The 72,089-nt window shown below is 39.8% G+C and overlaps 3 protein-coding genes across 4 annotated transcripts; 2 read left to right on the top strand and 1 right to left on the bottom strand.

The window, feature by feature from the left end:
• The first annotated feature begins 27,740 nt into the window (after positions 1-27,740).
• On the top strand, positions 27,741-29,056 carry LOC145076221 (uncharacterized). Its single transcript, XM_079022175.1, has 2 exons — positions 27,741-28,350; positions 28,641-29,056. The coding sequence occupies exons 1-2, from the start codon at positions 27,741-27,743 to the stop codon at positions 29,054-29,056; spliced, it is 1,026 nt and encodes a 341-aa protein (XP_078878301.1).
• Positions 29,057-33,741: 4,685 nt separating this feature from the next.
• Positions 33,742-43,081, bottom strand: LOC145073458 (uncharacterized). Its single transcript, XM_079020009.1, has 4 exons — positions 43,040-43,081; positions 42,077-42,148; positions 39,206-40,410; positions 33,742-33,968 (listed from the first exon to the last, which is right to left on the bottom strand). The coding sequence occupies exons 3-4, from the start codon at positions 40,407-40,409 to the stop codon at positions 33,931-33,933; spliced, it is 1,242 nt and encodes a 413-aa protein (XP_078876135.1). The 5' UTR covers position 40,410; positions 42,077-42,148; positions 43,040-43,081; the 3' UTR covers positions 33,742-33,930.
• Positions 43,082-45,382: 2,301 nt separating this feature from the next.
• On the top strand, positions 45,383-50,786 carry LOC145073574 (disease resistance protein RPV1-like). Of its 2 annotated transcripts, XM_079020122.1 has the most exons (6): positions 45,383-45,958; positions 46,388-47,477; positions 47,570-47,902; positions 48,014-50,059; positions 50,259-50,308; positions 50,507-50,786. In XM_079020122.1, exons 1-4 carry the CDS (start codon positions 45,480-45,482, stop codon positions 49,859-49,861), a joined length of 3,750 nt encoding a protein of 1,249 aa, XP_078876248.1. In that variant the 5' UTR covers positions 45,383-45,479; the 3' UTR covers positions 49,862-50,059; positions 50,259-50,308; positions 50,507-50,786. The 2 variants fall into 2 exon arrangements, with proteins under 2 accessions (XP_078876248.1, XP_078876247.1); XM_079020121.1 differs by lacking the exon at positions 50,259-50,308.
• The last annotated feature ends 21,303 nt before the right edge of the window (positions 50,787-72,089 follow it).

The raw sequence follows: 72,089 nt of genomic DNA, 5'->3' as shown, positions 1-72,089 counted from the left end.
TTATCTGAAGAAAGGTGTATGAGTCTAAATTTTAGAAGTCCAGCTGATTTCTGGAAATATGTCAAAGCTAGTGAGAGCATAAGTGTTATGCTGATAATCATCATGTTAGTGGGAACAAGATTATTATAGTATTGCAAGTAAGGAATGTTAATTATAGAAAAACAAAATTTTCAATTCGTGAAGTTGCAGGGGTTGAAAAAGTTGTTTTTCTATAATTAAGGGAGAGAAAATCATACTTCATTTCAATTCTAGATGCTTAGATTGAGATTTTAATCATCTCTTGTCAAGGATATATATATATATATATATATATATATATATATATATATATATATATATATATATATATATATATATGAATTTTATGTCTGAATGGTTCAACTTAAGGAAATTCTATATATATTGCATTCTCAAAATTCGATTATGATTACGAAATCTCTCTTCATAGTCAAATTCTGAGAACGCAACAAATAAAAATATTGTAGCAAAAGACTGGTCTAGTATCATGTCTTTATGTCAAACCTCGTGAATTGTGTCTTATATGCTTCAGATATAAGATCGATTGCATGTGCTATAATATTCATCCTTTCTAAATTTTCCAAATGCTCTGGGCATTAAGAGGGGAAAAGTCTAGAATTGGATATGCCTAAAACGATTAAACAGTTGCCGAGGACAATCTAAGGTTTACCAAAGATTGGTTACTCAGGGACAGTTGGAAGTATAGTGTTAATTTTGGCAGGACCATATTGACATTTTCTGAAAAGAGGCAACTCTTGTTCAGGAGTGATAGTCAAAATGGAATCTGGAAATGTTTCCATAGGTGGAAGTTATTCGTTCAATCTCCGTGAGATTAGAAAACTTAATGCAAGAAGGATGTTCAAAGAAGTGTACTTTGAATATGAGACTTCGTTTCCATAGAGTTGATCTTCTTTGGAATACTCTGTAATGACTAGTGACAAAGGTTTTGGTGACTTTGTGCATAATCATTATGAGAGGATCAGTGCATATAAGTTTAAAGTCTAACAGATATTAGTAAATGGTAGGAATTAGGAATTCTTACATTTACAATAAGGATTTGAGATTGTGAAATGAGCATCATTGGAATCATGTTCAATTGATCTATTTCACAAAGTAAGGATCATAGACAAACATAGTGTGCATACTTGAAGTATGGCATAACTATTGTTTAGAAAAAAAAGTGAGCATGGAACAACTATTGTTTTATTCAAGTATTAAGTTGATTATTTGAAACATTATACAATGAATAATGTGTAATCAATATGGTGATAAATAAAAGGTGGTTCTATTTATATTCAAAAGGGTTCTGAGACCATATTAGATTCGATTATTATTGTGTTTCACTTTGAATGTTTTGACTTCCACAATAGCTAGGCTATTCTTTCCGAATGACTAATTTATTTAAACACTCCACAGTCGTTCATATGTTGGAAGTAGGTATGAATTAAGACTGTCATGAATCGAGGTTGTAGATGGCTAAATGTGTTTAGACATAGCAATGGTTGCTATAACATTCATGAGTGCTCATAAGTTATGAGTATTGGAATAAACCCACGCTCACTTGTATCACTTCATGGAATTTATCTCGAGTGATCGTGAGACGGTAATATCATATAAGTCTTCAAACCTAGAGATATGAGTTGTTTCCTATGAGTTGGTTGTGCATTGATTGCACGAAAACGCATCAGTAACTTGATGTTATAAAACGTGCCTTTGTGTACAATTCAACGAGTAGTATGACAAGCATATGAGTCGAAGTTTATCTGTTCCTTCTAGAAATAGAAGCGATATTTGGGCCCCTCGATGATTTTGTGTTGACCTATGTAACGGGCCCGGTCAGAATTAAATTGATGTGTTCAATTAAGTTCTTTGTCAAACAAATCGGAAATCATGAAAGAAACTGCTGGACAATAAGTACGACGTTGTTCCATGTATTTGTCCGGATGATATCATGAGAACTGAGGATTACATGATCACTTATCTAAAATGGCGCTTCATAGTTCAACAGAGTTTTCGAGAGCTACGGTTGTCGGTTGGTTCCTAAAGTAATATAGGCAAATACAGTTATTAGACTTATCCAAGTGGGAGCTGTTGGATAAGGTGTCTAAGTCCATAACTTATTTGGTATATACTTGACCCGACCCGGCATGGTCCATTTGGGTTGCACTTCACCCGAACAATTTATGTGGATAATCTTGTGAGAATAGTATGTTTATGATTTATTAATATATTATAAGTTATAATATATTAATATGAAGCCATGTTATTTAATTAGTTTTAGTCTTAAATTAATTATGAATTAATTTAGTGATTAAAAGGAAGACTAATTAAATCATGGGCTAGTATATTTATATGGTGTGGGCTAATACTCATTTGTTAATGGGCTAAGCTTATATGGAAGTCCATGGATGATCCATGGAGCTTTTAACCTATGGATCCTTGGAAAGGAAAAGACATGGGTTATTAAGGTTTCACCCTAATCATGCACACTATATAAAGAAGCTTATGATGCATGAAATGTGACACTAGTTGTGTGAGAACTAAGGGTGGCCGATTTCTCTATAAGCATATCATTCTCTCAAGGTTTTTCCAAGTTTGTGGTGATTTGTGATTCCACTTGAGGCATTCACATTATTGGTGCTAGGCTCTCAAACTCCAAGCAATCAATCACTATAAAAGGTATGTCTTTCTACTATTAATTTTATGTTTTATAATCCTTATGCTATGCTAGTTAGGAAGAAACCTTGGAAATTATTATTTGCATGTATTCTAGAGAAAACATAGATCCAAGGTTATAAGGGTTGCATGCACACCTTAGGAGTGTTAGAATGCTTAAAACCCAACAATCTAACCACCGACGTTGCCGCATGTTCAGATTTGGCTGATCCATGAGGTACCTCAAACTCTTGTGGTCCGTGTAAATAGATACAATGGAACCCATAGAGGTAATGCCGCAAAATCTTGAGGGCGAACACCACCGCCCCCAGCTCTAAATCATGTGTCGAATAGTTAGCCTCGTAAGGCTTCAACTGTCGCGAGGCATAAGGTATCACATGCCCCCGCTGCATAAACACTGCTCCTATACCTGTGATTAAAGAGTTACAGTAGACTACGAAGTTATCTACTCCCTCTGGCAAGGTGAGAATTGGCACCTCGCACAATCGCTGTATGAGCGTGTCGAAGGCGGTCTGCTGCTCAGGACCCCAACGAAACACCACCGACTTCTTGGTTAGTCGGGTAAATGGAACTGCTATCTTGGAGAAGTCCTGGATAAATCTCCTATAATACCCTGCCAAACCTAGGAAGCTCTGAATCTTGGATGGAGACCTTGGGACCTCTCCTTGCATCACGACCTCTATCTTAGCCGGATCTTTTGGATTAGATGTCTAAGTCCATAACTATTATTGGTATGTATTCGACCCGAGAGTAGCATGGTCCATTTGGGTTGCATGACATCAGAACAATTGGATAGACAAATGAGAGAAAGGATACTTATGATTTGTTAATGTATTATAAGTTCTAATATATTAATATGAAATCATATTATTTAATTAGTATTGATCAAGAATTAATTTGGAATTAATTTTGTGATCAAAAGAGACTAATTAAATATATGGGGATTGATTATGTAAATCATTCATTCTTATATATGTGGGCTTATGATCCATAGGTCTTCATGTTGGGCTAAACTCATGGAGTTATCCATGGATACTCCATGGAGGTTTTAACCCATGGAGCATGAAGAATATGGAAGGTCATGTACATCGTGTAACCCTAATAAGCCACACTATATAAAGGACCCCATAGTTCAAGAAATTGGCACTTGTGACACATACATGAGGGCTAGCCGATGTTGTGTGAACCATTTGAGGTGCAACACTTGGGGCACTAAGCTCTTAAATGTTCAAGACTTCAATCTCCATTAAAAGTTATGTCATCTAACTAGAACTTTGTAGTATAGTTGCTTCATAACATGCTAGTTAGGATGATGCTTTGGAATTTTATATGTATGCATGTATAATAGAGAAAACATAGATACAAAGCACATAGGGTTGCATGTACACCATAGGAGTGTTAGAATGCTCAAAACCCAACAGTGGTATCATAGCCTAGGGTTATTTTCAATTATACTTAATGCTACTTGCTTTTTAAGGCTGGAAATCGAAGTTTTTTGTTGTCTGGACAGCTGACTAGACGAGTCCAGGGAGTGACTCGATGAGTCCATGCCTAAAAAGTGCCTAAAATCATCCAACTCGTCGAGTTGGTTGATGCACTCGATGAGTAGGACCCCAGACAACATATTTTCGAGTTTTAAGGCTGGAATTGGTCTAAAATCATTACCCTAGCTGTTTTTGAACTTATAAACCTGTTTTTTATGTGGTAATGATCATTCTAATCCAATTCAAGAGATAATTATCAAAAGTTTCATGTTTTGTATTAGTTTAATACTTAGGCTAATTACATGAAAAATTGTTTGATTTGAATTGTCTTGTTCATATGAGTTTAATCTTGATCATGAATGTTGCTAGGCATGTTTGTTAGTTTATTTGATGATCTTAATGCTTTTAGTGGATTCCATAACTTGTCCTCAAGTTATGGAAAACCAAAAGTTTTTCTTTAAAAGAATTATTAAAGAGTCTTAGGTTATGAACTTGAAGAGTCTTTTCCCATAAATTGTTTTATGACCTCTATAACTTGTCCTAAAGTTATGGATTTTCAAGAGTCTTCTCATTTAAACCTACATTAAACTCATATGTTATGGATTCCAAAAGTTTTTTGAATTATTCAAAACTTGCCCTCAAGTTTTGGAATTTGTAAAGTTACACTTTTGAATACTTTAATTCAAAATTCTAGAGTTTTAAAAGTTAAAATTCAACCATTATAATATTAATAGTTAATAGTTATATATATGTATAAGAAAAAAGTCAGTCTTACCATTAGTAGGCCTCATTCACGAAGCCAGTCTATAAGGGGGTATAAGGTTACTACCTATAAAATGACAGTTTAATGGGCGTCCACTCTCACCCACCGCTTACTTGACTGGTGGAAGGTCGTTAGCCGAACGGGTTTGACAGGACTATAAATCTCCCTTTCATTAAAAGTATAATGATAAATACTAAGTAACTAAACACTTATAAATTCCCAATCTTAGTTACATAGGAAAATGTGAATTTGGTGTTAACCCATGAAATTACACTGTGTACCTTACCAAGTCGTTGGTGGAGCATGTGTGGGTACCCGACACACTAACGTGGACTAGTAAGAGTGGCAAATGGTGACTTAATGTTTATCATAGATCGGTGGAGCGCATGTGGGTAACCGACACATCGATTAGGTGATAAAAATTAAGGGCACCAAGTCAATTTGCATGGTTATTCACATCTTGTTTGTGATCTTCGGCATCCCAGTCACAAACTTGAGAGGGCACAATCGAGATTTAAACATGTCATTTAATAGTTCAATGAATCTCAAAAGATCTAGGAGTTTCAAACCAATTAAAACCTAATACCTATTTCGTTTTTCATGGTGGAAATTGGTGAATCGTCATTCGCCTACCTTCAAATATTTTATAGCTTGGATTACGACATCCCTCTTCCAAGTTATAAAATATTGTGTTGGGTCATAGCCTTAATATTTCATATTGGGTGTTATATTGAGGACTTAAATCAACTAACTTGAATATCTCCCATTGTAGATGTTTGGTTCAGACAACTATGATCTTCCCAAATCTCTTGGAACAAGCTTTACTAATGAAGATGATGTCCCGTGATTGCATCATGGAAATCATACTTCACTTCCTCCACCTCCACCAATTATTCTCCGTAACCCATAAGTTCTTGAAAAGTTCGAGGTCACTCAAGCCCTATTGGCAAGCAAAGTCTATGTGTGCTCACATCTTGGAGATGAAGTCACAATATTGACAAGCCGAGAGAATTGGGTGTCAGAGTCTTGAGGAAGTTGGTTGTTGACTAGGTTCTTCAATCACTTTCTAAGTCACATAGTGAGTTCCTTTAGGACAACTATATGACAGACCATGACTTGACCCTTAATGATCTTACCTATTTTCTTGGTGCTGCTGAATCAGCAATGATTTGGAGCACTAGTAAAGCAAATTTGATTGGAAGATCGACTTCCCAAACTTCCATGGACATTGAAAATGGTAACATTGGAAATCTAGAAAAGCTTTCTCTTCCCAATGGAAAGGGGTCGGCCATAGTCAACTCAGTTGACCAAATGGTAAAGAGAAAGGCTAAATCTGAGATAGTCTCATGTACCATTCCCAAAGAATCAATATTTTTCTATTTCCAAAGGAAGGGGCATTGGTTGCAAAGCTTCCATATTTACTTGAAAGGTCATAAGGATGCTAAAGTCAAAAAGTTTGACTCTACTTCGGGTAAAGTCCACTATCTAACTCTATTAAGTTCCTATTTGGAGATTCTTATTACGTGATATGACTAGGTCACATTTTGATGTTTTGAGAATCAAAGAAAATAGAGGAAGCTTAAAGGAAAAATATGATGATTCTAATCGCGAAGATGGATTTCGATCTCATGGTTCGGTGATCAGAATTTTGAGCTGTTGCTTAAGAGTTGTGATAGATTTCCTACGAATAAATAATGACGTTGTTTTCATATGCATTTGCATTTTAAGGATAAGCTTTTTTTTTCTGCAAGTTTTAAAATAAAAGGAAAGTTTTTTTATTTTATTTAGTTTAAATATCCTAACAATGACATTTGTGAAAAATTGTTGTTTATATGATTCCATTGATACCAATATTGAAAAATGGATTTGATTCTTTCGTTTGTGGTAGTGTCATAATTGACCAAATAAGGAAAAATTTTCATCACCCAAGTTTCAATTGGATAGAAACTTGGAATCATGCAACTTGTATTGTATGTTGATTGAGAATTTTTATCTTTGGGAAACTAAGACTAATTCCTTGATCACATGTATATGTGAGTCGAGTGAAGGACTAGGAGATTGTGTACTCTTGGTTGTACGCTGATCAGGTCCACCACAAAGATCGATAAGGCTATTCTTCATGATTTACTAAAAGTTAGTAAATATGGTTACACTTACAAATTTAAGTGTAATTCTGAAACATTGGAAAAGTTTCAATGTATGGTAGGACGGATGAGAAGAATCAAATTAGGCAGAAAGATAAAAGTTTTTCCAATCTGAAAAGATGGGAGAGTACTTGAGTATCTTGTTTTATGATTATCTTAGTGATTATGAAATCATATCACAATTGATTCTCTAAGGACATCTTAGTGCATTTGTTTGACTAAGAAGAGGAATCGTGAATTGTTGAAATGGTTAAATCAAAAGATAAATCATACTTCGTTCCAAAATTGAATCTTAGAGTAATACTCCAAGATTGTAACTTGAGTGACATAATATTAAGAAGGTTTAAAACACTTGTCAAATGTAAAATGAGATGTTTCTTACCCTTATACATTTGAAATTGGTAAGTTGTGATGTTTTGGATAAAACAAAGACCAACTATAACCAATTGAGTGAAGTGTTTATCTTGATAAGAACCCATACTAACTCTTGAATATTTGTTTTGTCAAGGAATGGTTCATGACAAGATAATCTTATATGTCAATGTGACAACCCGATATTTCAAGTCAATGTAATGACCTAAGTCAAGTATTGTAATCTACTTTTGATATAATAAAAATAGCATCAAAAATGAAATGTTCAAAAGTCCCCATTGGGATACATAAAATAATAGATATCGTGACAAGGTTTTCATAGATATAAAGAACACTCAAATCCAAGTTATAACAAAGAAGTTATGACCAATCAAAGATCCGCGTCAAAACTGGTAAAACACTGTTAAGTGTAAAAACTGAAATCTCAATAAAATACTTTTTAGCCTTAGGTATCTAAAAGAAAGTCTTAGATTATACTAACCCATGAACATACATAAAAAGAACGTCAAAATCTGACTTCGTATGAGGAAGTTATGATTTTTCTTAGTTTCAGAATAACAGTAGACAACTAAAAACTCGAAATAAAGATCGAGTGATTTTTAAAGATGCAACCTAAATGAGAAATGAATATCTCAACAATAGTAGTACAACAGTAAAAAGACAGACGAAAATGGACGTCGGATGAAGAAGTTATGAATTTTTAACGGTCTTTTTCAGTCCCAGCCTGTTAAAAATATAATATTAAAAATAGAATCAAAATTAACTGACGAAGTCTAAATGAGAGTTGTAGAGCATACTCTCACCTACGCGTGGATATAAAGAATGTCAAAAACGGAGCTAGTACGCGAACACTATGGATTTTTAAAGATCGGGGCACAAACTTCAAGGTTGGTCCGAAGGGAACACCCTGCGTTCCTAGGGAACGCCCCGCGTTTGCAACCCAGAGCCAGTCCCATCACCCATCGAGTTCGAAGTTCGTATGTAATGACGCATGAAGGCTCCAAACGCGCTGCGTATAAGAGAGCACCCCGCGTTCGAGGTTCATCCCAACCCTATATAAAGGATGCGAGGCTTTTGGGTGTAGTTGAGCCATTTGTGGGCCTAGTGTTTGAATTTAGCCATGGTTATTTACTGATTTTAGCTTTGGGTTTGGATCTGTGTTTGGAGCTGATTCGCAGCAGCTGCAGCATTCGAAGGATTTGGTTATCTTTGAGGTGATTTTCCTTACTATGTTTAGCGGGTCGAAGGCAACAATACCAACCCATGGTTTGTTATGCTTAGTATGCTTGTTGTCTGCATGACTATTGCATGTGTTATGTGTATACCGCGTGATGCTCGATGCTGGGCAGGGCCTGATGCCAGGCGGGGCCTAATGAGTATATTATATGCTAGTTATTTGTATGTGTTCTAAAGATTACCGGGTATAACCCGATGTCGGGTGGGGCCTAATGACCATTTTGTATGCTATGTATCTTCGTGATTATTGCATGTGTTTTGTATTAATATGCTTATTTGTCTATATGTTCATGTTTTTTACATGTATACTGGGTGGGGGCCGATCTATTACTGAGCGGGGCTCGATGTCGGACGAGGTCCGATGTCGGGCGGGGCCCGATGACAGGGTGGGACCCATTATGTGTTTATTTGTATATGTATGGTATGTGGTATGTTGGGGAACTCACTAAGCTTTGTGCTTACGGTTCTCAGTTTATGTTTCAGGTACTTCCAGTTCGAAAGGGAAGGGTCCGACTTGATCGCAACACATACATCCGTGTTTTCCGTGATGTGTGATTTTGGGAATGAACTCTGATAATTTTTTTATTTGGAATGCTTTTAAATATTTGGCTAAAACTACCTTAGTGTTTTGGTTATGATAAAAATGAAATTCTATTCTTCATCAACATCTTCCAGAAGGTATAAAACCTAAACCTTGTTGATCCTTTTGTTAGATCTAGCTTGTGGTGATTTTGGTATGAGTTTTGTCCCTTAACCTTGGATCTTGGGAGTTGCAGCAACTCCAGACCTCATGAGGAGTGTCTCTCAATATTTATGAGCTTTGTGAACCATAAAAATGGGAACTTGGACACTCCCATTTTTATGAGTGTGTTTTGGACCTAAGGCTTGATTTATGCTCTTTTAAGCCAAGAAAAAGCTTAAAGTCGATGACTTTATTAGTTAAGACATCCCTTAGATTAAGACATGTTATTTGGACGTTTAGTCTGTAGGTATTAAGGATATAAAAGTGGATTTTGGCAACAGTGGAGTTACGTAGGGCGTAACCTTGGGGTACGTACTGCGTAACATGGCCCTGCCTCGTTTTCTGTGGGAATGCTCTAGCACGAAATGGACCTTTGATCATGGTTTATTACCATTAATTGTAATTATGGGTTTGTTATGCATTTGATTAGTGTGAGGAGTTTTCGTATCAGCAGCTTGCGTGTGTGTATTTTATTGGACAACTAATCGAGGTGTGTCTTCTCACTCTACTATAGGATGTTAGATTGTCTGTGTGACTTCTACATGTATGAGGGTTAGGCACGTTTGTATGTAGGCTAGGCCCGTTGGGTGAGACTTGTTTGTATGATCTGTGAGGCCCATATAAATGTTAGGCTAGGCCCGTTGGGTGAGGCCCATATGAATGATAGGCGGGGCCCGTGGGTGAAACCCGTGTATGATGGGCGAGGCCCGATTGGATATATTTGGTATTTTGGGGAAAAAATCATTAAACTTTGTGCTTACAATTGTGTTTAAATGATTTTCAGGTACTTCCGGTTCGAAAGGGAAGAACCCAACATGATCGCGTTGCACACCCCATAGTTCTATTCCACACCATGTTTTGATTTGATTGGATGTTTTGAGATCACATGAGTATTATACTCCGATTTACTTTCATTTGGAACAATTGGTTGATTGTTTTGGATATTTAAAAATAAAACTTTTACCTTACTTTCTGGGACGTTACAAAAATTGTAAAACATAAGGACTTTTATGTTAATAACCCAAAAAATAAAGATTTTTTTGGAGTAACACCACATCCCCACATCGGGAGTTTGTGAAGTTTGGGATTGTAGGTTGAAGAGATGAGCAAGGCTTGTTGTATTTGAAAAGGAAACGAAACCATCATTATTTCATCGCACATCGGTAGTTTGTGAAATATGAGATTATTATTGGGTTATAAAAAATAGAGAAGCCTTCTAAAATCTCCAAAATATACAACCTTTATTAACTTCTTCAAAATTAAGGCATCAAATTAAAAATTAATTAAGAAAGTAAAAACTTTCTAACTATAATATTATTTTTTTGGGAATACATAATGCCCGCAATGTATCCCATGATCTGTCGTCGGAAATAACCCACTATCCTACTAATGAAATGACATTGTATTTTTTTCAATACAAACTAAATAAAGTATTTCTGAAAGTTCTTTTTAGAAAGGGTAAATTACACGAATGGTCTATGTGGTTCAGGGCAATCTACACGTTTGGTCCCTAACATTTTTTTAACTCGGACGGTCTATATGGTGTATTTTTGTTGCACGTTGGATCCCTGATAGACCTAAAATGACTATATTACCCTTATTTTATTTTTTTTCTTTTATTTTTCTAATTTATTATTATATAAAGTAAATATTAAAGAATTTTAAAAAAAAAATCCTAAACCATCGCAACATATTTTCTCATACTTCCTTATTCCCTCTTACACATTTTCTCCCACACCGGCATCTCCTGTTCCTTCAAGGTTTGTCCATCGACATTCCTGTTGGAATAGTGTCTAAGGCTGCAACTATATTAGGCAAGTATTTGACCCGGTTGTGCATGGTCCTTTTGGGTTGCCTTCACCATAGCAACTTGACAGGATGATTTATAATGAGAGAATAAATATTATTAATATATTATGAGAATAATATAAGGAATAATAATATTATTATTTGATTAATATAAGTCATAAATTAATCAGGAATTAATTTGGTGACTTAAAGAGATTAGTTGAATAAAGGGGCATAAACTGTCAATTGAATGATAGTTGTACTTTGGGCTATAATCCCTTAAGGATAAAGGGGGACGGTTTTGAGGGCTTTGGATAGACCTTAAAATCGTCCAAGGCTTATCATTAGGGTATTGGATTGCTTAGGGTTTAAGTTATCCAATTAGGGTTTAAGGATGAAACCCTAGGAGCCTCACTAGTATAAATAGACCCTAGGGGTGAAGGGAAATCGGAACTCTTGTCTCAAAAGAAACCCTGGCCGATTTCTTCCTCCTCTCTCCTCTCTCTATAATCATCCTCTTGCTAGTTGGTGTTTGTAAGCCGTTAGAGGAGTGACAATTGTGACTCTAAAGCTCCAAGGACAAGAAGCTCAAGCAAGTAATTGAAGGTAATCTCCTAATTCTGATTTCTAATTGTTTTATAATCTATTAGCCATTAGAAGTCTTGGATTCAATGTATGTTCAATTAGAGAAACCTAGATCCAAGCATTAGGGTTTGCATGTGCACATAGGAATGTTCATATGGCTAAAATCCATCAGTGGTATCAGAGCCTAGATTGGTTTCTATTGAATTGATACATTGGTTGCTTGTTTGATGCTTGCTAAATTCGAATTTTATGATTCTGTCTGATGGACTCGGTGAGTCCCATAGTGGACTCGGCGAGTAGGCTCGACTCGGCGAGTCCACTAGGGTACTCGGCGAGTCCAAGCATCAGAAAGAGCAAATGTCGGGATTTCTTGTTGTTTATCTTTGAGATACTTGCCTTTATCATATTAGATCAATATAAATCCGATTTTATGATATATATGAGTATATTCTTGATCTAATTGAAGATATTTATCAATTAATAAAATATTTATTTCCTTATATGATAATTGATTAATTATTTTGATTAAATTGGAAAATTGTTTTGCGAGAAATTATTAAATAAATCAAATATGGATAATTATGTGATTAAATGTTAATTTATATTATTTGTTATTTGATCCCCTATGTTTTGAAAAGGTTAAAACTTTCCCTCAAGTTTTGAAATTTATGCTTTGTGATTAAAAGTTTAATTTAGATAATTTAAATTTCAAACCCTAGAATTTTACAAGTTTAAAATTCAACCCTATACTAATATAATTTTACAAGACTAATATATATATATATATATATATATATATATATATATATATATATATATATATATATATATGTATGTATAACTAAAATGCTAGTCTTACCGTTAGTAGGTCTCATTCACGAAGCCGATCTATAAGGTGGGTATAAGGTTGCGGCCTATAAAATGACGCTTAATGGGTGTACACTCACACCCACCGCTTGCTTGATCGGTGGAGGGTCGTTAGCCGAACGGGTAGAATAGGGCAACCTCATCTTCTCATTAAAAGTATAATATGAAATACAAAGTAACTACATGTTTTTCAAAATTCTCAATCTTAGTTACTTTAGGAAAAGTGAATTGATGCAATCTCATGAAATTACACTTTGCATCCTTGCTAAGAAGTTAGTGGAGCGTGTGTCGTTTACCGGCACACTAATTGGTTCTAAGCAAAGGTGGAAAAGGGTGATTCATTGTTTATCATAGTTCGATGGAGCGTGTGTGGTTTACCGGCACATCGAATAAGTGATTGTTACAATGATGGCACCATGTGAATTTGCATGGTAATTCACACCCACTTTGTGATCCTCGGTATCCCAGTCACAAACGAGAGGGGCATATCGAGATTTAAACATGCCATTGAAAAGTTTTAATGAATCTCATCCAAAACTAGGAATTCTCAATACATTTAGAACTTAAAGTTATGTTTTCATGGTGGAGAATTAGTGAATCGTCATTCACTTACTTTCAAATTGTTTGCATGTTGGATTACGGCATCCCTTTTGTAATATGTAAATATTGTTGTTGGATCCTAGCCCTAATTTTTCTTATTGGGTGATAATTAGGAATTCAAATTCTAATCTATCTTTGTCCTTTCTATTTGTAGATGTCGAACGCAAACAACGCTGCTGCTAGTTCATTCACATTGATGAGCCTTTGCCAAAAGGTGACTTTCGATGGAACGAACTTTAGCGAATGGATAAGATACATTCGCACGATTGCTCGCTACGAGGACAAGGAGTATGTCCTCGATGAGAAGCTCGAGAAGATCAACCCAGAAATCGCTACTCCGGCTGAAATGACTGCTTTTGAGACTCATGAACGTGATGCGACGAAGGTTCATTGCATCATGATAGCCACTATGAACTCCGAATTCCATAAGTCCTATGAGGACATGTATCCGTACGAAATGCACCAAGACTTATTGGAGAGATACCATCATAACGCGAGGCAGGAACGTTACGAGATCTTCACTAACATGATCTCCGCTAAGATGGGTCATGGAGAATCTCTAACCATGCACCTGCAAAAGATGCAAAGGTATGTCGATCGTCTGAATGTCGACTTTGGGGAAGATTTGGCTATCGACATGGTGCTTCACTCCTTACCTCCATGTTACAATCAATTTAGGATGACCTACCACATAAACAAGGATGAGGTCACCTTAAGTAAGCTCCAAGGTCTCCTAAGGGTTGATGAGAGCAACCTCAAGGACAAGTCTGTTGCACCAACTCCCAATCCACCCGCTGCTCCTATTTTGGCTATTGGGCAAGGAAGAGGAAAGAAGAGGAAGGCTTCGTCTAAGAACCATCACAAGGTTAAGTCCCGAGATGGTGCCTCTTCTAGTGGGACCAAAGTTGATCCTGCTAAACCTTGCCCTAACCCAAAGGAGGCAGAGTGCCACCACTGCCACAAAATAGGACATTGGAAGAGAAGCTGCCCGGAATACTTGCAAGCTATCAAGGAAGGAAAGATCAAGCCATCTTTTGCGGGTATTTATACAATTAAATCTAATAATTCATCTCATGCTATTTCTTGGGTTCTTGATACCGGGTGTGGTTACCACATTTGTTCTGAATTGCAGGGACTAAGAAGAAATAGGGATGTGGAGCATGGAAGGATAAATCTAATCATGGGGAACAGAAGATCGTCGCCTGTGACCAAGATTGGAGTGTATTCTTTAGTGCTTAGTAATGGTTTATGTTTAGATTTGAACAATTGTTGCTATTCGCCAGAAATGGCAAGAAACATCATTTCATTTCATGGTTTGTTTAGACAAGGATTTAGATTTTCTTTTAATAATGAGAATGGTTCTATTTGTGCTTATCTAAATGGTGTCTTATATTTTGAAGCAATACCATGTAATGGAATTTATGAAACTGTTATAATTGTAGATAACTTAGGAAATGATGTTTTATGCATGGATTCTTCCAATGGTATGGATCGAGCATCCTTGTGGCATTGTCGTCTTGGACATGTCAACAAGAAGCGCATAGCCCAACTCCAAAAGGATGGAGTGTTGGAGTCATTCAACCTTAGGGAAGATGACACATGCGAGTCTTGTTTGCTTGGAAAGATGACTAAGTCACCCTTCACTAGCACATGTGAAAGGGGTGAGGGTTTATTGGACCTAATACATACCGATGTATGTGGACCGTTTAGATCAACCACTAAGGATGGGAACCGCTTCTATGTGACTTTTATCGATGACTATAGTAGATATGGGTATATTTACTTAATCAAGCAAAATTCAGAAACGTTTGAAAAGTTCAAAGAGTTCAAAAATGAAGTGGAGAATCAATTGGGCAGGAAAATCAAGATGCTTCGATCCGATCGAGGAGGAGAGTACCTAAGTCTTGAATTCCACGACTATCTCAAGGAGTGTGGAATAGTTTCACAATTGATGCCACCTAGGACACCACAGTTGAATGGTGTGGCAGAAAGGCGTAATCGAACCTTGTTAGACATGGTCTGCTCTATGATGAGTCGTGCTTCACTACCTATCTCATTATAGGGGTATGCCTTAGAGACTGCCGCCCATAACCTTAATCGAGTCCCTACTAAGAAGGTTGCCAAAACACCTCACGAGATGTGGACAGGGAAAGCTCCCTCGTTAGCACATATCAAGGTTTGGGGTTGCGAGGCTTTGTAAGACGAGATGCTCACGACAAGCTCGAACCTCGTAGTGAGCGATGTATTTTCATCAGCTACCCGCAGAAATCCTTTGGATATCTCTTCTATAGACCGAAGGACAATGTTGTCTTCGTTGCGAGGAGAGGAGTTTTCCGAGAGCGAGAACTCATAGGCTAAGGAGACAATGGGAGGCAAATCGAGCTTGAAGAGATTCAAGAATCAATAGATGAAGGAACCTCTACCGCTGGCACTCAACCCGAGGAGGAAACTCCGGTTGAAACGATTAACGTGTCATTACCTCTTAGACGTTCCGAAAGAGTTAGAGTTCAACCCCAGTTGTATGGTTTTCATATTACTACCGAAGGGGACAAGTATATTAGTGATAGTACACTAATAAATTTAGATGAACCTAATAGCTATAAGGAAGCCATGGCAGGCCCGGAGTCTTCAAAATGGAAAGAGGCAATGGACAGCGAGATCCAGTCCATGTATGACAACCAAGTTTGGAATTTGGTTGATAATGTGCCCGGACGTAAGACCGTTGGGTGAAAATGGATATTCAAGAAGAAGACCGACATGGATGGAAATGTACACACGTATAAGGCGCGATTGGTTGCGAAGGGCTTTACTCAAACTCCCGGAGTTGACTATGATGAGACCTTCTCACCAGTTGCGAAGATAAAATCTATTAGAGTGATGCTAGCGATTGTCGCATTTCATAATTATGAGATTTGGCAAATGGATGTCAAGACCGCTTTCCTTAATGGGAAGTTGGCTGAGGATGTTTACATGGATCAGCCAGAGGGTTTTGTTGATCCGAAGCATCCGAATAGAGGGTGTAAGCTTGAGAAGTCCATTTATGGACTTAAGCAAGCGTCTCGCAAATGGAATCTTTGCTTCGATGAGAAAGTCAAAGAGTTTGGATTTATACGAAGCGAAGATCAATCATGTGTATATGTCAAAGCCAGTGGGAGTATAGTAAGCTTCCTCATTTTGTATGTCGATGACATACTACTCATAGGAAACGACGTCCCGACTCTGCAGGAGGTTAAGTCCTGGCTCGGGAAGTGCTTCGCTATGAAGGACCTCGGAGAGGCTTCCTATATTCTGGGAATAAGGATAGTAAGAGAACGAAGTAAGAGACTAATAGGACTTAGTCAGAACACTTACTTAGATAAAGTACTGAAACGTTTTAGTATGGAAAACTCGAAGAAGGGAGAATTACCGATACAAAGTAATGCCAAGTTGAGTAAGACTCAAAGTCCGAGTACCGAAGCTGAAATAGCACAAATGAGCCGAGTACCATACGCTTCCGCAGTTGGCTCAATCATGTATGCTATGACTTGTACTCGCCCTGATGTAGCCTTTGCTTTGAGCATGGTTAGTAGATATCAAGGGAACCCTGGCAGAGCCCATTGGATTGCAGTCAAGAATATCCTTAAGTACCTTCGGAGGACGAAGGAATGGTTTTTAGTCCTCGGAGGGAGTGATGATGTAACGCCTGTGTTTCTGTGCTTGCCATTTTTATCAATGTAATAGTCTAGGTTAACCCTTGTAACCCAAATTTGAAATAATAAGAATGTATTATTTGTGAATTATGTGGTTTATGTGTTTATTTTCTTAATTATTATAATTTAATTGAATTAAGAATAAAATAAGCGCCAAAATTTAATTATGAGATATGCTCGATATCTTTTGATAATGTTGTAGTAGTTGAAACGAGGTTTCCGAATATATATAGAACGCCCGAATCCGACTTCGTATGAGGAAGTTATGATTTCCTGAAGTTTCGACTGGGCAGGATGCAGCCCGAATACTCGATTTGAGATCAAGCGGTTTTTAGCCGAAACAATCTAAACAAGAATCGAAGATCTCGTTGTTAGTAGCGAAAAGATGAAAAGTTAGGCGAGAACGTACGTCGGACGAAGGAGTTATGAATTTATAAGGAAGTTTTCTGTCCCGGCCTCCTAAAATTAAATAATAAAAATAAATTCAAAATTAGCCGACGGTGTCTAAACGAAAGTCGTAGAGCGTAGTCTCACCTACGCGTGGATATAAAGAATGTCGAAAACGGAGTTCGTATGAAGGAGATATGAATTTTCAAAGTTTATTAAATATTTAATATTTAAATTTTAATTGAAATTTTCGGTATTATCCGGAGGGGAGTCACCGGAATCACCCGAAGTACGCCCAGCGTACCACTCGAGTACTCGGAGTCGTAAGCGATGACGTATAAGGGCCGATGACACAAGGGATGACGGCAACCGGAGGATTACGCCCTGCGTAACCCTCGTACGCCCAGCGTACGCGTAAGGATCAACCTTATAAAAGGGCATACGAAGGCAGCTCTTTTCTTTTTTAAAATTTCTTCCTTCTCTCTCTAGTCTTTGCCTCGTTTTGTGTGCCGGTTATACCCTGAAGCCCCGATAATATTTCCGAGCCCCGAAGCAAGATCCGAAGCCCTGAGGATCCCGAAGAGCGTTATTCCCGAGCCGAAGCTCTGCCCGCGAGAAGCCCGGTTTTTGTGAAGATCTTCCAGATCTGCGGAGAAATATTACTTCTGCAAGCCGTAATGCTGCCCGATCATCTTCTGATCAAGTGAGTGTATAGTCCCTTTTCCATACGCGATATCATACAAGTAATCGTTGAATGTATTTACGAATACGAGATGTGAGTGTGTAGTCATTTTCATTCCAACGCAATATTATGAAGTATTCTATATAAAATACGTGCTACGTGTATATATTTTGTTGTTATATATGTGAATGTATATTCACTCTCTTCTATCTCATAGATCTGATTTATTCTCTATGAAATACGTGTTATGTGTGCCTCATCTGTTATGTGGAATATGTATTGATTAAAGCATGCTATACAGGTTTTTAAACTATGTATAAAAATGTATATTTTTATCTACTAATATGTTGGGTAGAACATGGGTAGATAGTTGGTGTGTAATAAACAGATGAGAGGCCTCGGTGTTATTGGTGTTATTCTAGTCATTCAGCAGAGTATGGATGATGACCACGGACTATTCTAGACTGTCCTGTGGAACACTAGCAGGCTCATAACCTGTAGGTGTTGTGAACGACGTGTTCACCGGTGTACTCTATCCCCCTCATGGTTGCCTTTAGGATATTTATTGCTAAGGAAGCCCCTTTGCAGTAATGTCCGTCCTGATGAAAATCCTAGATTAGGTCCCTTATAATAGGTGTTGTTTTAGGGACGTAAAGTGAGGATAACGGGAATGGGTAATCGGGTTTGTTGTTGATTGTTGAAATTAAATATAATTATTGTGGGTTGAAAACCCTATATGCTCACCAGGCCCCAAGCATGACCCACTCAGTTTATTTGTATTACAGGAAGTGGCGCAAGAGCTTAAGATGGGCGAATCATTAAGTTGTTTTGTTTACAAGTCTGTATATGTATATATTTGTTGAATGACTTGTAATGTTATCGTTTATGCTTTATGATCTGTATCGGAACATGACATCCCGACTTTTGATTATGAAATGAAATCATATTTCTTTATGAAATGTTTTGATAAATATCTATTTTATCATGTTTTGTTTTTGGGAACAAATTCCGCATCTCTTTTAAAATTAAAAGAATTTACTCTGAAAATGTTTAAAAAGCATAAATGAAATCGGTCTTTTCTGGCCGAGATTTTGGGGATGTCACAGATGACTTGAAGGTGTGAGGGTATAGTGACGCCAGTTTTCAGACCGACAGGGACAACTACCGTTCGCAGTCGGGCTGGGTCTTTACCCTGAATGGAGGAGCAGTTAATTGGAAAAGTTCCAAACAAGAAACCGTAGCTGATTCTATGTGCGAATCAGAGTACATTGCAGCGAGCGAAACGTCAAAGGAGACAATATGGTTGTAGAACTTCATCGGTGACCTTGGAGTTGTACCTGCCATAAAGGAGCCCATGGAAAATTTCTGTGATAATGAAGGAGCGGTTGCCTTGACCAAGGAACCGAGGGATTATGGTAGATCTAGACATATCGACAGAAAATATCACTTTATTAGACATCGTGTAGAAGAAGGACAACTCGTGGTTAAGAGGATATCATCATAAGATAACCCAGCGGATCCGCTTACGAAGGGACTGAGTAGGGTTAAGCACTTGCAGCATGCTAGGAGTATTGGGCTGAAGGATGATATTAGTATAGATTAGATAGTATTAGAAACGTGTAATAGATAAATGTAATTAACATTTGATGATTAAATAAAGGAGTATTATTTATGAGTAATGTTACTGTCTTATGTTAATTGTTTAGCTATTGTTTCACTTTGCATGTTTTGACTTCTAGAATAATTGAGTTTATTAAGAATAATCAAATTATTCAAAATGTCCACAATTGTTCATATGTTGGAAGTAGATATGAATGAAGATTGTCATGAATTGGTGTGTAGATTGTCTAAATGGTATTAGACATAGCAAAAGGTTACTGCAACGTTCATGAGTGCTTATGAACTAGTTTTGAGCATTGGAACAAACCCGCGCTTGCTGGAATCACCTTATGGAATATGATAAAAAGGGTGATCGCAAGACGATAATATCAAATGGTCTTAAAACCTAGATATATGGTTTGTTATTTGTTAATTGGTTGTACATTGATAATGCGAAACCGCATCAGTAACTTGATGTTATAAAACGCATTGTTGTGTATAGTTGATTAATGAATAAGTAAATGCATATAAGTCGAAGTTTATCTGTTACTTTTATCCTAAGAGGGTAAAAGAAATATCTCGGCCGCTTGATGATTTGATTTGACTTATGTGCCGGGCCCGGTCAGAACTGAATTTATGTGTTCGATTAAGTTCTATGTCGAATAAATTTGAGATCGAGAAACCAATTGCTGGACATATTGGCTCCATAGAATTGTCAACATGATATCTAAACAGAGGACTGTATGATCCCTTATCTAAAGGACAAGATTGATAAGATCAGAGTTTGACAAGCGTCTTTGAGAGCTACGATTGCTAATCGGATTATACTTGTATATATAGTTACTAGACTTATCCAAGTGGGAGACTGTTGGAATAGTGTCTAAGGCTGCAACTATATTAGGCAAGTATTTGACCTGGTTGTGCATGGTCCTTTTGGGTTGCCTTCACCATAGCAACTTGACAGGATGATTTATAATGAGAGAAGAAATATTATTAATATATTATGAGAATAATATGAGGAATAATAATATTGTTATTTGATTAATATAAGTCATAAATTAATCAGGAATTAATTTGGTGACTTAAAGAGATTAATTGAATAAAGGGGAATAAACTGTCAATTGAATGATAGTTGTACTTTGGGCTATAATCCCTTAAGGATAAAGGGGGGCGGTTTTGAGGGCTTTGGATAGACCTTAAAATCATCCAAGGCTTATCATTAGGGTATTGGATTGCTTAGGGCTTAAGTTATCCAATTAGGGTTTAAGGATGAAACCCTAGGAGCCTCACTAGTATAAATAGACCCTAGGGGTGAAGGGAAATCGGAACTCTTGTCTCAAAAGAAACCCTGGCCGATTTCTTCCTCCTCTCTCCTCTCTCTATAATCATCCTCTTGCTAGTTGGTGTTTGTAAGCCATTAGAGGAGTGACAATTGTGACTCTAAAGCTCCAAGGACAAGAAGATCAAGCAAGTGATTCAAGGTAATCTCCTAATTCTGATTTCTTATTGTTTTATAATCTATTAGCCATTAGAAGTCTTGGATTCAATGTATGTTCAGTTAGAGAAACCTAGATTCAAGCATTAGGGTTTGCATGTGCACAAAGGAATGTTCATATGGCTAAAACCCATCAGTTCCTTCATCGACCATCTCTACCGGTGTCCAATGATGGTGGTCTTTCTCTCTTGACGACGTTCATCAAAGAAGGCGGAGGTGAAGTATGCTCTCGAACGTCGCCCTTTTTCCCTTGTCAATGCCCTAAACCAACCGCATATCACCCATTACTTTGATTTCAAGTTTTTTATAGTTTGAGGTTTCATTTTGAGTTTCAGACTTGATTATGAGTTTGATTTCAGTTTGAGATCCAATTTTTAGGTTAATATTTGAATTCAGCTTCATCGATTTAGTTCTGGAAATCGATTTGCATAGGTGGTGGATTTAGTTCTGGAAATCGATTTTGTTTCAGATGGGTTTCATTACCATTGATTTTCTTCTCTTACATGGAACTGGATTTTTGGGTTTCAAACATCTATTTCTCATCATCGAACTTGTTTTCCCTTTTTTTTTGTCTTCTTGAATCAATAGGAGGTCTCCTTCCCCTTTCTTCTTTTCTGTTCTGAATCGAAACTCCAGCTCAGCAATAACCACGAGAACATGGGATCGAGATGAAAGGGTGGATAATGGTGATAGGGTGAAAGATGGTGGAAAGGAAGGTGTTATGGGGTCTTCGATGATGGCTATGGATTGGGTTGTGTTTTGGCTAGAATCTGGCTAGAATCAATAAACAGAAATGGTGTTAAGGTGGATGAAGGTTGTTTAGGGAGGTGGGAATGGAGAAGGAGAAGGGTTGTATTGGGTGGTTAGTGGTAGTAGAGAGTGACTGGCATAGGTGGTTATTGAGTGGAAGAAGGGTGAAGATGATGGTGTTTGGGGGTGATGAAGATGGTGGGTTCTCAGTGAGATTGGCGGAGGTATAAGGTGAAGAAGGGTGGTACAAGGTGGTTTAGGTGTGGGGTTGAGATGATGATCGGAGGTGAAGATAACGGGGAGAAGATTGATGTTTAAAGGGATAGGGTGGGCCGTATTTGTATTATCTTTTATATAAAATTGCAAAATTGGTCCCCATGGCATGCATTTTTTTGGGGTTTTAGTCAAAACCATGACTTTTTTGGTTTCATGGTTTTTGGGCTAGTTTCATTACGATTTTGGTCCCTCGATAATCTGAAATGACTGTAATACCCTTCTCATATTTTTTATGCTTTTTCTATTTAATTTAAATGAAAAAAAAAACAATCTCACTCTCTCACTCTCTCTCTCTGTCTCTCTGTCTCTCTCTCTCTCCCCCTACACCTGATTTGTGACCCCATCTGCAAAAACGAACCATGTGTCTTCTTCACCATTTTCTTTTTACCATTGTTGGATCATTCTAGCTTCAAATGGAATATGGTTCAAACGAAATAGATTAATAAGTTACGACCAAACAATCACCCACATCATCTTCTTCTTCGCTAGTACGACTCAAAAATAAAGAAAACCCGAATATATTTTCCCTCTTCCTCTCTCATACACTATCTCATCTCACTTCCATCCTTGGTCCTTTAATACTTCGATGCCGGCAAAAGCTTAGTCATTAATGATCAACAAGGGAGGAGTCGGTTACAGTTTTGTTTCTCAATCAGGCTTATCACCTCCTTAGGCTTTTGTACCTCGTGAAATCAACAATCAAAAACACCCATATTAAAAAAAAAACTTTCATTTTTATCAATACCTATATATAAAAAGATTCAATTGTTGTAAATAGGTTTCATTTTAGTAAAATTTGTTGAAATCTTTTAGTATATCAACAAAATGAGGCACCATAATAAATTTCTTTGGTTTGTAACGAACTCCTGTTGGAAGTATTTCCCATGTTTTTCTATTGATTCTTTGGTGAGATGTACTCAATTGGCTACCTTTAAATCTTTAGGATTTTCTCTTCCATGGCGAATACCTGGTTAGGACAAAATCTTCATGCACTCTGATGACGTGCCTAAGTCGGCACGGAAAAGTCGCGCCTGGTAAAGATGTCTGGCGCCCCGGCCGAGCTAGGAGAAACGGGCTCAGTGCCCGCCAGCGCCCCTAAGAGCAGGGTGCCCTGGAGAAAGGCTCGCGCCCTCCAGAGACGCTCCCAATGCCAAGACAAAGGATACGGTCAAGCGACAAGGCAGAGGGTCAGAGCATTACCGCCAGAGTTAATGGCAGTATCCTGACATAAAGAGGCGCACAACCCTCCAATCAACGCCTCTGACCTTGTCCCTAAAATCGATCCTGTCCCGTACGGACGAGCAGGATCTCTAAGTATAAAAGGGCGTATTCAGACCCCTAAAGGTAAGCCATCTTCTCTAAGAGCAATCTCTACAGCAAACACCTAGAAACCCTATCTAACTTGACCGTCGGAGCGTTATTCCGGGAGCCTCCTCCTGGGAAACGGCTGACGACTGTTCTTTCGTGTGACCTTGCAGATATCTTCCAGCATCGTATCATAGAAGGAGTCAAGCGGAAGGTGAAGGTCGCATCATTTGGCACCATCCGTTTTGTGTGACGAAGAACGAAACAAAAACCACTGTTTCATCAAAATCCATGGCGTTTAGCGGCGGCGACGGGGTCGAAGGAATCCAGAATAGCCCTATATGCCCCATGACATCGTTGGATGACATACCGCCACCCATAGCGGCCACTGGAGAACCAACGGGGGAAGGGAGCATTGTGCTAACTGCAACACCCCCGACAACCCGACAACTAGCTCAGCCACCTCTGCCGCTGTTGACAACAAACACGGAGGCCACCACCCAACCACCGTTCCAGCAACTGAGGCCGCCTATAGGGACGGTGCCACTAGCCATACCTTTCCCGACGCCGTAAACATTCCAGCCAACAACGACGCAACTCTCTGTCAATCAAACGTCACCCTTTTTTACCCCGATGACACAACGCCAACTCCCCTTTTTTCCAGCCCCGATGACTGCAAGCCAAACACCAAACACCCAACTACCAACCCACGTGCCACCACAAAGCCAGATATCGACGAGCACACCTATAACGCTCCCACCACTCGCCCAAACCATGGTCGTACCACCATTGTTTCCTAACCTTTCGACAGGCACATGGGGCTAGCCTATAGTGACCACCAACGCAAGTCAGCAGCAGCCCGCACTAACGCAACCCCTGATCCAACCTCAACTCATGCATTCGGGGTACTCGTTGCAGTTACCGTTTCAGCAGCAAGCTTTATATGGCACTAAACCAGGATACCAGACGCTCTACGGTCAGCTCGGGACACAGCCGTATAGTGCACCCCACCAGTACAATTTACAAGGCACGCTAACCATCCCCAACCAGGATTGCCTGTCACGGAGTGTTACATCTCCGTTTGCCAAGGAGCTACTAGATTACGAGATCCCAAACACAGCAAAGCTCCCCAACTTAAAAACTTATAATGACACCACCGACCCAGATAGTCACATCGATACATATGAGTGGATAATGACGTCATTAAAGCTGGACGAGCGCTTCTAGTGTACATATTTCCCGACAACGCTAGATGGAAATGCAGGCACGTGGTTCAAGACGTTGCACCCAGGTAGCATTTACAATTTTGGCCAGCTCAAGTACTGTTTCTCACAAACTTCAAGCAACTGCGAAAGTACAAAGGAGATTCCCATTCCATCATTGGGTGCAAACAAAAGGAAGGGGAAAGCATAAGGGAATACTTCACACGGTTTACAAATGCCACGTTGGATGTGCCGGGTTATGACGAGGGCCTCATAGCAGGAGCTTTCACATGGGGAATCCTGACCGGTCCTCTGTCACAAAAGCTAATGGGTAAAAAGCCTCAGATAAGAGCTGAATTGAAGGAGACGAGGGTGGAAAGATATCTAAGACAGGAAGAAGGCGAAGCAAGCATACTTAAACGCCATGAACCAATCGTTCCAACCAAACCCACATAGAAACATCAGGGGGAAGCAGACACTTTGGGCGAGGAAAGAGACTGCTGGGCCGCTTCAGGCCGTTCGTCAGAGACGACAGACGAAGTCGCCGACCAGACGTGTATGTGGTCGCAGATAAACAGCAAGAGAAAGCACCAAAAGGACGATACTGCGAGTATCACAAAAGCAAAACACATGACACTACCAAATGCTCGGTCCTTAAAAAAGAAATGGAGGAGAAAAAACTCAAGGGGGACCTCATGGAGATAACACGTAGCCTGCGTGCCAAGTTTGATGCAGAAAACTCCAAGGGAACTCCGAAAGAAGGTACCCAGATTAAGGAAATATTCATGATACGAGGAAATAGAAGCATACATGAGGGAACCGCACACCAGGAGGGCCCCGCGCCCATGGCACAAGCACTTACATTCTCGGCACAAGACCCCAGGCCCGAAGGTTGGACATGTGATAACCCTATTATAATACAAACCTCTATCAAAGACGTGGTCATACACAGGGTGTATATCGACACAGGTAGCTCCACAGACATCATTTACGAGCATTGTTCCTGCCTCCTCCCAGATAGGTGGAAGGATGGTCTAAGACCTACAGCGGGAAGACTGGTCAAATTCACAGGACACAGTCTATGGCCACTAGGCACGATCTCTCTCCCTCTGACACTGACCGGTCATGACAAGCAGTGAAGGAAAACGGTCCTGGTCGATTTCATTGTGATCCGGCATTCAGCAGAGCATAATATCATCTTGGGAAGGCCAACTTTGATCAAACTAGGCGCAATTCCATCTACGATGCACGGGATAGTGAAGTTCAACATTAGCAGAGGGCCGGCTACAATCTTAGCCACACCGTTGAGACGGCTACAATGCTTCAAGATTATGCAACCAACTAAGATAACAAGAGAAACCAAAAAAAGCAAGGGGCGAGTTGGCATACACGAAAGAAGTGGTCAGTGAAGAACAACCTGACCAGGTGATCAGCGTCGGCCACAATCTTCCAGGACGCACCAGGAAGGCACTCGTCGATCTGCTCAGACGATACAAACACATATTTGCGTGGGATCCTATAGACATGGTGGGAGTAAACCGGGAAATCATTGAACACAAGCTCATGATTAAACCGGGTACAAGAGAAGTTAAGCAGAAAAGAGAATCCATGGGGGAGATCGCAATAGAGTAATCAACGAAGAGGTAGCCAAACTGAAAAAGGCGAGGATCTTGAGAGAAGCAGTTTTCCCAACTTGGATAGCCAACCCTGTCATGGTACGAAAGCATGATGGATCATGGCGCATGTGCATCGACTTCTCTGATCTTAACAAGGCATGCCCCAAGGATTGCTACCCCATCCCGGAAATTGACCAGAAGGTAGAATCACTACAATTTCAAGTTAAAATGCTTCCTGGATGCGTACAAAGGGTATCATCAAATCTTGATGAATAAGGAAGATGAAGAGAAAACAACTTTCTACACGGACCATGGCACATTTTGCTACACCAAAATGTCATTCGGTCTAAAAAACGCGGGGGCAACATACCAACGGCTGGTCGACTCCATGTTCTCAAGCCAGACCGGAAGAAACATTGAAGTATATGTCGACGATATGGTCATTAAAAGCGAGGACGAAGAAAAGATGTTGTAGGATGTTGAGGAAACTTTCAAAACGTTGGAGAAGGCAATGATGAAGTTAAACCCATACAAATGCACGTTCGGGGTGGAAGAGGGCCAGTTCCTAGGATACTACGTTACCAGACAAGGCATCCATCCCAGCCCAACAAAAGTGGACGAGTTCATGGAAACACCACCCCCAAATACTCTAAGGGACGCATAAGGCCTGAATGGTAAAATCACGACACTCAGTAGGTTCATTTCGAAGTCAGCTGAAAAGGCTATGTCGCTATTCAACACGCTGAAAGGCTGTATCAAGAAAAGTAATTTTCAGTGGACAACGGCAGCAGAGGAGGCACTCTAAGGCATCAATGAAGCCTTACACAAGCTACCCACACTAGCCAATCCCATTCGTAGCGAAATATTGCAGGTATACCTCTCAACTTCAACCGAGGCCATATCCTCTATACTAGTGGTGGAAAGAGAAGGGGAACAGAAGCTGATATACTTCGTGAGCAGAGCATTACAAGTCCCTGAGCTTAATTATCCCGCCCTAGAAAAGCTGGTGCTAGCGCTGATTTATGCTACAAGACGGTTAACTCGGTATTTTCAAGCCCACCAAATAGAGATCCTGACGAATTATCCGGTCAAACAAATCATGCTCAATCCCGAAACGTCCGGAATACTTGCAAAGTGGGCAATCGAGCTAGGCGAACACGATATTAGCTATCGGCCAAGAGCAAGTATCAAAGGGCAGGCGCTGGTAGCTTTCTTACTCGAAGAACCAGGGGAAGGGGACGCATCCAAAGAAAGGATCATGGCGGTAAAAGAGGAGTCAGAAGGAAACAGAGGCTGGACGATGTACACCGACGGGGCATCCAGTAGGGAGGGCTCGGGGCGGGGTTAATTTTGACTAGCCCAGAAGGAGAAGAAGTTACGTATGCCCTCCGTTTCGATTTCCACACCTTAAATAATGAGGCGGGGTATGAAGCACTGCTAGCTGGCCTACGCTTGGCCAAGCAAATGGGGGCGGAGGCCGTAGCTGCACTGACAGATTCAAGGCTAGCTGCCAACCAGGTTAATGGAAGTTTCGAAACAAGAGACAAGAGAATGGAAAAGTACGTTAAGACGATACGACAGCTCACCATGTCTTTCAAAGAGTTTACTATCAAGCAAATCCCAAGGAGCGAGAACAGAAGGGCGAATGCCCTAAGCAAATTGGCGTCAACATGCTTTGACCACTTATTGAAGAAGGTCCTGGTCGAAGTGCTTAAGGAAATAAGCATAGAGGAGCGGCATGTAAACACACTATCGGTGGCGCGACCCATGTGGATGACCTCGCTGATAGACTACTTACAGCGAGGCATCCTACCTGATGATCATGACGAAGCCAGAAGAATACGCATAAAGGCACCTTCATATGCTCTGATTAATGGGGAATTATACCGGAAAGGGTTCACGACCCCATGGCTAAAATGTGTGGACGAGATCAAAGGGAGAGAGGCATTACGAGAAGCACATGCAGGCCAAGCAGGCGCACACGAAGGCGCACGAGCCTTAATGGGAAAGGTGCTCCGGAAGGGAATCTACTGGCCCACTACGCATCAAGACGTAGCTGGGTTGACAAAAGCATGTGAGGAGTGCCAAGTGTTCTCCCCGGCACAAGCGCATCCACCAGCGCTTTTATCTAATATATCCATCCCCTAGCCATTTTATCAGTGGAGAATAGACATTGTAGGACCATTCCCGGAAGCACCAGGAAGGTTAAAGTATATGGTTGTAGCAGTAGACTATTTTACAAAATGGATCGAGGCAGAACCGCTAGCATGCATAATGGGAAGGCACATGATCAAGTTTGTCTGGAAAAATATCATGACTAGATTTGGCACACCTAAAACATTGATGAGCGACAATGGGCTTCAGTTGCTGAAAACCCGTTCAAGGAATGGTGCGCTAGCAAAGGGATAAAGCAGTGGTTCACATCGGTGGCACACCTGCAAGCGAACAGACAGATAGAGATATCCAACAGAACCATTGTGAATGGAATCATGAAACGAATAGGGAAGGCCAAAGGAAACTGGGTGGAAGAGATACCAATGACGATGTGGTCATATAGGACTACTCCGCGAACAGGCACGCGGGAGACACCATTCAGCCTGACATACGGAACGGAGGCGATGCTTCCAATGGAAGTGATGATAGGCACACTGAGGACAAGCCATACTGATGAAGATGCCAATTCCCAGGACCTAAGGTTGAATCTAGATATCCTTGAGGAGAAGCGAGATAGGGCAAGCCTATGCCAGGCAGCATACAAACGTGGAACGGAAAGATACTAGAATCAAAGATTCGAGGAAAGAGCATTTAGAGTGGGACAGTATGTGTTAAGGAAGAACGAGGCAAGTCGGGCTCAACCTCAGGGTAAACTGGTACCCGTATGGGAGGGTCCATATAAGGTGATCGAAGCAAACCAGAATAGTGCGTACATGTTAGAAACAATGGAAGGAAAGCAGATTCCAAGAATGTGGAACACAAGGAATTTGAGGAAATTCTACTTCGAAGAGAAAGCTCCCACAAACGGAAAGGCTGGAGTAAGTTCCGATGCGCGATCCAAGCACCAAAACGTAAGAAGTCGGGATCAATGTTTAAGTGCATGAGCACTAAATAAAGTTCTAATATTTGATGTGTAAAACTTTGTACTTAGCGTGCAAACCTAGTCAGTTAAAATGACGAAATATGTACTTAGTGTACTGAACTCTTAACGATTAACGTGCGTAATGCTCAGTGCATTTAAGTCTTAAATTTCAAGCGCACAATGCTTAGCACATTCAATGACAATACTTAGTGTATTAAATATTCAGTATGTTAGAACGCAATACGTCCGGCCTTAATACTCAACGTATTAAACCTTGCATGGACGCTCAGTGCGTCAAATCAATTGAGGTGTCATCCTCATATCCAATATAAGGTTAAACGCTTAGTGTGTGGCCCTGCAACATTGACAAATCTAGCAACTAATGACATATAGAACAAAAACACATCACAATTACGTTGCATGTACCATCAAATGTCACGGCAGGGGAAATATCACCAGCACAGAAAAACCAAAAATAACCACACAGTAGTCTAGGACATAAACATTAAAACAACAAACAACACAAGGAAGGAAGAGTCTTAACACCCCAGAAGGGCAGCACATAAAACAACAAACCTACACCATACCATCGCCACCACCTCTACCACCCTCAGCATTTACGCCACTACCTCCACGAACGACAACATTTTCCACATCTTCAGCATCCTTGACAACAAGTTCATCAACACGACCTGGCTCACCAACAGTATCATTCTCGCTGAAACATACATGGGCATCCAAACGACCGCCACCACCACCTCCACCACTATTTTCATCAATGACAACTTCACCACCAGTCGTAACATTCTTGCCATGATCAACTCCACTGCTATCATTCACCACATCCTCAGGAGTACCATCAGAACCTGAAAAAGAGCAAAGATCACGAACACCCTGCACATCTAATTCACCCAATCCCAACAGCGAAGCATGATCCATACTAGTAAACGCTAAGAGAGCATCGTTCACACTTGTGACAGGGCCAGTAACAAGGGTATCCAAAAGGTCTTGATAACCAGCATTAACCAAAGCTGCACGCACAAACTCTGCTCCGGCAACAAAGGCGGCATGGCGAATGAGACTCACCGCCCCTGTAAACTCGGGATGCTTGATCAGTTTATCCACCACTCGTACAAGCCCCACTTGCAATAACCAATTTAGATCACACTGCACAGCATCCACACTTGATTGTAGATCAACAACTACTATATCACGATCAGCTGCATCACGTTCAAGGCTTTCGACCTAAATCATTAAACCATCATTAACCTGAGAAAGAGAGTCAACCTTGGCTTCCAAACCAGACTTGATTTCCTCCATCGCAGCCTTTTCAGAAGCCAGAAGTTGATACCTTTGCTATGCGTGCTGCAGCTCGCCAGTAAGCTCCAAAATACGCTGCTCTAACTCAGTAACACGGTTCCCACAGCCAGCATGCACGATTTCCATCTCATTAAGTGTCTGAATACGCTGGGACCCAGCAACAATATAGAACATGGCTTGCGCAGCAACGCAAGTCATGTTATGGGACATCGTCGGACTACCCATAGCTTCCATATCGGGAGCACTGGCAGGAGGAAAGGCATGCTGGGCAAACTCTAAATGTTGGAACAAACAGAAAGGTGAGATTCATTGTGAAGGTTCCAAGAGGGGACAAAAAGAGAGGGTCCTAAAGAACCCCTACCTAAGTCCTTATTGGGAGAAACAGGAGCGGGACCTGAATCATGGAGATCCCTGGGAGGAGAAGAACTGACAGAAGCAAAGGGAATAACCGGTACATGAACTACAGGCTGCTTATGCGCCCCACCAATCCCTTCAGACTGTTGAGCGTCATCATCAGGGATAACAACAAAGGATGCCGGTGACGAAGAGATCAAACTCAAAAGGCGCGAAAAGCTACGTCTGGTTTGAACTCGCTTAGCAACATTGAATGCACCACTCACTATTTCACCCATAGCTAGAATAGCTTTCAGCTTGGCTTGTAGCCGCCGGGCATCAGCAATAATACCATCTTTTCTATCTTCTTCAGCCCCGGTAGAAGCAATTTGAATACCACCTAAAGGCATGACTGAGGAAAGAGGGCGAAATGCAAGGGGATCCACTCCGGCAGTTGATGAATCCTCGTTGGAACAGGCATAGCAGCAGTAAGAGCAAGTTGGTCCAAACATCGGGGGGGGGGGGGGGGGGGGGAAGACGATCGAACAAATCCACTTCCCGATACTCAAACTTACCCCTGTAGCGTTTTCGAAGCACCTCATCCATGGACAAGGGAGACTCATTACCTGGAAATTTTAGGGCATCAAGGGAAATCAAAAAGTAAAAAAAACCTTTAACGAAGTCCGAACACTGATGAACAAAGTAAGAACACAGACACTTACCATCTACGACGAAGAAGAAAACTGCCATTTTCCCGTGACGCCTCCAAGAAGGGCTCATTCCTACGCCGGAGAGAAGGGCCTCAGAATAATCCTCAGGGGACACCTGGGGTTTCTTGAGAAAATCAGCCACGCCCTGATTATGGGAAAAAAAAGTTTGGGAGTAGTATCAACAAAAGTGTTGGCACGATAGCATCCGCTTCCAACCAAGCCTTGATTAACCCAAAACCACTTATCTTGGCAGTTTTTGGGCGTTCGGCCGTCAGGCACTAGGGTATGTCCTCCTCGACGAACGGAAAACGTGAACTTATCACCAGTACAACAAAAGCGAAAGAAATACTTAAACACAAAATAGGCAGGAAGATAACCGTTAGCCCAACACATCATCTCAAAAACAACAACCTTGTTTACAATGGTGGGTGTCAGCATTTGAACGCTGCAACTGTCTTTCTGGAACACCCCCTGTTGGAAATCAGTCAAGGGGAGATGAAGGCCGGCATCTAGGGTTTTCTGGTAGATTCCAACTTTTCTAGGAGGAGGGGAAAGGATAGAGGAACCTGGTGAAGGAAACTCCACACCATCAAGAGAAGTAATGCCATAAGTGGTTTCGAGATACGAATACTCAGAAGCAGTGGGCACGATGCCTGGGGGACTCGCCATGAAAAAAGAGGAAAGAAAATGGAATTGAGGAAGAAGGATAGACAAAAAGAGGAAACGTAGATAAGAAGGTATGATAAGTGTTCTTATAAGAAAATGGAAAGAGCGGGATGTTCAAAATGTCTGACACGCTGACGTAACCGCCAACCATCATGAGCGGTCACGTCGCCATTAAAACCGAAATGACGAACTAACAGGGAAGCAACAGGTGTAAAGTAATCAAGCCCAGAACATCGTATCTAGCAGTACAACGCTACGACTACTAGACTGGGGGACTTGATGACATGCCTAAGTCGGCACAGAAAAGTCGTGCCTGGTAAAGATGCCTGGTGCCCCGGCCGAGCCAGGAGAAATGGGCTCAGCGCCTACCAGCGCCCTTGAGAGCAGGGCGCCCCGGCGAAAGGCTCGCGCCCGCCAGAGACGCTCCCAATGCCAAGACAAAGGATACGGTCAAGCGACAAGGCAGAGGGTTAGAGCATTACTGTCGGAGCCAATAGCAGTATCCTGACATAAAGAGGCGCACAACCCTCCAATCAGCGCCTCTGACCTTGTCCCCTAAAAGCGATCCTGTCCCGTACGGACGAGCGGGATCGCTAAGTATAAAAGGGCGCATTCAGGAGCCCTAAAGGTAAGCCGTCTTCTCTAAGAGCAATCTCTATAGCAAACACCTAGAAACCCTATCTAACTTGACCGTGGGAGCGTTATTCCGGGAGCCTCCTCCCGGGAAACGCCTGACGGCTGTTCTTTCGTGTGACCTTGCAGATATCTTCCAGCATCGTATCAGAGAAGGAGTCAAGCGGAAGGTGAAGGTCGCATCACACTCCAGGTGCTCGACCTTATGTCTAGCTTAGTCTTCGGTCTAATTCCTCTGTTAATTGGTTCATTCTTGTCTAGGCTTCTAAATATTCCAGTGGATGGAAACAAGATAAGCAAGGAGAAGAGTCGATGTATTTTTTGCTTGTGAGTGTGTATTTGTGATGATGGGTGTTTCCCGGTTGTTCATCGTGCATAACAGATGTTGTGAAGATGGTTCAAGGTTCCCTCTATTCTTTGTTTCTTATTTTACCTGGCGTTGTGAATCAACGGGGTGGGTGCGAAGGCCACCAGTGCATAGTAGACATTGAATGATAGAGGAGTAGCAGGTGAGAATCATTCGGGGATAAACATACCCAAAATCATTTGTTTCTTGTTTTTCCCCTACCTCTGTTCTTTGAAATGAAAACACACATTTGTTGTATGTCTCTGTCTGTTTTTAATTTGAAATGTGCGGAGTGAGAGAGAGAGAGAGAGAGAGAGAGAGAGAGACTTTATTATTGTTTAATTGTTAAAATAAATAAATATGTAACAACCCAATTTTCATGACCAAAAATTTCGTTTTAAAAACATCACTTTTAGAGGATATAAAAGGACTAAAACATTGTCTGATCAAAATATCACACCAGTGAACCGTGTCTAAAAACCAAGTCATACATTTAATTAAAATATCAGAGTACAAATCCCAGTGAAGCTCGTAAATGCGGAAATCGGAGAGTGTGTGCGTGACGTGCCGCTACCGCGCCGGCTCCTTTCCCCTAGCTGAGGAGATACCTGAAACCAAAACTGAAAACTGTAAGCACAAAGCTTAGTGAGTTCCCCCATAATACCACATACCATGCAACAAATAACAACCATTATTCAGCTAGGAGTTACGGGCCTTGCCCACACTCGGGAAGATATGGGCCCTGCCCACACTTCGCTAGCCGGGAGATACGGGCCTCGCCCACACTCGTGAAGATACGGGCCCTGCCCACACTTCGCTATCTGGGAGATACGGGCCTAGCCCACACTCCGACCTTGGCGAGATATGGGCCCTGCCCACACTCAACCACTAACCCATACATACGAGTATCACGCAGACAACAAGTATAAGCAATTCTATCATATTAACACATATACCGTACTTAACTACAACAGAGATACGGGCTCGGCCCACACTCTAGTACTAGCGTCTCGTCTACACGGGTCGGCCTTGGTGCCCTAGACCTGTTCCTACTGGGAAGGAAACTCACCTTGAAATAGCTGCTGGTCTGTGTGGGAACTGATCACCTACCACTGCTGCTGCTGCTCCGGAAACCCTCCGGCTGCAATTCCCACAATATACTCAATCAAACACTGCTCACTGACCTTTGGGTAAAATGACCATTTTACCCCTGACCTTGCCATAAGTCAAAGTCAGAGTCAACTTTCAGTTGACCTCGACTCGCCGAGTTGGCTTTCCGACTCGCCGAGTCCCTACGCAAACGACTGCCCTGAATCCCGATCCTACCCGTCGAGTTAGGCGACGACTCGACGGGTTCGCCTTCAAGACCAATATTCAAGTCCTTCATCCTACTCGCCGAGTTGTATGAACAACTCGTCGAGTCCATCTTCATCCGAAGAACACCCATGCTAAGACTCGCCGAGTTGTATGAACAACTCGTCGAGTCTGTTCTTAATCTAAGGAGATTGCCTTGAACTCGCCGAGTCGGGGCATCGACTCGCCGAGTACCTCCATAGATGGGTTAAGCTTCCGACTCACTGAGTCACACCCTGTGACTCACTACTCACTCGACACTACAAAAAGGGGGACAAACTCGAAGACTCGCGAGCAGACTCGCCGAGTCACATGAACGACTCGCCGAGTCGTTGCCATGCACTCCTTAAATATACCTATTTGCTCGATTCCAGTCCATGCCATTCATAGATCTGGACTTCTAGGACACGAATCACACGTAAAGTTTCCAACTTTACGTGTGGATATTCACCAATATGGATTTTAGGGCTCAAAATGTCTCAAAAGGGTAGATCTAGGGCTAACAAGCCACATGGGGCCAAAAAGCTAACAGATCTGAGCTCCTGGAGCTCAATCTTGCCTAGATCCAAAGGCCAAACGCCTTATTACGACATATAATGCACATACAAACTTGGGGAATTGACCAAGAAGGACCCAAATGAAGTTTTAAGCATAGAATCAAGGGGAAAACGGGTTATACCTCAAAGGAACTGCTGGAAGGACACAAATAATGCTTGGATAGCTTCCCTTCTTCTGGATCTACTTCCTTCCTCTTTCAAAGCCTTCAAAAACACACCCACTAACCTCAAACTCCCAAAGAATAGCTTAGAACGAGAGATACAGGGCTTTAAGGGTCAATGGGGGCCGGCTTGGGGCTGATAAGTCCTTTAAATAGGGTGCAAACCCCTGAAACTTAGGGTTTCATCCAACAGCTGTGACTCGCCGAGTCCAGGATATGGACTCGCCGAGTCACCAACTTAAACGTGTCCCGGGTCCCGCATCCACTCGGCGAGTCGGACCTATGACTCGCCGAGTCCAAGGCAAGAAGAAAGGAAATACTCAAATAACATTTACGTACCAGGAACCGGGTGCTACAAATCTCCCCCACTTATTTTAGACTTCGTCCTCGAAGTCTGCTGCTCGATCCTGAAACATCTCGGGATAATGCTCCATCATCTCGTCTACCGGCTCCCAAGTCCACTCCGAACCCTTGCGGTGCTGCCATTGCACCTTCACTAGCTCCACCCTCTTGTTCCTCAAATCCTTCGACTTCCTGTCGAGGATTGCGACTGGGCGCTCAATGTAGTTCAGACTGTCATCAACCTGAATATCCTCCAAAGGTACTACTGTAGAATCGTCCACTAGGCACTTTCGCAACTGCGAAACATGGAAAGTGTTGTGGATCTGGCTAAGCTCGGCTGGCAGATCCAGCCTATATGCTACCTTGCCCACCCGGGCTACGACCCTGAACGGTCCGATGAATCGCGGGCCCAACTTGCCCCGCTTCCTGAATCGGATGACGCCTTTCCACGGCGACACCTTAAGGAGAACCATATCCCCGACCTGGAACTCTAAGTCGGATCGACGCTTGTCGGCATAACTTTTCTGCCGACTCTGAGCAGTCTGAAGCCTGCTTCGGACCTGCTGGATCCTCTCAGTCGTCTTGAGCACCACTTCGGTGCTCCCCATGACTCTCTGGCCAACCTCACCCCAGCATATCGGGGTCCTACACCTCCGTCTGTACAACATCTCGAAGGGAGGGCAGTCGATACTCGCGTGATAGCTGTTGTTGTAGGAGAACTCGTCCAGGGGAAGATAGGTATCCCAGCTACCACCGAAATCTAGCACGCACGCCCGCAGCATATCCTCCAGAGTCTGGAAGGTCCGCTCGCTCTGCCCATCCGTCTGCGGGTGAAAGGCAGTGCTAAAATGCAGACGAGTGCCCAACTCGTCATGGAATCTCTTCCAAAACCTGGAAGTGAAACGCACATCCCTGTCCGAGATCACCGATACTGGCACCCCATGCCGTGCCACAATCTCCTTGATATAGATGTCGGCCAATTTCTCGGCCGATATGCTCTCCTGAATCGGAATAAAGTGAGCACTCTTGGTCAATCTATCCACGATGACCCAAATCGAATCCACTCCACGTGCGGTCCTGGGAAGCTTCGTGATAAAATCCATCGTGATATCTTCCCATTTCCACAGTGGAACATCCAACGGCTGCATCTTGCCATGCGGTCTCTGATGTTCGGCCTTGACCTTCCTGCAGGTCAAACATCGCTCGACATACCATGCCACATCCCGCTTCATGCAGGGCCACCAATAGTCTAGACGAAGATCCCTATACATCTTCGTCGCCCCGGGATGAATAGAGAATCGGGATTTGTGCGCCTCCTCCATCAAAATCTGGCGCACGCCTCCGTGATACGGCACCCACACCCTATGGTGTAGTGTCAATAACCCTCGGCTATCATAATCGAAGGAGGAAACCTGACCTACTACACGCTCGCTCTTTCGATGCTCCTCCTTGATAGCTTCCTGTTGAGCCTCTCGAATCTGCTCCAGCAGGGGAGTCACCACGGTCATCCGCATGCAAACGTTCCTGATCGGCGCCGCCTTGCGGCTAAGCGCATCGGCCACCACATTGGCCTTCCCCGGGTGGTAAAGGATCTCGCAATCATAATCCTTCACCACATCCAACCACCGACGCTGCCTCATGTTCAGATTTGGCTGATCCATGAGGCACCTCAAACTCTTGTGGTCCGTGTAGATGGTACACTGAACCCCATAGAGGTAATGTCGCCAAATCTTGAGGGAAAATACCACCGCCCCCAACTCCAAATCGTGCGTCGGGTAGTTCGCCTCGTGAGGCTTGAGCTGCCTCGAAGCGTAAGCAATGACATGCCCCCTTTGCATCAGCACCGCGCCCAACCCAGAAATGGACGCATCACAATAAACCACAAAATCCTCTACGCCCTCTGGCAGGGCTAAGATCGGCGCCTCACACAATCTCTGTCTCAGCGTCTCAAATGCAGCCTGCTGCTCGGGTCCCCACCGAAAGACCGCGGCTTTCTTCGTCAGCCGCGTCAGGGGCACGGCTATCTTGGAGAAATCTTGGATAAATCTCCGATAGTAGCCTGCCAATCCCAGGAAACTCCGAATCTCAGATGGAGACTTCGGAACCTCCCATCTCATCACGGCCTCGACCTTGGCCGGATCGACCAGAATCCCGTTCTGGTTGACGAGGTGTCCCAGAAATTGCACCTCGCGCAACCAAAACTCACACTTGGAGAACTTGGCATACAAGCTCTCCCTCCTCAGGGTCTCTAACACCTCTCTCAGATGCTCCTCATGTTCCTCCCGGGTCTTGGAATAAACCAAGATATCATCGATAAAGACTATCACAGACCGGTCCAGCATCGGTCTGCATACACGGTTCATGAGGTCCATGAACGCGGCAGGAGCATTGGTGAGCCCAAACGGCATCACCACGAACTCATAATGGCCATAGCGCGTCCGAAACGCGGTCTTCTGCATATCCTCCTCCCTGACCCTCATCTGATGATAACCCGAACGCAAATCAATCTTGGAGAACCAAGATGCGCCCTGAAGCTGGTCAAAGAGGTCATCAATCCTCGGAAGCGGGTAACGGTTCTTCACCGTTACCTTGTTCAGCTCCCGATAATCTATACACATCCGATGCGACCCGTCCTTCTTCTTCACAAACAGAATCGGGGCTCCCCAGGGCGAACTGCTCGGACGAATGAACCCCTTGTCTAGCAGCTCCTGCAGCTGCGTAGACAACTCCTGCATCTCGGGAGGAGCCAACCGATACGGTGCCTTGGCTATAGGAGCCGCACCAGGAACAAGGTCGATCCTGAACTCCACCTGTCGCTCCGGAGGTATCCCAGGAAGCTCCTCTGGGAAGACGTCTACAAAGTCCCGAACCACCGGAACCTCGCTCATCGATGCATTACCCGCCTTTCGGGTATCCATCACATACGCGACATAACCTGCGCATCCCTGCTGGAGATAGCGCCTAGCCCTCGCTGCTGAACATACAGCGGGTCTACACTGCGGCCTTTCTCCATGAATTACCAACTCTCCCCCACTTGGGGTCCTGACCCGCACTAGCTGCTGCGCGCAATCTATCACCGCCCCATTAGGGCTCAACCAATCCATGCCAATAATCACCTTGTTCCCACGCAACGGTATGGGAACCAAGTCTACCAAGTAACGCTCCTCGAACAACCGCAGAACGCAATCTCGGAACACCATCGATGCTCGCACCGAACGATCATCAGCAATCTCTACCTCTAACGGACAATCTAACTCTCCTGAAGTCTCATGAAACCTCCTGCTAAGCGCAAGAGAAACAAACGATCGGGATGCACCCGAATCAAACAATACCTGAGCTGGGATGCCGTTCACATGGAACGATCCTAAAGCATACAGAGCACATATCAATATCATAACATCATAAAAATAAGATAGAGGGAAAGAATCATACCCGTCACCACATCGGGTGCGGCGCGTGCCTCCTCGGTAGTCAGCTGAAATGCCCGGCTCCTCACCACTGGAGCCTCTACCTTGCCCTGCCGACCATCCGTGATCCGCAGGGTCGCTGGAGCTGGCGCCTTCACTGGCGCTGAAACTGTCAACTGGGGGCAATTGGCCTTCTTGTGGCCCCTCTGATTGCAGTGAAAACACAGCAACTCCGATGTCTGAATAGCTGAAACTGGAGCAGTACAATCCCTGCTAAAGTGCCCTGCCTTGCCGCACTTGTAGCAGCCTACTGAACCCATCCTACATGCCCCCACATGCGACCTGCCGCATTTCCCGCAGCGGCTCGGTCCTGACTGACCTTTCGGCCTACCATCTGATCCCTTGGGCTTCTTCCCCGAAACCCCTCCTGCCTGACCCTCCTCTAGTTTCCGTTTCCGGATGTGCTCCAAATCTATCTCCCTCTCCCTTGCCCTGGCAATCATGGAGTCCAGGGTAGGGCAAGCCGAAAAGCTAACATGCTCCCGGATGTCAGCTCGTAGCATATCATGGTAACGAGTCCTCCTCATGTCCTCGTCACCGGCATACTGGGGCACCAACAAAGCCCTCTCCCTGAACTTGGTGGTGATCTCTGCCATAGTCTCTGTCGTCTGCCTCATGTCAAGAAACTCCCTGGCCAGCTGCTGAAGCTCGACCGCCGGCGCGAACTCTGCCCTGAACCTGGTCACAAAGTCCGACCAGGTCATAGACTCGATAGCTGAGGCTCCCAACGAGTCACCCACTGACTCCCACCAATCCCGGGCTCGGTCCCGTAGACATCCCGCTGCATACCTCACCTTCGACCCCTCGGGGCAGAAGCTAGTCAACTGGGCAGACTCGATGTCTGCAATCCATCGCCTGGCAACAATGGGGTCTTTCACCCCATGGAAATCCGGCGCACCGCTGCCCCTGAAGTCCTTGAAGGACAGCGTGCGAGATCCTGACTGGCTAGATGCCATATCACTCCTGAATGCCCGAAGGCGATCCTCCATCAACTCCATGATCCCTTCCTTGATCGACCCAAAGATAATGGGAGTCGACTCAAGGATACCCCTGGTGATCTCTAACGCGATGAACTCGCGTAGCCCCTCATCAATTGGCTCGGAACCTGATCCCGAACCTGACCCCTCTCCTGAGCTGCCATCTACCGGCCTCGATCGGAGTACCACCATTCTGCAATACATCACAACAATCATTAGTGATACTGATACTCCCTGAGGGATCACATCTACTTACAAGTTCCCTGGTCTTATCTTGGCCATCCTTGGTTCGGGTACAGATCCTCTGCTTTCAGTAGTACGGGCCCATACTACCTTCCACATCTATCCGTACCTTCTTCAAGGATTGCCTCGACTCCACCAGATCCCCTTCACTACTGCTGATCATTGCTATACTCATCCTAGGCTTGCCCTAGGGAAATCTCTAGTTCCACTCTAACCAGTCCTCAGCTGCTACAGGCCTCCTTGTAATGCCAGTTAGCCATTACCCGAATACCATCACATGTGACGAGGCCCAAATAATTCTTCGAGTATCCGACTCGTCCCTACAACGGTTGGACTCAAACAAGAGCTGCGCAGTAGGATCAAATCCGGCACTCTAAGATTATTCAACCCTAGTCACACGTGGCGTGACGCATTCGCCTAATGGCTAACTCCTATTATTCCGAGTCCCACGAAGCACGAAGCAAGCAGCATTCAGATAAGGGGTAACAATCTCAACTAACTCTATCACCTTCAGGAACTGAGCTAGCATAAAGTGCTAAGCTCATACTACCAGGCATAACCTAATCAGGCTATCCTACTTACTGTCTACCCGATAACTAGCATGCAATTTCCATACAACCAAAACACAATAGCAGGCACATAAGGCATCATTCCTAGATCCTTAGTCCTATTCTAGCATATTGTTCTACGAAAGTTGATAAACATAACATAAACTTGTATGGGTACTTTGGGGAATACTTACTCGAGCTCGGCCGGTCGCACACATCACACACTTCGTTCTTTCTCAAAATTCTTTTCTCAATTTTCGAAAACATTTTCTTTTAGAAACTCTTTTAATCCCTCGATTTGAGTTCAGACACCCCCGAAGGTGTGTCCGAATCCCTCAAACCAGGGCTCTGATACCAACTTGTAACAACCCAATTTTCATGACCAAAAATTTCGTTTTAAAAACATCACCTTTAGAGGATATAAAAGGACTAAAACATTGTCTGATCAAAATATCACACCAGTGAACCGTGTCTAAAAACCAAGTCATACATTTAATTAAAATATCAGAGTACAAATCCCAGTGAAGCTCGTAAATGCGGAAATCGGAGAGTGTGTGCGTGACGTGCCGCTACCGCGCCGGCTCCTTTCCCCTAGCTGAGGAGATACCTGAAACCAAAACTGAAAACTGTAAGCACAAAGCTTAGTGAGTTCCCCCATAATACCACATACCATGCAACAAATAACAACCATTATTCAGCTAGGAGTTACGGGCCTTGCCCACACTCGGGAAGATACGGGCCCTGCCCACACTTTGCTAGCCGGGAGATACGGGCCTCGCCCACACTCGTGAAGATACGGGCCCTGCCCACACTTCGCTATCTGGGAGATACGGGCCTAGCCCACACTCCGACCTTGGCGAGATACGGGCCCTGCCCACACTCAACCACTAACCCATACATACGAGTATCACGCAGACAACAAGTATAAGCAATTCTATCATATTAACACATATACCGTACTTAACTACAACAGAGATACGGGCTCGGCCCACACTCTAGTACTAGCGTCTCGTCTACACGGGTCGGCCTTGGTGCCCTAGACCCGTTCCTACTGGGAAGGAAACTCACCTCGAAATAGCTGCTGGTCTGTGTGGGAACTGATCACCTACCACTGCTGCTGCTGCTCCGGAAACCCTCCGGCTGCAATTCCCACAATATACTCAATCAAACACTGCTCACTGACCTTTGAGTAAAATGACCATTTTACCCCTGACCTTGCCATAAGTCAAAGTCAGAGTCAACTTTCAGTTGACCTCGACTCGCCGAGTTGGCTTTCCGACTCGCCGAGTCCCTACGCAAACGACTGCCCTGAATCCCGATCCTACCCGTCGAGTTAGGCGACGACTCGACGGGTTCGCCTTCAAGACCAATATTCAAGTCCTTCATCCTACTCGCCGAGTTGTATGAACAACTCGTCGAGTCCATCTTCATCCGAAGAACACCCATGCTAAGACTCGCCGAGTTGTATGAACAACTCGTCGAGTCTGTTCTTGATCTAAGGAGATTGCCTTGAACTCGCCGAGTCGGGGCATCGACTCGCCGAGTACCTCCATAGATGGGTTAAGCTTCCGACTCACTGAGTCACACCCTGTGACTCACTACTCACTCGACACTACAAAAAGGGGGACAAACTCGAAGACTCGCGAGCAGACTCGCCGAGTCACATGAACGACTCGCCGAGTCGTTGCCATGCACTCCTTAAATATACCTATTTGCTCGATTCCAGTCCATGCCATTCATAGATCTGGACTTCTAGGACACGAATCACACGTAAAGTTTCCAACTTTACGTGTGGATATTCACCAATATGGATTTTAGGGCTCAAAATGTCTCAAAAGGGTAGATCTAGGGCTAACAAGCCACATGGGGCCAAAAAGCTAACAGATCTGAGCTCCTGGAGCTCAATCTTGCCTAGATCCAAAGGCCAAACGCCTTATTACGACATATAATGCACATACAAACTTAGGGAATTGACCAAGAAGGACCCAAATGAAGTTTTAAGCATAGAATCAAGGGGAAAATGGGTTATACCTCAAAGGAACTGCTGGAAGGACACAAATAATGCTTGGATGGCTTCCCTTCTTCTGGATCTACTTCCTTCCTCTTTCAAAGCCTTCAAAAACACACCCACTAACCTCAAACTCCCAAAGAATAGCTTAGAACGAGAGATACAGGGCTTTAAGGGTCAATGGGGGCCGGCTTGGGGCTGATAAGTCCTTTAAATAGGGTGCAAACCCCTGAAACTTAGGGTTTCATCCAACAGCTGTGACTCGCCGAGTCCAGGATATGGACTCGCCGAGTCACCAACTTAAACGTGTCCCGGGTCCCGCATCCACTCGGCGAGTCGGACCTATGACTCGCCGAGTCCAAGGCAAGAAGAAAGGAAATACTCAAATAACATTTACGTACCAGGAACCGGGTGCTACAAAATAAATATTAAATTTAAAAAAATGAAAGAAAAATGAAAAATAAATACCCCAAGGGTATTATAGTCATTTCAATTTTTGGAGGGACTATTTTCACATACAAACTAGTCCAAAAGGACCACGAAGCCAAAAAAAATCGTTGTTTGGACTAAAACCCCAAAAAATGCATACCACAAGGACTATTTTTGCAATTTTATCTATCTTTTATCATAAAAACAAAAATAATAAAAAGTAAAGTCAAAATAATATCGTTTTGTTTTTCTACGTTGACCAGGACCAGCATGCAATAAAAGCGACAAAATTGCAAAAATGGTCCCTGTGGTTGTCAAAATTCTGTGTTTTTGATCCAAAACAAAATGTTGGTGCATCACTGATCCAATTTTGGATACCTTGTGTGGTTTTGGTCCCTATAATTAACATTTTGTGTGCTTTTGGTCAACACCCAACCTTAAATGACTAATATGCCCTTTAAATAATTATTTTCTAACTTTTTTATTATTTTCTTATCTTATAATTAAAAGAAAAACCAAAAAAAAAAAAAAAAAATCAAACCCACCCACTCCCATCTTACCCTACCTTCCTCCCCCTCTCTCTCGGCAGTTCTCCCTATCTTTGTCTTTCTTCCATCAACACACAAAACATTACTATCATTGCACCACCACCATGGATTCTCACCACCAGCAACCTAAACACAATCGATCGTCACCACCATCTACCGCCGCCTTACCATCTCCTCCATCGCCACCCCTTTCCCATTCCAACTAAAACCCTAAAATCGGTACAATTGAAACTAATAACGTTTGGAGAAAAAAAATTGACAGAAGAAAATTAAAGCAAACAATCAGAATACATCAAGGATTTATTGATAGGCGGTGGTGCTGCTCCACCTGGTTTCCGTCTCTTCATTATCGTCATACACCACCGAAGGCTCCATCTCTGGTAGGTGATTCGATTTGGGCTTAAAGTCTCTCGCCATCTCTTTTGACTCAATTCGTTTAGCACGTCACTCACTTGGCAACAATTTCTGGTGGGTGGATTTGGGTTTGAGCACCCTTTGGTTCAATCTGAGCATGTTTTTCTAATGAGGGAGATGTATGGGTGAAATTGGGGTTTTCTGACAGGCATATATATATATATATATATATATATATATATATATATATATATATATATATATATATATATATATATATATATATATATATATATATAAGATAGAGAGAGATAGAGAGAGAGATGTGGGGGAAATATGGGTTTTAGGATCTAAGAATCAGAGGTTTCATCGATTTAAAGAAGGAGATGCGGAGGTAAGGGTAGGGAAGTGGATGTGGTTACTGGCAGATGGTGATGGAAAATGGTGATGGCTAAAAAATGGTGGTGACAGGCGACCTGTATCGACTACTCAGTCACCACCATTGTCCCTTCCTTCCACCGAAGCTAGAGTGCAAAGCAAAGTCATCGCCACTTCTTCCCTGATGTACAATGATGTACATATCGGTGGCGTCTGGCGGTGTTGGCAGATGGTGGTGGTAGTCGGGGTGTTTTTAAATGTGTTTTTCAGATTGAGAAAAAAAGAGGTGGAGGAGATGAGTAGAACCACCGGTGAGAGAGAGAGAGAGAGAGAGAGAGATTCTTTAATTTTTAATTACTTAAAATCATTAAAATTCATATAAAAATAAGAAAAACAAATTTAAAGGGTATAATTGTCATTTTAAGTGGATAGGGGTCAAAATCACTAAAAGATCCAATTTTGGACCAGTGATGCATCAACATTTCGTTTTTGACCAATAACATATAATTTTGATAACCACAGGGACCATTTTTGCAATTTTGTCCATAAAAGCAAACCATAACAATGATCCGGATGAAAAAAAAAAACATAATTTACCCTAAACCACAGGGACAATTAATGTAATTTTACTCTTTTAAAAACACCGTAGAATTTCCTGAAACTTCCAACCATTATACATTCAGCGTTATATCCAAGTTTCTCATAAAGTTTAGCTGTAAAAAGATCTGAGTAGGATCCTTCAATTATACCTTCAATGGCCTCTTCTTCAACAGCATCTATTCACAAAAGCTTTAAATACGATGTATTTTTGAGTTTTAGAGGCGAAGACACCCGCACCAACTTCGTTGATCATCTTTATAATGCTCTACAGCAACAAAGCATTTATACTTACAAGGATGGCGAGGCAATTAAAAAAGGGAATTTAATTAGTGCTGAGTTGATCGGATCCATTGAAGGCTCACGATTCTATATCATTGTTTTCTCCAGAAACTACGCATCTTCATCTTGGTGCTTGGATGAGCTTGTGAAGATAATGGAGTGTCACAAGATGACTGATCATACCGCTTATCCCGTCTTCTATGATGTGGAACCGACGGAAGTCCGCAATCAAATCGGGACAGTTGGAGAAGCTTTTGTTAAACATGAAAACGATGAGGCTGCTGGGAAATGGAAAGAGGCACTAAAAGAAGCAGCAAATCTAGCTGGATGGGAGTTGAAGAACACTGCAAATGGGTAATTCCTTCTTTCATTTCTTCCTTCCTTCATCATATCTTTGTATAATTCTTTAATTTTGATCACTAGATGCCATTTTGGTCGATATAGCCTGGTCCGGGTGGTTCTCCTTGACCTAATTTTGGCCTGTCGGAACCCCTTTTTTTCTTATCGATTTTAGGCAAGTTCCATTTCTTAAAAATCCAACTCACAGTAGTTGTATCCTCCCAAAATCACGACTAATTAAAAAGAAAGCTTAATTATCTAGTAGTTTAATTTCCGATATGTACGGTTATCACTATTTTTTTTTATCACATCTCTGCAATGTTTCTTCATTTTATCATATCTGATGTTTTATGATTATGTTATTTATTATTTCATATACTTTGTATGTTATTATTGTTCTTGTTGGATTTTTAGCAAGCAAACTTAATCTTCTTTAACATATAGGCATGAAGCCAAATTCATCCAAAAAATTGTTGAAGAGATTTCACTACAGCTACGTTCCAGCGATTTCGACATTGATGAAAAGCTAGTAGGCATGGAGACCCGAGTAAAGGATGTTCTATCATTAATGGAAACTGGTGTTGATGATGTCCGCATGATTGGGATCAAGGGGATGGGAGGTGGTGGGAAGACAACTTTGGCCAGAGCTGTTTTTGATCAAATATCCTATCTGTTCGAAGGTAAAAGCTTCATTGAGAATGTTAGGGAAGTTTCAAGTACTTCTTTGTCTGGATTGAAATCATTGCAAAATCAAGTCCTTAAAGATGTCTCATTCGCGCAAGGTATCAACATAAGTAATGTTCATGATGGGAAAAGAATGATAAAGAGGATGATGCGTGGTATAAAGGTTCTTGTTGTTCTAGATGATGTGGATCATATAGACCAGCTTGCGGCGTTAGCCGGTATGCCTAATTGGTTTAGTCCAAGAAGTAGAATTATCATCACTACAAGAGACGAGCAGGTGCTTGTAGCACACAGGGTGAAGTTGATTGTTGATGTCAATTTGCTATCTTACAATGAAGCAATTTGCCTCTTCAGTAGGTATGCATTTGGGACAGAGATTCCAATTCAAGGGTATGGAGAGCTATCTGGAAAAGTTGTACGCTATGCTAATGGTCTTCCCTTAACAATAACAGTTTTGGGTTCGTTTCTTTGTGGTAAAAATGTAAGTGAGTGGATAGATGCTCTAAAAAGACTAGAAACGATTCCGTTAAATGAAACTCTTCAAAAATTGGAATTAAGCTACGTCACTCTAGAGGAAGATTACAAGGAAATATTCCTAAATGTTGCATGCATACTGAAAGGGTGGTCGAAAGAGTTGGCAATCGAAGCACTTGAAAGTTGTGGATTTCATGCTACAAATGGTTTAAAAATTCTTGAGCAAAAATCACTTATAACTATTAGTAAACCTTATGAGTTTGTGGGCATGCATGACCATATTGAAGAAATGGGCAGGAATATTGTTCGTCGTTTGCACCCAAATAGCCGACTGTGGATTAAAGAGGAAATTAAAGATATATTGGCTAATGACTTGGTAAGATCAAGTTGATTTGTTAGTTTTTTGAAACAAGCATATTTTTCATTTGTTATGACTCAAGTTTCATGGTGACTACTTTTGCATTACAGGGTACTAACGCAACAAGATATATACGATTCGACATAGGGAATGTCAATTTGGAAATTGTTATGAAAGGTCTTAGAAAGATGAAGGAACTTAGATTTCTGCATGTGGCTCCACCGCATATACAAGAAGATTTTGTTGAGAGACATAGGAATCATGATAATGTCAACCAACACTTACCAAATGCTTTACAATATCTACCAAATGCTTTACAATATCTGCATTGGTACAAGTACCCTTTGTCGTCTTTCCCCAACACATTTCTAGGAAATAATCTTGTTGCACTTAAGATGGTTAAGAGCAAAATCGTGCAACTTTGGGAAGGGGGAGAAAGAAAGGTAGAATTATGGATGATTAATTTTTTACATGATTCATCATTATCACCATACATCAACTGCTTTGTTATTACACCAATATTCATCTTTTTTTTGTGTGTGTGAGTATGTCAGGTTCTTAACAAGCTCAAAATTCTTGACCTTAGTCGTTCAAATTTGATGACCCTTGATCTTCGCTCAGCTGTGAACCTGGAGCTGTTACGTCTTGATGGCTGCAATTCTTTGGTAGAATTTCACTTGCCCGGTAGATGTCTGAATCTCAAATCCCTGACACTCACTTATTCAAAGTTGAGGACCCTGGACATTGGACAGACTCCAAATCTGAAGCATTTAGATCTTAAAGGCTGTTATTATTTAGTAGAATTTCGCTTACCAAATCCATGTCTAGAGCTCATATCTGTTAACCTCAGTGGTTCGAACTTGAGGACCATTGACCTTCATTCATGTGTGAATCTCAAGTTGTTAGATCTTAAATACTGCTCTGCTTTGGTAGAACTTCACATGCCTGGTAAATATCTAAATCTCAGATCCCTGACACTCACTTATTCAAAGTTGAGGACCCTACACATTGGGCAGACTCCGAATCTGGAGGATTTAGATCTTAACAACTGTTATGATTTGGAAGACTTTCATATGGCCGATAAATGCCCAAAGCTCACATCCCTCAACATTAGTTATTCAAAGTTGAAAACCCTTGACCTTGGGCTGGCTCCAAATCTCAAGAACTTAAATCTTGAAGAATGTAATAATCTGGTACAACTTCATGTTCCCTTTGGATGTCTAGAAAATCTTGTTTACTTGGTCTTAAGTGGCTGTTTGAGGTATACATCTTTTCTGTTTGACAAAAGGAATGCTGCTTCTAGTAGCAGGGATGAATCAATTGAGGTTGGTCCTTTAGCTGAGTTACATCTGATTGCCAAGTCCCTTAAAGAATGTCCGCTTCACCCCGACAATACTTTGCGAAAGTTTCAATTTCAATGTTTTTACAAAGATGATCCCTCATCGACTGGAAATGTTGAGAAGCTTCTTTCTTTTGGTCTATGTGCTTGCACAAACCTTGAGACATTCTCAGAAAGCATTTGTGGGTTACGGCGTTTAAGAAAGCTTAAACTCGAATGCTATCCGGAGGCTCCCAAAGATCTTGACCAGTTAGAATGTCTAGAAGAGCTAAGTATTTCTACAACAGATATGAAACATCTTCCAGATAGCATTTGTATGTTGAAACATCTGGAAATTCTTCAACTTAAAGATTGTTGGAGTCTTGAGAAGTTACCTGAGGATCTTGGCCGATTAGAATGTTTAAAAATGCTGACTTTGTCAGATACAAAGATTAAACATCTTCCTGATAGCATTTGTATGTTGAAACATCTGGTATTTCTTGAGCTTAGTGATTGTTTCTATCTTGAAACGTTACCCGAGGATCTTGGCCAACTAGAATGTTTAGAGACGCTAGATTTGTCGTATGCAAAGATCGAACGTCTTCCAGATAGCATATGTATGTTGAAACATCTGAAAAACCTCGTTCTTGCACGTTGTTCTTTACTTAAGACGTTACCAAAGGATCTTGGCGAATTAGAATGTTTGTTAGAGCTAAACATGTCATCCTCAATGATCAAACATCTTCCGGATACTATTTGTATGTTGAAAGATTTGGAACATCTCAATCTTAATCATTGTTTGTTACTTGAGAAATTACCAGATGATCTTGACCGATTAGAAAGTTTACGGAGCCTAACCCTAAGGAAGTGCAAGCTTTTACGAGATATTCCAATCAGCATCTGTAAGATGAAACGTTTAGAAAGGCTAGATGTAACCGGTACATGCATAAGCAATCTTCCGCATGACATTTGTTTGTTGAAACGCCTGCATATTTTAGGGTCGAGAGGCCTTCTTGAATCCTCTGGTTTCACATCCAAGATACAAACTGTCCAGTACGAAGATACCTGCTTTGTAGATGTGTGAATAGCAGTCGATTAGTGTCGACATGATCCGGTATGTCTCTATTTATGATGGAGTCTACCCTATCTCCATAAGGGCTCTCTTTTGGAGAGAAAATCAGGACTATATATAGAGTATATATCATCTCTCTATAAGGGCTCTTTTGGAGGGTATATGAATTTGAGATGCTCCAAGAATTCACAAACAACTATTCTGATATAGGTACTTTCGATGTTTTCTATTGATCATCTTATTTTGATTTGAATTTTGAAATCAATGGCTATGGTTAATTCTCTTAGCAAAATTCAGTAAATATACTTAAAAAAAATACTAGTATGTAGTATGCATAAAAGAAGAATCCATGTCATACTTTTAAGCTTGGTTTTATAGAGTGCTTATTCATCGTTTGTGTTGAACTTAGAGTGCCATTCGAGTTAAAACCATCAAAGTCTTGGCAGATCCAAATACAATGTAAGAGTTGATCAAGAATTATAAAAAAAATAAAATAAATAATCTTAGAAACAGATGTGGATTTCATGCAAATTGTACTTAACAAGTACAACTTGTATTCCCTTCTTTTTCCCATTTTCTGCATTTAAATTGTATTTGTGTTACTATTGATCCTAACATTTTCCCTTCTTTTTCCCATTTACTGCATCTAAATACTAGTATGTAGTACAATTTGGAGTTTGATGTCCAGTAAGCAATTGGAACCACATGCAAGGACTTTGTAAAGCTGTTGGGTAGAGAAGGAAACAGGATGAAGGATGAAGGATTCAAGTCGTTGCAAGTTAATTAATTCATGGTTCTTAGTGAACAGAGTTGAGTGGGAACTTTGATAAATTTTTAAATGGTATTGTTAATAATATGTTAAGGAACTGTTTTTGCGTAATTAACAACCATAAACAAGTTTTTATTTACACAACCATAATATATATGGGATTGTCTACTGGTGTTACACTAAGCTACTGAATATGCTTAAATAATAAGATTATTTGAAAATTACAAATTTCAGCAAAAAGTCTAAAGCTGGAACAGGGGGTTGAAATGGCCATCGATGAGCTTCTAACTGAAGCCTTGTAATACTACTTCAATTACGAGCAAAAGACAGGTTCAAACATAATTAAACTTGTTATACAATATCAATATATAAATTAGAAATGTTGTATGTCATGAATGGCTCAAATAAGCGATATTATAAATATGATAAAATGACTACCTTAATTGACTCTAAATATGATAAAATGACTACCTTAATTGACTCCGCACTAAGTATGAGAAATTATGCACTAAGTATGAGAAATTAAATATTCTTTTACTTTTTGTTCATACCAATCATTCTACCTATTTAAATAATGACATGTGTCATATTAGTATATTAAAATATCATTAAATTTTATTAAATAAGCATTAAATTTGACATATGTCTTCATTTAAATGGATAAGATGATTGATAGGAACAAAAAGCAAGAGAATATTTAATATATTTTTTTTTCTTTTTCTGTTGTATTTGAAATTTGTTATAGTTTCCTTCTTTTCTTTCTAGAGGTGGATCTATTCTTAGAAAAAAGAAAGGGTATACTGTTATGAACGGGTTTATAATAACATATTCAATAACATAAAAACCACCAAATGATTCTAATATTGATGTGAAAGACTCTATAATACCCAAATGATTATAAATGAAGATAGTATAGCTGATTCGAGATAGCCAATCTCCTAATAGGAATGAATTCCAATTTTCACACAAAAGATAGATATCTCGAGATAGCCAATCTCCTAATAGGAATGAATTCCAATTTTCACACAAAAGATAGATATCTCACTCCCTGTCCACTACTCTCTTTAATTTGATGATTTCTCATATTACCCTTAACTAACTTATTTGCCTAATATAAAGGTATTAACATATATGACACCACCAAAAGTTTAGGAATCTCCTTTTTTTTTAAGTATAAAGAAAAATTATATTTTTTAATGAAAATATAGATGATAGTTCTCAATTTCAGAAGGGTCGCTGTAGTGATCTAAATATCAAAATCCAATAATAGACCTAAAATCTTAATTATCGTAATCCAAATAAACCTAAAATTTTAATAATATTTGACTGTATCAAAAAATTTATAAAATCGAAAAAAAAAAAACCAAAATAAGTATCAAATAGGTAGTCCTGAAAACCTTTAAATTGATTTGATGATGACAATAACTATACTTTTATCACCAAACCCAACAAAATCTACGTTGTTACTAGTTGTTACATCCAACTTCAAGCTATATTGGAATTTTTTCCAAATGTTTTGAAAACAAGTTAGTCTAGTTTATCTTTCAGAACCTTGACAACCTCTATATGTCAAGTTGTCATATATATATATATATATATATATATATATATATATATATATATATATATATATATATATATATATATATGGGTGAGATCCGTTAAAAACTCATTAAGGGCATGATCGTCATCTTACCGATCCTGTACATTTGAAATTAGTAAGTTGTGATGTTTTGGATAAAACAAAGACCAACTTAGACCAATTGTGAGAAGTGTTTAACTTGATAAGAATCCGCACTAACTCTTGAATATTTGTTTTGTCAAGGAATGGTTCTTGACAAAGAGAATCTTATATGTCAAGAGGACAGTGGGAGTCTTAAAAAATCTTGAAATAGTTTCAAGAACTAATCAAGAGTTTTGTTAATCACTAGCCCACGACTTGAGGTCTATAACCTATCGTGCTGACATATTCTTATTTCTGTGTCTATTCCAGTAAAGGTTGACTATGCTTGTGAGTTCCATGAGTTCTCAAAATTGTTTGCATAACAACCCAGAAGCAATGGTAGGCATTGTGCTACCAGGTGGCAAGAAATTAAGATTGAACAAGTTCAGTCCATATGAGTTTGGATTTGTCACTAACCTTGTCTTGTGATTATGGTTATGACAAATTCACATGGATAGGAACACTTACACCATAAGATCTAAGTGTCATAAGGTTTCTCTTCGATTCATGGAAATGATGGTAAGGAAACACTTTCACTAAGTAGATTTTAAGTAGATAGCAGTTGTGATATTTGCATTCTCATGTCGTTAGTGGAACGTGTGTGGTTAACCGGCACACTAACTAGTGAGAATGGCAAAAGGTCTAGACAAACATGTGAGCTATCTAAGGAAAGGTGTATGATTTTGATAAAGTCTTATCAAAGCAATCTCGTATCAGAAATCTGAACTTTGGTAAGAAAGTCAATAAAGTATTAATTTCTAGAAGTCCAGTTGATCTCTAGATACATGTCAAAGCTAGTGGGAGCATAAGTGTTATGCTAGTAAGATAATAATCATTATGCTAGTGGGAGTATGATTATTATGTTAAGTGTTGCAAGTAAGCAATGTTAATTATAGAAAACAAAAGTTTCAATTTGCTTTGAATTAAGGGAGAGGATTTTATACTTCATTCCAATTCTACAAGCTTAGATTGAGATCTTAATCAACTTTAGTCAAGGATATATATATATATATATATATATATATATATATATATATATATATATATATATATATATATATATATGAATGTTATGTTGGAATGGTTCAACATAAGGAAATTCTGTATATGTTGCGTTCTCAAAATTCGATTATGATTACGTCATACCTCTTCATAGTTCGAATTATGAGAACATGGAAAATAAATTTTTTTATAGCATGAACCGTGTCCCATATGCTTCGGATATAAGATCGATTGCATGTGCTATAATATTCATCCATTCTAAATTTTCCTAATGCTTAGGGCATTAAAAAGGGAAAAAGGATTAGAACTGGATATGACTAAAATGATTAAGCAATTGTCAAGGAAAATCTGAGGTTTACCGAAGATTGGTTACTCATGGACAATTGGAAGTATAGGGTAAGGACCATATTGACATGTTTTGAAAAAAGGCAACTCTTGTTCAAAAGTGATGGTCAAAATGGGAATATGGAATTGTTTCCATAGGTGGAAGTTATTCTTTGAATCTGCGTAAGATTAGAGAACTTAATGCAAGAAAGATGTTCAAAGGAATGTACTTTGAATTTGAGACTTCATTTCCATGGAATTGCTTTCCATTGGAAATACTTTGTAATGTCTATTGCCAAGTCTTTGTGACTTGTGTGCATAGTCATTACAAGAGGATCATTGCATATAAGTTTAGAATCTAACAGATTACGATAAATGACAAGAATTTGGTGTTCTTACATTTATTGTAAAGGATTTGGGATTGTGAAATGAGCATCATTGAGATGTTGTCAATCGATCTGTTTCACAAAGAAAGGACCACGTGTAAACATAGTGCGCATACTTGGAGTATGGCATAGCTATTGTTTGGACGAACATAGTGTGCATGCTTGGAGCATGGCATGACTATTCTTTCAATTCAAGTATCAAGTTGATTAATCGAAACATAAATAATGAGTAATCCATATGGTGCTTAAATAAAAGGTGTTTTTATTTACACTCAAAGTGTTGGGGCCATATAAGATTAGTATTATTCTTGTGTTTCACTTTGCGTGTTTTGACTTCCAGAATAATTATGTTAGGGTATATATCATATTATTCAAACCATCCACAGTCAGTCATATGTTGGAAGTATATATGAATTAAGACTGTAATGAATTTGGCTTGTATGATTTGTCTAAAGTGCTTTAGACAATGAAATGGTTGCTACAACATTCACGAGTACTCATAAGGGCTGAGTATTGGATTCAACCCACGCTCACTTGCATCACTTCATGGAATTTATCTCGAGTGATCGTAAGACGGTAATATCATATAAATCTTCAAACCTAGAGATATGAGTTGTTGACTGTGAGCTGGTTATTCATTGATTGTACAAAAATGCATTGGTAACTCGATGTTATAAAACGTGCCTTTGTGAATAATTCAACAAGTAGTTAGTACAAGCATATCAGTCGAAGTTTATCTGTTCCTTCTAGAAATAGAAGCGATATCTGGGCCCCTTGATGATTTGGTTTTGACCTATGTACCGGGCCCGGTCAAAACCTAATTGATGCGTTCAATTTAGTTTTATGTCAAAACAAATCAGAGATCGAGAAACAAATGTTGGACAATAAGTAAGACCATGTTCCATGTGTTTGTCCGGCTGATATCATGAGAACAGAGGAATATATGATCACTTATCTTAAATGGCGTATCATCATCATCTCAGTTCCGAGAGACTTTGAAAGAGCTACGATTGCTAGTCGGATCTTGAAGTCGTATTTGCAAATATAGTTATCAGACTTATCCAAGTTGGAGACTGTTGTATATAGTGTCTAAGTCCATAACTTTATTTGGTATGTACTTGACCCGACCCGGCATGGTCCATTTGGGTTGCATGGCATTGCAATACTTGGATTGACAAAATGAGAGAATAAGGCACTTATGATTATTAATATTGTAACACCGTAAAAATTTCAACAATTTTTCGCATTTCATAAAAACATATTTTCATTAATAATTAATAAAAAGTCATCGTATAGTTGTCAAATCATAACAATTCAATCCCAAGATCACATCATATAAAAACTCCGCTACGTGTGTGTACGAATCATGCCGACGCCTTCCCGTGATCATCGTTGATACTTGAAACACATAACACATAACACTGTAAGAATAAATGCTTAGTGAGTTCCCTAAAATACCACATACTGCACATATGCCTTTCCAGGCCCTAGGATCTTCCGATCCAAGTGTCTCAGGGGATTTCCATCTCGAAACTCTGTTGACCTTCCGGTCCATAACATCTTGACCTTCCGGTCCATATCATCATACTCATATCATAACATATCACATATAGCATACATCACATATACATCATGCACATAAGACCTTCCGGTCACACATAATTACCCCATCGGGCAAGGCATAGTGAGAAGACTCACCTCAGACGTCTCAGTAATGCTCTGACTCGGAAGAAATACGATCTAGCCCCCCTCCTAAACACATAAAATAAATGCTCTCATAAATATAACTCTCGGGACTAGACTCCATCCTCTCTTGGCATCCTCAGAAGGGTAAAAGACCATTTTACCCCTCTCTTGGCCCAAAGGCCCCATTGCTGGCCAATCCCTAAAGTCAACAAAAGTCAATGGTCAAACTTTGACCCGACTCGTCGAGTGCACTAGGGCGACTCGGCGAGTCCACACGTGTCCACTATATCTTACTAGCCTTATTGGCACGTCGAGTCCTTCTCCTTGCTCGACGAGTCACACCTGGCATGAATCGTGGGGCCACCCCGACTCAACTCGCTGAGTCTCAAGATCAACTCGGCGATTTCCACCTTGAACTCTAGTCCTCTAATCCCTCTCTGACTTAGTAAGTCATACCCCCAACTCAGTAAGTTCACTCACTGAGTGATTTATGAGAAACCCTAACCCTACTCGCCGAGTCTGCCCTTGGACTCGGCGAGTTCATGCCATGCATAAACTCGAATGACCTTCTGAGGTCAGATCTACTTCTTTGATCCATAGATCTGACCTTCCCAAGCATGATAAACACGTAAAGCTCGAATCTTGACACTCATGGAACAACTAGGAGGTTTCACTTGGTGATTTAGCCCCAAAAATAACATCCTAAGCTCAACACCTCCATGGTTCATCATAAAGCAAACTGAGATAAGCTCTTCAGACCACTATGGGTCCAGATTTGAAGTCTTAATGCGAATAGGGGCCATATTCCCACCATTTCTTCCATTAAAGGACATTAAAACTCTACATCTATGGATTCCTTCAACAAAACAGATAAAGGAGCGATATAATACCTCAAAGATGAAGTCTTTAGCTCGGAATCCACAAATGCACCACCTCCTTGGTCTCCTCTAAGCTGGAAACACCTCCTTTTTGCAAGAATAGCTCACAAAGATCAAGAAATGGCTCCTTTCCTCTCATAATCGCTCTAGCTCTTTTAAGGTTTCACTCTGGGGTTTGGTAGCCGAAAATGACGGCCCTAAGAGCCTTTAAATAGGTCCCAAACCCGGGAAATTAGGGTTTCATTAAACAGCGCGGACTCGCCGAGTCCACTCATGAACTCGCCGAGTCCGGTCATTAATCCGGATAAGAATCGCGACCCTACTCGGCGAGTCTGAGCACCAACTCGCCAAGTCCTTCCACAAACTTCAAAATAAAAGGATAAATAATATACCTGGGAATCCGGATGTTACAAATATATTATAAGTTATAATATATTAATAATAGTATTATTTAATTAGTCATGATCAAGTATTAATTTAAGTATTAATTTGGTGATCAAGTTGAAACTAATTAAATATGTGGGGTTGATTATGACAATCATCTAAACTTTTATGGTGGATTAAATGATCCATGGTTTATGGGTTATGGATATAACCATATGGAGCTCTATGGATAGTCCATGGGAGTTACAAACCCATGGGTCATGAGAATGGAAGAGTCATGACAATTATGAGTCTTCATGATGAAACCCTAATTGTGGCACTACTATAAAAGGACCCCATGGCTAGGAAAATTGGCACACATAGTATTGTTGTGAGGGCATAGCCGATTTTGGTGTGTAGAAACATTCTCTCTAGTTATTCCAAGGTTGTAGTGTTGTGTGAAGCATTTGAGGCACACCATTTTGGGTGCTAGGCTCACAAAGTCTTGAAGGAATCCAAACAACAACAAGGTATGTATTTCTACTAGTTTTTATGTAGTATGTATTCCCTATGCCATGCTAGTTAGGAAATAACCTTGAAATAGAAATTTGCATGTATATAGAGAAAACATAGATTCAAGGTTATTAGGGTTGCATGTACACTTAGGAAGTGTTATAATGCTCAAAACCCATCACTTACACCCTTTATACCAGATAGTATCCTCTCCTTCTACTATTCATTCTCTCTTACCTCCTCCTTCTAACCTACCTGTTCAAAAATCATAGAAATGCAAGCACCCATGTTGGGTTTACTATATGATCGAACAACGATAGGGGTTCCAATGTCCAATTTTAGATCAGATGGATATGAAAGTAGGTCCGATGGAATTCCCTTCTCTCAAATCCCTTGTTGAAAGCAGGTCAGTCACTAATACTTCAACATTTTGCTCTCAACTCCATGTCTACCGTCAGCTCTAGTTCTCCTTTGTCTCACCGGAAATTGATTTGTTGGTTTGATTTTGTACAATCCATATGTTCTATCTCAATTGCCATCATCCTTTTGTTTCCTATTAATCGGAGGGGAGGGTTTCGTTTCTGTTTTGGGTAATATATGTCGGAGTTGTGGCAATTGAAAGGGGGTTTATGAAAGTGAAACATATAGTGTCACCTCTTCAGTTGACGATTCATTCATGATTATATATGGAAAATCGATTGCATTTTGAGAGGGAATAGTTGATTATTGTGATAAACTTAATCATAGATTTTAGGCATATCGGTTGTGCTCTTTTAATCGGATTTCGATGATTGATGGAAGGATACTAGTTTTCAATTTGAAAATCTCCAATGGTTTCGATGGAGATGCTCTTAGAAAGTTTCGATCTTGAAAGATTTCGATGGAATTTGTTTCCATGAACTACATCCATCGATTGGGGTAATGGTGGTTTAATTTATATGATTATCGAGTTATTATTGCTTTTACCAGTTAAAAATATCAAATAAGAATCTGGGATATTTCAAAACTGATGTCAACAATTGAGAATAATTTTACTGGGTGGGGAGGAGCCATGGTCGATGAAGTTGGTGGTGATGTTTTGGTATGTTTTCAAGTTATTGGTGTGTGTGTGTGTTTTGTTGAGTTACGGGTATGTGTGTGTGTGTGTTTGACTTACAGGGGAAGGGAAGAAGACGATGAACAGGAAGTGGGTTTTAAAGGTTTTCCGGTGAGTGTGTGTGTGAGAAAGAGAGAGATAGGGAGGGTATTGTGGTGGGTGGGCCGTTATTTTGTTTTTCTTTTATTTTTAAATTAGCAAATTATTAAAATAAATATAAAAATGCAGAAAAGAAAATAGAAGGGCAAAATTGTCATTTCAAGTTTACTAGGGACCAAAACCACAGAAAATACTTGATTTTGGACCATTTATGCAAGTCGGAAACTTTTTGGACTCTATCCACAGTTTTTGACAAACCACAGGGACCAATTTTGCAGTTTTGTCTTTTAAAAAAAAACTGCAACTTTTTCAAAAAAGCTGCAATGTTTTTTATAAAACTGCATTTTTTAAAGTAAAATTTTAAAAATCAATACATTAAATAAAAACTGGAATATTAAAAAAAAAAAAAAAAAAAAAAAAAAAAAAAAAAAAACTGTAACATTTTTAACAAAAAAATCAACGTTTTAGGTGTATATATGTATATTTTTCAAGTACATATATACATCTTTCTTATACTATAATATTCGTAAGTAATTATATAAAAAATTCATTTTTATTTAATAATCTATAAACACAATAGTACAAGTATTTTATTCGATACAAAATAAAATATAAAAAAACCAAAAATTATTACAAAATTTCAAAGCGTTTTTATGTCTTCGTGTTCCATATTTTCTTTAATTTATTATTTTTCATCTCTTCAATGTTTTCCACAAATTCTTCCAAATCTACAAGAATTTTTTTTGATTAATGTAAGAAAACTCATAAAAATACATGTGTGCATATAGACGTAATTTATATGTAAATTACATATGTATCACATGTAACTCATATGTGATTCACTTGTGATTTACATGTGAATTACATGTAATGAACATGTGAATCACATGTAATTCATATGTGAATCACTTGTGATTTACTTGTGAATTACATGTGATTCACTTGTGATTTATATGTGAATCACATGTAATTCATATGTGATTCACTTGTGATATATTGCTAAAATGAAACAAATTAAAATAAACTATATGGTTAGAAAAAATAAATAATTAAGATGATTTACATGTGAATTATATGTGATTCACATGTAAATCACAAATGATTCACATGTAGCACAAGTGATTCACATAAGCCACAAGTGATGCACATGTGAATCACAAGTGATTCACATGTGAATCACAAGTGATTCACATGTAAATCACAAGTGATTTATGAAGCTCAATATAGAAGCAATTAAAATAAATTATATGGTTAGAAAAAATAAATAATTAACATGATTTACATGTGAATTACATGTGATTCACATGTAAATCACAAATGATTCACATGTGTTACAAGTGATTCACATGTAAATCTCTTTATTCATCATCATTTTTCTATATAAACTTTTTGATATTATGTGAGAATTACCTAAAATCCAAAAAATCTGCAATTGTAGAAAGCTCTCACAACTACAGCTTGATAGGAACATGAATGGAAAAATCTGAATGATATTTGTGACACATCATACATACATTCAAATGGTTCTTTAAGACATATACTTTAGGTTGGTTAACCAGATAAGCATCCTGGATTGCATGGTCCTGCATTAAGAACATAAATGATACGATGTTAACATTCATGGTAACATTCTATAAAAATGAACAATGTTCATGCTTTCATGCAAGTCATGTGAAAACATGATATGAAGTCTTAACTTTGAAAGCTTAAAACTAAATTACCACACCAAATCCATGTGAATCAGAGAATCGTACCTATTTTTATGGCGTTTCAACCACTTTTTGGAAGATTGATACTGGATCTCTGGAGCTGTTTCTCATCAGGCTTACAAGTTACAACCAAAAGTTATATATAAAGACATTGTAATCTAATCAAATTGCCATTGGCCAAGATAAGAAGTTTTATTACTGGACAACTTTGTGGATGATATGATATAACTACCACTATTTGCTAACTTCAGATAACAATTGTTTAGTTCTTTTATATGATATAGAACTCATCAAATTTAGAAAATAATTTAGATATTTAATCTACTCAACTGTCAGTTGTAACAAGTTCTTCATTCTTTTGTTTTATAACAAAGATGTAAAATAATGCAAAATGAATTTTAATATCTTTAACATTATGTTATTGAAGTGTGTTATGAATTTAATAGGATGGATATACCTTAGATTTGGGTTTCTTTCAAACACGATTGATATTGCCTACTCTATAGACATGTCTTCAGGGAACTCCTCCCTTAATTTATTAGTCTGCAATACATAAAGCAGCATGTCAAGAGACCAATAAGGAAAGAAAACAAAAGGTTTAAATATTTAGAAATAAATTTGATTAATGATAACAGTTGTGATAGAAGAAATTGCCTCTTCCAATATGGTCTCGAATGTTTTTCCAAACTGTGAGACTAATTCTTGAGGACTTTGATTCCTATCAATATCAAACAGTTCATAGCTAAAGAGTACAAAAAAAAAATTTAAGGAGTACATCAATAACAGGAAATTGTTAAAATAAATTATAATTTATTGGTTAAAAGTACATGAACTTCTTATAGGTGTTCCAGAAATTTAAATTTGGTAAACAATTTGCATCTTGAATTAAGTTAGGTCTCGAATGTTTTTCCAAACTGTGAGACTAATTCTTGAGGACTTTGATTCCTATTCATATCAAACAGTGCATAGCTAAAGAGTACAAAAAGAAAATTTAAGGAGTACGTCAGTAATAGGAAATTGTTAAAATAAAATATAATTTATTGGTTAAAAGTACATGAACTTCTTATAGGTGTTCCAGAACATTAAATTTGGTAAACAATTTGCATCTTGAATTAAGTTAGGTCTTGAATGTTTTTCCAAACTGTGAGACTAATTCTTGAGGACTTTGATTCCTATCCATATCAAACAGTGCGTAGCTAAAGAGTACAAAAAGAAATTTTAAGGAGTACCTCAGTAATAGGAAATTGTTAAAATAAATTATAATTTATTGGTTAAAAGTACATGAACTTCTTATAGGTGTTCCAGAACATTAAATTTGGTAAACAGTTTGCATCTTGAATTAAGTCATCTTTGGAGAAAACACAAATTGATCATTATCTTTTTTTTTGTTTCTATGTTCAAGAATATAAAGTAATATAACTTGAGCTCATAACTTATTTTCAAGATATGATGACATTTGCTTTTCTGGTGTTGGAAGGTATTACAGTAATTATATCGCATTCAAGTATATAAATAGGAAGTAAAGCTGAGTGTTAATCTGTTATTTCGGTGACGTTTCACAGCTCGTGAAGAGCTTTCCTTCTGTTGAAATGGTGTTTGGAAAGGGACAAAAATTGTCACTAACCCCCGAGAAATACTAGTTCAGAGTAAGCAGTTATTCCAATATTTAGAAAATTAAATTCATTTAACATCAATGGTGTCTGTTTGCTAAATATTCTGATGATTTTAACAATGATCTAACACAAAAAATTGGTTGTTAAGTCGTTGAGGACTTTAATCAAATAGTTGGTGTATGATCAGAAAATCGGTTATTAACTTAGAAAGATAACATACAAATCATTAAAACCAGGAAAAACTCAAGAACACAAAGATAGGAAACGTATTCTATCATATTAAACACCAAGATAGACAACAAATTCTAGCAAAATAATCAATGAGATAAGCAACAAATTCTAGCGTAATAATACCTGAACACAAAGATAGGATTTGGCGATCTCGGGACCGATACCTTGCCAGGGAAGAGAGTGGTGCAGATCAAAATAGATCCAGAAGAATACTTCCAATTTATGATGAATCGATACCTAAATGAATTTCCACGGTCATATGCTTGACTTTCTGATCCCAGGAGTTGATCAATGATGACAAATTGATGCTTACAAAAACTTGATAAATCATTCTTGATCGATCTCGATGAATCGATAATCATGAATCGGGCGATTTAGGGCTTCAAGTATCGTAATCTAAAGTGAACACGAACATTGTCGATCTATAGGTTCATAAATTCTTCACCGATGATCTGGATATGAAAGATTGTTGATTGGTAGCTGACGTTCATTGTCGACAGACGTAGAGCTGGACCGATTGAGGGAGGATGGAGAAGAGAAGAGATATGGTGGAGACGTGGGATATATATATATATATATATATATATATATATATATATATATATATATATATATATATATATATATATATATATATATATCAATCTGATAATGAATGGTGATCTGGAGATGTATGTGTATGAGTCAATTTCTATTACCCTAAAATGCCCCTAATTCCATTTAATTTTGATGCCACCGTCCCTTTATTTTTCCACTTATTTACAAAAATGTCACAATGCATCTTGGTCATCTCTTTTTTTGATCCAATGTTCCACTTTTAGGTCTTAGGTTCTCAGGAAACTATGAGTTCTTAAATGATCCTTCCTCTCTCTCTCTCTCTCTATATATATATATATATATATATATATATATATATATATATATATATATATATATATATATATATATATAGAGAGAGAGAGAGAGAGAGAGAGAGAGAAAAAAAAATTAAGATCATGTATGAGGACTCAAAATTTGGTGACGAACGCGAGGAGAAATCTTAACCTCTTATTAAGAAGGGAAAATGACATATAGGCCCTATAATGTTTATAGAGTTTACCTATTTAGTCACTTAACTTATTTTTTAGCCTAATAAGGGAACAAACTCATTTTTGTCGGGTCTATTAGGTCATTTTGGTAGAATTGAAGGGGTAAACCGGTTACCCCTTGCCACATAAGCACTTCTTATGACCCCACTTCACTTGCCCCATAATATTTTCCTCATTCTTCCCTCCTTCCCTCCATTTCCACTGTATCGCCTACCATAGAAGACCAGCTGAAAGAAATTCTCACTACAAAACCTTCCATCTTCTACAACTTTCATCACTTCAACTTTCAACCCATAAAACTCAACCCCAAATTCCTTTTTTCTCACTACACCTGCGGAGCCATGTTCAAAGTGATGAGCATGAGGAAAGGTCGCCGTGGATACGATCAATTAATCAGCGAACCCACCACCGATGATCTATTATCAGAACCTCAAATGATCAGATCCACAACGTCGCCTCCGAATTTCTTCAGCGATTTTCTGGTGAAGATTGTGCCAGAACCGAAAGTCCCAAATTTCATATAAAAGGAAGCAAAGAAACTGAGCAAACTTGATCCCCTTTTTAGCTTATTCGAGAAGAGGAGCCGGAAGAAGAAGGCGACAGCTAAACCAGAGTTCGCAAGATACATGCAATACCTCAAGGAAGGAGTTAGTTGGAATCCTAATTCAACTATGCCTGTAATCGCCTACCATAGAAGACCATCTGTAGCATGCCCTACAACTTCTTTTCACCACCACACCTTTTCAAATCATCTTCTTTCCTCATAACCCCGTTGGTCATAAATTAAACCCATCAGTAACATACGGAAACGAGGTTTTCACACGGGTATGTTGGATAAATTCAGAAAAAAGATGGTTTTAGGAGGAAGGGCATTTTGGGAAGTTTTTTAATTAATTATTTTTGTTCCAGTTTTATATGAGTCAAATACTTATTGTTTTAGTATAAGTAGAGGACGTATGTAGCTTTGTTAATTAATTCGAGAACAAGTTTTGTATTCTCGTTTCTAAGAAAGCTTGGTAATTAAGCAATTTTCCAAAAAAACTTTTATCCCCTATTTTTGCTTCTTATCCCCTGTTCGGTGCACAAGGTGCAATCTCCTGTGATAGTGTGATTATATCACTTGGTATTGGAGAATGGACTTGGAAATTGAAAAGGAGGAAATGATAGATTTTCTGTGATAAAACAAGATAGATTTTTTGTGATAAAACAAGAGAGGCTGATGGGTTTGTGTCCGGATCTATGGTAACAAAGAAATGGTCAAAATGTGATATTACTTTCCAATGGCTGATGTGGCAATTTTTGACTATTTGTTAATAAAACCAGGGAAAAGAGGTGAAGATGGCTAAATAAACAGGTTCCCACTACTTCGTTCCCTTATTAGGCCAAAAAATAAATTAAGTGGCTAAATAGGTAAACCCTAAAAACATTATAGGGCCTATATGTCATTTTCCCTATTAAGAAAATTGAATAGTTAAGATTTATTCAAAAATATTGAAAAATCATTAAATTTGGCGGTGGCACTTATGTAATCAACGCCATTAGTTGGAATTTCGAAATTTTGAAAAATCCTTTTTGTTAAGAAAAAGGATGGTTCAACTATCAATGCACATCCAGCGTTGAACCATCCTTTTTCTTAACCAAAAGGATTGACGCTCCCCACAACAAGCTACTCGGTCTGATAAACCCTTCCCCAACAGCTCCTAGAGTTGTGAGGATAACTCCTGCATCTCTGGTGGAGGTGATAAGGTGCCTTGGCGATGGGCGCCACTCTCGGAACCAAATCAATTCGGAACTCCACTTGCCTCTCAGGAGGCACACCCGGTAACTCCTCGGAAAAAACATCCGGAAACTCACACACTATCGGAACCTCAGCGATAGAACCCGACCTCTGTGTAGCAATCCACGTATCCATCACATACGCCAAAAAGCCCCTACAACACTGCTATAAACTTTGTCTCGCTTTGGCAGCAGAGTAGAAAGCTGACCCAGATCTGGTACCCTCGCCATACACTTAAGCACTCCCCCACTAGGGTCTCGTATGGTCACCATCTCACGCTCGCAGTCGATCACAGCTCCAAACCGTCTCAACCAGTCCATGCCCACAATGAAACAGACATCACCCATCGCGATCGGCACCAGATCTATCGGAAACCCAGCACCAAAGATCTCAAGCACACATCCCCAGATCATATCAGTAGCAAACACCGCATGCTCATTGGCTACAGAAACTCTCAGAGGTCGACTCAATGCCTCACGTCGAATACTGAAGTGACGACAAAAAGCTAGTGACACGAAAGATCGCCTCGCACCCGAGTCAAATAACACCAAAGTAGGTACAGAACTCACAAGAAAAGTATCGGCCATGACATTCGGTGCTGCGCGGACCTCCTTCACTGTCAGCTGAAAGGCTCTCCTGCGAACCCTCGGTGTCTCGACCTTTGCTGGTCAACTTTCAGTAGCATGCAAAGCTACATGTGCAGAACCCTGAGCTGATCCTAGAATGAGCTGAGGGCACTTGGCCTTCTGATGGCCAGTCTAATTGCATTTAAAGAAAACTGCAAACCCCTTGGGGCAATCCTTCGCCATATGCTCCTCTTTGCCGCACTTGTTTGTTGGATTAATATCTAAGTCCATAACTATAATTTGTAAGACTTGACCCGACCCGGGATGGTCCATTTGGGTTGCATGGCATCATGCACTTGGATAGACTAAAATGAGAGAAATAACACTTAAGGTTTATTAATATATTATAAGTTCTAACATATTAATAAGATTATTTAATTAGTATTGATCAAAGAATTAATTTAGAATTAATTAAGTGATCAAAAGAAGACTAATTAAATATATGGGTTGATTGTGTAAATCATCCATTCTTATATACTGGGCTAATGCTCCATGGATTATCAAGTTGGGCTAAAACCCATAAGATGCTCCATGGTGTATTTGAACCCATGGATCCAAGGAAATGGAAAGGCATGACAATTAGGATTTACCCTAATTGTAACACACTATATAATGATCTCTTTCTTGGGAAAATCGGCCACTAGTGAAACAAGTGAGGGCAAACGGATTTCATGAAGTGTGTATTTTCTATCTAAGTTATTCCAAATGCATTTGATGTTGTGTGAACCATTTGAGGTGTCACACTTGGGGCACTATGTGACATCCCCAATTTCACGGCCAGAAAAGACCGATTTGTTTATGCTTTGTTTTATAAATCAGAGTGATCGTTTAAAGAAAACGGTTGCGAAATTTGTTCCCAAAATAAAATATGATAACCATTTATCAAAACATTTCTCGAAAAGAATGTATTTTCATTAAATAATAAAGACTCAGGATGTCATGTTCGTTACAGATCAAAAGCATAAACAATATAAAATAGACCTTACAATAGTTATTCAACTACTGATCTATAATCCAAAATCACTCGTCAAGTCCTCCAACTTATACCCTTGTGCCCTTACCTGTAAAGAAAAGAAAACTGAGTGGGTCAGGCTTGGGAGCCTGGTGAGCATATAGGGTTTTCAACCCACAATAATATAATTATTATATGTAATCAGCAAACAATCAACCCAATTACCCATCCCCATTATCTTCTTAAGGTTTTACCCTAAGAACCAACTATCCTTCATTCATTTATTCATAAGGAACTTGGCACGAATTCTTCCATTGCTGCCAAAGCTTATTTATTAAGTACTAAATCCATAGTTTATCAGACGCTAACTCCATAGTCGTCAGGGTTTACTCAAGCGACGCTAACTCCATAGTCACCAAGGTTCACTTAAAAAGCGCTAACTCCATAGTCGCCAAGGTTTACTCAACATGCGCTAACTCCATAGTCGCCAAGGTTTACAAAAAAAAGCGCTAACTCCATAGTCGCCAAAGTTTACTTAACAAGCGCTAACTCCATAGTCGCCAAGATTCATCAGATAGGCACGAAGTCACATCGTCGCCAAGGTTTATACAATAGGTGCTAACTCCATAGTCACTAACTATTCCATCTACCTATGTTCTACCCAACAATTTTGTAGATATAAATACTTACACAGTTTAAATCATTTAACACCTGTATAAAACTCCAATTTCCATGCCCATCTCAAATAGACAAATAACATATAAACACATAACACGTATTTCATAGCAAATACTTCATATTTATGTGTTAGAAGAAAGTAACTACACACTCACACATATAAACAACAATATACTTAATACACTCAAACCATACTTGTATTATTATCGTGTTTATGAAAGGTAGTATACACTCACTTGATTAGAAGACGATCGGACAGTACTACGGCTTGCAGAAGTAGAAATCCTCAGCAGATCTGGAAGATCTCTACAAAAATCGAACTTCTTGCGGGCAGAGCTTCGACTCGGGAACCGCACTTCTCGGGATCTTCGGGATCTCGGGACTTGCCTCGGGGCTCGAGAACAATACCGGGGCTTCGGGGTATTTCTGGCACGCAAATCGATGCAAAACGGGAGAGAGAAAAGAGAAAATAGCAAAAGAATTCGATTGCCCTCGCATCCTATTTATAGGAGGCTGGAGCCTCGGAGTACGCGGGGCGTACTGGTCCGAATGCGTCATGGCGTTCGTCATCTGAAGCCACTTGCTGCGAATGTCGACACTTCGGAGTACACGGGACGTACTCGAGTACGCGGCGCGTACCTCGGATCAGACCGGTGACTCCTTCGGATAATGCTTCCGAATTTCCTTTTAAATTTAAATACAAAATGATTAATAAACTTCGGAAATTCATATCTTCTTCATACGAACTCCGTTTTCGACGTTCTTTATATCCACGCGAAGGTGAGACTACGCTCTACAACTTTCGTTTAGACTCCGTCGGCTAATTTTGACTTTTATTTTTATTATTTATTTTTAATAGGCCGCGACAGAAAACTTCGTTATAAATTCATAACTTCTTCGTTTGACGTCCGTTTTTACTTTTTATCACTTCGATACCAACAACGAGATCTTCGATTCTCGTTTAGATTGCTAAGGCTAAATATCGCTCTAACGTAAATTCACTTTTTACGTCGCGCTGTGTCGTGCCGGTTCTGTCGCGAAACTTCGACAGGTCATAACTTCTTTGTTATAACTCGGATTTTGGCGTTCTTTATATGCACGGAAACCTTGTAACATATACTACAACTTAGTTAGGATTATTCATCCTAAATAATCTTCTATCAAAAAGTCATTTTTGACTCTTATTGTCTCTAAATTGACTAGCCCTGATCTACGGGCGTTACACACTAGGCTCTCAAGCTACATGGTATCAAGCACCAACAAAGAGGTATGTAATTCTACTAGATTTTATATTATTTGTACTTTATATTATACTAGTTAGAAAAATACCTTGGAAATTCATATTTGCATGTATAATAGAGAAAACATAGATCCAAGGTATTTAGGGTTGCATGTACACTTAGGAGTGTTAAAATGCTCAAAACCCAACAGTGGTATCAGAGCGATGGGTTGTTTTCACTTATACTTGATGCAAATAGCTTAAAAATCGAATTTTTGTGTTGTCTGGACAGGGGACTCGACGAGTCCAAGACAAAATGCATCCAACTCGCCGAGTTTGTTCATGCACTCGACGAGTTGGACCCCCAAACAGCATATCTTCGAGTTTTGGTGCTGGAATTGGTCTAGAATCGTTACCTATGATTGTTTTGGACCTATAAAACCTGTTTTTAATGTCGTAATGATTATGTTAAACCAATTTCAATGCTATAATCAAAGTTTCAAGTTTATATGTGTTTATGTTATTCTTGAAAATTGTTGATTATGAATGTTCATGCTTATGAGTTTTGTTAGATCATAGGAGTTATGTGCAAATTGTTTGTTAGTATAATTCATGATATTTATGAAAATTATATGCAGTTCATAACTTGTCCTCAAGTTATGAATTTCCAAGAGTTTTATGTTTCCTTGATTTATGAGTTAGTTTAGATTGATAAAAGGAATTTGTGTTTTTGTTGATTTCAATCCATATTAATCTAATAGAAGTTCATAAAATATGTTTTTGTAACTTATCTTCAAGTTATGTGAAAAGTCATATTTATGAATCTTAAAAACTCATAAAAGTGTTGTAGGTTACATAAAAATAAAGAGTTTTTCCATTAAATTGTTTAATGACTCCATAACTTGTCTTCAAGTTATGGATGTTGAAAAGCCACTTCTTTAAAAGTGTTATTAAAGAATAAGGGGTAACATTAAAGTGAAGAGTCTTCATTTTAATGAACCATTAAACTCATAAGTTATGAATTGAAGAGTCTTGAAATAGTTTCAAAACTTGCCCTCAAGTTTTGGAATTTGTAAAGTTACTCCTCATGTATACTTTAATTCCAAAATGAACCTTAGAATTTTAAAAGTTTAAAATTCAACCCTTATACTATTATTATTTTTTTAATTATATAGATATGTATAAGATAAAGTTGTCACACCCGAAAACCGATAACGGCGGAATACGTTTCAGGGTGGAGGACGTCATGTACAGTACCATCACAATTGCATAATAGTAAAAACAAGAAACATACAACCACTTCATTTACATAGTGAGTTTAATTACAAGTGTGTTCTGTAAAGTTTCAATAGACACCAAAAGTAATACAAAAATAAGAGATGGATCTTGTATGCTCCATCTTCTCAAAAATGTTGCACCTGTACCTGTCTATCTTTGACCTGAGGATACAAGTTATTTTGAAAAACGAGTATCAGCATAAAGCTGGTGAGTTCATAAGAATTTAGTGTGGTTAATGTATAAAATGTATTAGAACATATGGCGTGAAACGCTGCAATGTACATTTATAATTAGTAGAAAACCCTAGAAAATCCTATATTTTCCAGAAAATACATCGTAAGTGAAAAACTCTAAGTTACTTGTAAGTTTTATTATTGAAAACTGTTTGTGGTAAAAGTGTGGTACTAAATCTCCAGTATGTAGTGTAGATAGAGGAAAAGTTATGCATGTTGACAGTAATAGTGGTGCGAACTTCCATTAGTAATAGATACTTATCTACTTCGGGATATTAACTGAGACTTTAGTCTTAGTATTTTAGTGTGAATATAGTGTATTCCTTTTATGTGACCAATAGTGTGAGTAATAGAGGATCCCATGACCTTCCCGGTCATACACAGTGTAGTGAAGTAGTGCCATCCCTGGGCCTGCTCGGCTCGGACTGAAGTTAACAGTCGGGATATAATAGTGTCTGCCCCGTATAGATCTATACATGCAGCGTCGCCTTCCTTCCGGAAAGCTCTGGTCACAGTATGTAGCGCGTAGAGTATCTTGTAGAGAGTTAGTGTGTTATCTTCCGGATTAGTGCTTTCTCTTGTAGTATAGTGTAGTAGTCTTTTATGTAGTTCATAGTGTGTTCCCTTATTCGTGTATCGTTTTGTAATAGTATGAATTATAGTATGTATAGTAGTAGCGGTAACGAGTAGTAGTGGCCTTAACTATACCTATTATAGTTAACTTTAGTGTGTATGGTTCTTGGCGATTAAGTAATATAGGAATTGAACGAGATGAAAATGCTCGTACCTAACACCAATATACATGATATATAACTAAGAAATCAACGACAGTTGGACGGATAACAAATACCCTAAGCCCACAATCAAACAAGAACAGGAAATAAGGTGAGCTATCGGTCCTAAGTCCTTCAAGTCTTACTTATATAAATATATTAGTGTAGATACATTTTATAAGAAAAGTAATCTAATAAAAATCTTAACCAAAGAAAGCATTTTAGAAAATAGTTTATTTATCCAAAGTAGTTTTGAAAACGTAAAGTTCTTTTATAAAGCATAGTGATAAATCACATGTGATTTGAACTACGAGTAGTAAATCACATGTGATTCACTTTCATAAAAATGTATATTTGACTTGTATCCCCCCCCCCCCCTAAAACATATGAAAACATTAGAAAGGTTCATTAAGGGGTATGAACTCACCTGAAATCGAGTAAATCGGGTGAAAGTGTCGGTTGAGCGTTTGGTGTCAATTAAGGACTTGTACACCTTTTAAGTCCCTATTAACATATGATATATATATATATATATATATATATATATATATATATATATATATATATATGTTTTACAAGAAATTAGCCACTTATACTTTTATTTAAAGACTTTTAAATATTCTAAATTGATTCAAAGTCTTAGGGATTAAGAGTGGTTCTCGGGGATTGTACACAACCAAAAGGGGTACTAAGGGGGGTCCAAGAGCTTAATCCCTTGGATTTTACGGCCCAAAGGCCACTCCTTGGGAGTTTACGGCCGTAAGCCTCATGGCTTGGCTGTGAACTCTTGTTCACTCCCCAATTTTGATGTTAAAGTCCTTAAATCAATCCCATAGATTTTCTAGTGAAGGTCTAGGGCTAATTTGGGGGTTTAAACCCTCATTTGGTGAGGTTAGGGGGAGTTTACGGTCTTAGCTTATGCTTGGGCCGTAAACTCTAAATTACCCCTCAAAATATAATGTTTAATGGTCCCAAACTCGAAATGGAATTTCCTAAAATCATATCTCAAGCCTAAACATGCATTGGAAGGGTTTTTGGGGCATTTTTACATGGAAAAAGGGTGTTTACGGCCTAGGCATGTGCTTGGGCTGTAAACCCTCTTTAATGCCCTAAATGTTATGGTTTTGATGCTCAAACACTCCTAGGCAAAATCCCTAACTAGTATCCAAGCTTAAAAGAAGGAAATTTGGGACTTTTAGCCAACTTTTGGGTGTTCACGGCCTA

The sequence above is a fragment of the Lactuca serriola genome, chromosome 9 (assembly GCF_051521515.1).
Source record: "Lactuca serriola cultivar US96UC23 chromosome 9, Lser_US96UC23_V15, whole genome shotgun sequence".
Classification (NCBI taxonomy): domain Eukaryota; kingdom Viridiplantae; phylum Streptophyta; class Magnoliopsida; order Asterales; family Asteraceae; genus Lactuca; species Lactuca serriola.
This window is presented reverse-complemented; position numbering and strand designations above follow the sequence as displayed.

What these genes read in the sequence shown, in the direction of transcription:
- LOC145073458 (XM_079020009.1), bottom strand. Translation starts at nt 40,409, where the DNA reads ATGGTGGTACTCCGATCGAGGCCGGTAGATGGCAGCTCAGGAGAGGGG. An exon ending in CGCACCCGATGTGGTGACGG is followed by an intron (nt 33,969 to 39,205) that starts GTATGATTCTTT and finishes TTTTGGTTTCAG; the next exon opens with GTATCTCCTCAGCTAGGGGA.
- LOC145073574 (XM_079020121.1), top strand. Translation starts at nt 45,480, where the DNA reads ATGGCCTCTTCTTCAACAGCATCTATTCACAAAAGCTTTAAATACGAT. An exon ending in TTGAAGAACACTGCAAATGG is followed by an intron (nt 45,959 to 46,387) that starts GTAATTCCTTCT and finishes TTTAACATATAG; the next exon opens with GCATGAAGCCAAATTCATCC. An exon ending in ATATATTGGCTAATGACTTG is followed by an intron (nt 47,478 to 47,569) that starts GTAAGATCAAGT and finishes TTTGCATTACAG; the next exon opens with GGTACTAACGCAACAAGATA.
- LOC145076221 (XM_079022175.1), top strand. Translation starts at nt 27,741, where the DNA reads ATGGGGGCGGAGGCCGTAGCTGCACTGACAGATTCAAGGCTAGCTGCC. An exon ending in AGCTGGGTTGACAAAAGCAT is followed by an intron (nt 28,351 to 28,640) that starts GTGAGGAGTGCC and finishes AATGGGCTTCAG; the next exon opens with TTGCTGAAAACCCGTTCAAG.